Source organism: Schistocerca gregaria, chromosome 1, assembly GCF_023897955.1.
Source record: "Schistocerca gregaria isolate iqSchGreg1 chromosome 1, iqSchGreg1.2, whole genome shotgun sequence".
In the NCBI taxonomy this organism is placed as follows: Eukaryota; Metazoa; Arthropoda; class Insecta; order Orthoptera; family Acrididae; genus Schistocerca; species Schistocerca gregaria.
In genome coordinates, this window is record NC_064920.1 from 341,670,297 (window position 1) to 341,742,385 (window position 72,089).

The 72,089-nt window shown below is 42.8% G+C and overlaps 1 protein-coding gene and 1 pseudogene across 1 annotated transcript; one reads left to right on the forward strand and one right to left on the reverse strand.

Annotated features, from left to right (window-relative positions):
* Positions 1-5,240: 5,240 nt before the first annotated feature.
* On the reverse strand, positions 5,241-5,357 carry LOC126291687 (5S ribosomal RNA; annotated as a pseudogene).
* A 467-nt stretch (positions 5,358-5,824) lies between these two features.
* LOC126344463 (apolipoprotein D-like) lies at positions 5,825-51,923 on the forward strand. Its single transcript, XM_050002021.1, has 7 exons — positions 5,825-5,925; positions 18,642-18,770; positions 22,586-22,716; positions 31,610-31,701; positions 38,500-38,595; positions 42,956-43,241; positions 51,675-51,923. Exons 2-7 carry the CDS (start codon positions 18,654-18,656, stop codon positions 51,826-51,828), a joined length of 876 nt encoding a protein of 291 aa, XP_049857978.1. The 5' UTR covers positions 5,825-5,925; positions 18,642-18,653; the 3' UTR covers positions 51,829-51,923.
* Positions 51,924-72,089: the final 20,166 nt, after the last annotated feature.

Genomic DNA, 72,089 nt, shown 5'->3' on the forward strand with positions numbered 1-72,089 from the left:
AATCATGAATAAGGACTTCCGAAGAAAAATATACGAGTACAAAGGACTGATTGCTAAAGTGATTGTTCACAGCAGTGATATAAGTCAGAAATGGAAGAGCATGACTCTCAATAAACCACATGTGAACAAACATATCAGCTGGGAGGTAGTGCATATCAGCCAAAACAGGCCACATCTAGAAGAAGTGCAGTATGCAACACACGTGCTGTCCTGTTAGAACATTGCTGATGCGTTCAACATGTAATGTGCCTCTTGAGGCGTACCGCCTAACATCACAAAAGCAGTGAACAGATGTGCAGCATAGTTAGGCGCATAGGGGTGGCTTCAGATCCCGGTGTGTTTCTATTCAATCTGGTAGAGGTCACAAGCTGATGGACACTGAGCTGCAGTGAAAATACTGTCATTTTCATGTGCAGTTCTGTGTGTTTAATTTTCTAATTATTTATTAATTACTATCATAATTGTGCTTAGTTTCGAGAGAGGATGAAGCTGTGTGTGTGAAATAATGTTTCATGTAAAGCTTTTATAATATGCAGTGAAATAACTGGTACCGTGAGCAATGTTCGATAATGACTTGTGTGTTAGTCATTCGTACTGAGGGTATTTGTTATAAACTGGGGAAATCAGTTTATGAGTCCGATAAAATCTTGTTGTTAACAGGGAGTTAATTTTATATTTGTGGGGTTTCAAAGTTTATCTGTGTTAATTTACTGTTCTGTCGCGGAATTCGCGGAATTGAGCTGCTTTGATGCTGTTTTCCAATTGACTATGAAGTTTCTCTGCCAAATAGCTTACTGGCGCGTATTTTGGTAACTAGAAATTTATTTTGTGTAGAGAGAATGGCAGAACTGGGGCTTGGATCTCGTAGTGATCAGACCTGCGATATGCGCTCCGATGGAAATTGTTAATATTGTGATATTTTGCTACCGAAATGTTTGAGAAGTGGCGCAAAGTGTGGAAGAGAGTTCAGTTTAAGGCATAGTGTGATATTGGGAACTTTTGGTGACATTTTAAATAACTATAATAAATTCCGTGTGGCATGTTGCTTACTCGCGAACTTGAACCTATGGTTATGTGAGACTGATTATCCACATCTACATCTACATGGATACTCTGCAAATCACATTTAAGTGCCTGGCAGAGGGTTCATCGAACCACCTTCACAATTCTCTATTATTCCAATCTCGTATAGCGAGCAGAAAGAATGAATACCTATATCTTTCCGTACGATCTCTTATTTCCCTTATTTTTTCGTGATGATCGTTCCTCCCTATTTAGGTCGGTGTCAACAAAATAATTTCGCATTCAGGGGAGAAAGCTGTTGATTGGAACTTCGTGAGAAGACTTCGTCGCAACGAAAGATGTCTCTTTTTAACGATTTCCAGCCCAAATCCTGTATCATTTCATGTGACACTGCCTCCGATATTTCGTGATAATACAGAACGAGCTGCCTTTCTTTGAACTTTTTCGATATACTCCGTCAGTCCTATCTGATAAGGACCCCACACCGCGCAGCAGTATTCTAAAAGAGGACGGACAAGCGTAGTGTAGGCAACATTATTTTCATTTAACTATTCCTTCCACCGACAAAACAATTTGTATTGCGACTTGTGGTTTCGAGGTGTACAGCGGTTTTTTTCATAGCATTTTCCGGCTGAGAAGTGCATTTCAGTAACTTCAAGGAGGCGTGCGTGTGAGGAAAGATTCACTGCAAGAGAAGTGGAACTTTGCAACGCACCGCACCGCCGCAGTCTTCGGCTAAGAAAAGACAACGGTTGCTTTCAGATATTTCAAGCACAACAACAGTGCATTTGTAAGCTGGTTGTGTAAATAATTTCCTAAGGAACCTGGTTAATCAGCGTCTCAAAATTCGTCAAGAAATAAATAACTAATGTGCATTATAGGCAGTGGTTAACAGAAGTATCCCCAATTTGACTGTAATTAAAAAAAAGCAAAATATTTTAAAGCTGTATTCAAACATACTGTTTTGTTCGTCGAGAAGTCTTACAATTTTGACGAATCACATGTTTTACTTTAAATAAGGTTTCTACCCCCAAAGAAATATTCCAATATATTCCAGTAATTATTTATATTCTATTATTTACGTTCACAGAATAATTTCGGCGAGTGATCGCTAGTAGCCTTTACTCCTCTCTTAAGCCAGCATCAAAATTAGTTCCCCCCACAGCATTTCACCGAACTAGCACTACCCAACCATAAAATTCTCACATCAGAAATATACGTAAAATACTGAGGTATTATCTTCAGCCAGTTTGACCGACTATGGTTCCCACAACACCATAACAGGTAACACTTGGGAACTCAGACGATGCTACAGAAAATACAGTACATCTTTCAAAATGTAATTACTGTAGGTTTCTTTCAAGGCTAATTCGTAGGTGAAGGAAGTGGTAGACTACGATTCGTTACTAGAAAAATGAAATGAGACTACAAAGAAGATTACTTACAAAACGCTCCTGAACCCAGCTTAGATATTAGTGAAATGTATAGGACCGACACCAAACTGCACTAACAGTTCAAGAAAACAGTACTGAGCTAGGAGTGTAGGAATATACTACTACCACCTACGTCTCGGTCCCGGGGCGACCGCGGCACGGGGAAGAAATCACATTTCCAGTACTCAATACTTCAAACGGAACGGAATAAAACTTTAATTCGTGGAACAATGGGAAGTGTCCTCTGCCACGCACTTCACAGGAGTTCGAAGAATGTAAGTGCAATTGCAGAGACATAGCTTGGACACACATACGGAAACACTGCAAGAAATGCTGGCTTGAACATGAACGAAGATGCTAGCCTAGCCTGAAGATTGCACTGTTATATTTGACTACGAATGTCATCTGTGCTTTGTCCTCGTTATATTGCAGGTGTCAGCCGTGTTCAAAACAATGTTCCCTGTAGTTGTGAGTGTATTATGTCGTAGCTAGGTGAATGTGAATGTGGACGAATCGCTGGAGCCCATGCTTCCATAACGAAGGCATCCACAGTGTTTGGTGTTTCAAGACACATTATATCGAAGGTTGATAGCGCATACAGGGAAAGCAGAAAAACATCGTACTCTGAGCCACAATGTGGACAACAGTGAATGTTGAGTGATCATAGCGGATGATGACTGAAAAGGATTGTGACGAAAAATAGGAGGACGACAGATGAAAAAGTCTCTGCAGAACCGAACGTTGCACTCGCGAACCCTGCGAGCTTCAAAATAAAATAAAACGAGCTTTGTAGGCTGGGAATCGCAGAGTGACCCTGAATTCCAAAGTCATTCATCAGTGATGCAAATTCCCGTAACAGAAAAACGTGGTGCCAAAGCCATGAAACCTGGACTTGGAGAAACGGGAGACAGTCACTTAGCCGGTTGAGCCTGTTTCACACTATTTTCTAATTTATGGTGTGGTTTGTGTCCCAATGGTGAAACATGGTGGGGGCTTGGTGATGATTTGGGCGGGAAGCTATATCGTGGTATTGCATCGGAACATGGTTACTGCCAATGATTATGTGATCATATTTAGACCTCCATGCCCCAGTCTGTAAAAACGGAACCCTTATAGAATCGTTTTGTTGTTCGTCTGTCTGTTTGTCTGTCTGACTGTACATAACCCTTTTTCTCATGAACAAGTTGATATAACAAGTGGAAATTTATGTCACATATTAAGGTCTGTAGCCCCTTGTCAATATAAAATGTTAAGCTTCTAAGGCTATGCAGTCAAAAGATTGGGCCATTTATGTCACACACTTTTATATTCTGAAATTCACTCATCAGAATCTTTAGGGTTTCTTCCTGTTGACCTGTACTCTTGAAATTTGGGAAGAGGCGGCAAAGTTTCACACTAAAAGTAAAGTAAAAAGTCTGAAACTTGTTAAATTATAATTATATGACATAAAAAATATCTTTTGCCATTTTAAAATACATTGCATTCATCGTCCGTCTACATCTACGTCTACGTGATTACTCTGCTATTCACAATAATGTGCCTGGCAAAGGATTCATTGAACCACTTTCAAGCTGTCTCTCTACCGCTCCACTCTCGAACGGCACGCGGGAAAAACGAGTACTTAAATTTTTCTGTACGAGCCCTGATTTCTCTTATGTTATCATGATGATCATTTCTCCCTACGCAGGTGGGTGCCAACAGAATGTTTTCGTAATCGGTGAAGAAAACTGGTGACTGAAATTTCATGAGAAGATCCCGTCTCAACGAAACACGCCTTTGTTTTAATAATTGCCATTCCAATTCACGTATCATGTCTGTGACACTATCTCCCATATTTTGCGATAATACAAAACGAGCTGCGCTTCTTTGTACTTTTTCGATGTCATCCGTCGGTCCCTGCTAACGCGGATCCCACACCGCACAGCAATACTCCAGAATATGGCGGACTAGTATAGTGTAAGCAGTTTCTTTAGTAGATCTGTTGCATCTTCTAAGTGTTCTGCCAATCAGTCGCCGTCTTTGGTTTGGTCTACCCACAATACCCAAAAGCATAGGGAACAAACATTACTGCACACAAACATCAAATGTATGTTGTCGTAATACTTTAGTAAGTAAATAAGAAATGTTTTATTAATCCTCTCTCTCTACATATATAAATTTAAGTCATCGGCTCGTTTCTTTTTGTATGTCCGAAGTAGTATGAGGAACTACCGTACAAATTTTCATACGGTCTTGAAATTCACAGGACCGCTATCTAACCAGTATTGACATCGATAACAGGCAAAAATTGTTGAGATTCCCGAGAAGCATGAACTATCTACTTGCATAATTAAATTTGTACGGAACCATCAGTGCGCAGGTCGTACTGCACTTCGCCAATTTTTGCTGATCAGGTCACCACCATGTTACAAGTTTTGTTCGCCAGTGGTGACGCTGTGTTCTGGGACAACAAGGCTCCCGTTCACACAGCTCCCATTGTCCAGAACTGGTTCTGTGAGCACGAGGATGAATTGTGGCATCTTCCCTGGCGATAACAGTCACCTGAACTACATTGGAGAGAAGGGAGCGTGAATGACTCCTCCCGAACAGGTCATGAAGGCCCAACGGTACCGACCGGCCGCCGTGTCACCCTCAAACCATAGGCGCCACTGGATGCGGATATGTAGGGGCATGTGGTTAGCACACCACTCTCCTGGCGGAATGTCAGTTTCCGAGACCGGAGCCGCTACTTCTCAATCAAGTAGCTGCTCAGTTTGCCTCACAAGGGCTGAGTGCATCCCACTTGCCAAGAGCGCTCGGTAGACCGGATGGTCACCCATCCAAGTACTAGCCCAGCCCGACAGCGCTTAACTTCAGTGATCTGACGGGAACCGGTGTTACCACTGCGGCAAGGCCGCATTGCCTGAACTTGCCATTATTTTGCAGGAACCCACACAGGACCTCTATTTGTCGATTCAGAGACAACTGGAAGCGGTTTCGAATGCCAAAAGCTCTCCTACTCATCATTAGCCGTGGCAGTGTGTTGTGGTCTTGGTATTTCCATGTTTTTTGTCTACCCCCTATATTACATGGTTTTCTGTAAAGTAAAAAGAAGTGTACCACCCTAAGATTGGCTTGGTACTCGGCCGCCTTCATTTCGCGGAAGCGGTAGCCACATAAGGGTCAGGATCATAGAGACAGCCTTACGGCTGCGTACGGCGGCGGCACCGTTCGCTGCTGGAAGATGGTGAGGCGGATCCGCTGCATCGGCGACAATGGCGATTGGAGCCGCCGCCGGGGCATCGCCCGCGCCCCACCCACCCGCTGAGTCCGAGGCGGCGGCAGCGCCGGCAGCGGCAGCGGCGGCGGCGGCGGCGCTCTATAAAAGACACGCCGGCGGACTCGGCGGCACTCCACTCCGCTACGGACGCCATCCAGAAACCACTACCTGTATCTGGCGCTGCTGGCCGCTCTCCAATCACACAAACAGGTGAGTGCGGTGCCATTCACATCTTTGACTGTCGCTCTCTCACTACGATTACATGCGAAAGGCCTTCCGGAAGACGAAAACCGAGTTACGGTAACCGTCTTGTTATGTGTTAAGGCCTGGTGCGGTTTTTCTAGACCAGTGCAATACAGCGTCTAGAAAACAGTTGTCGCCAGCCGGGGGGCCGAGCGGTTCTAGGCGCTACAGCCTGGAACCGCGCGACCGCTACGGTCGCAGGTTCGAATCCTGCCTCGAGCATGGATGTGTGCGATGTCCTTAAGTTAGTTAGGTTTAAGTAGTTCTACGTTCTAGGGGACTGATGACCTCAGAAAGTGCTCAGAGCCATTTGAACCAAAACAGCTGTCCCAGTTTCTGCTTCAGTCAATGACTCGTTGTTTCCCTTCATTTAAGTACACCGAAGTGACAGAAGTCATGGGATACCCCGTTCGTGTCGGACCTCATTTTGCTCGGCATAGTGCAGCAGCTCGACGTGATATAGACTCAACAAGTCGTTGGAAGTCCCCTGCAGAAATATTGAGCCATGCTGCCTCTAGAGCCATGCACAATTACGAAAGCGTTACCGGTGCAGGACTTTTGCAAGAACTGACCTCTCGCTTATGTCCCTTAAGTGTTCAGCGATTCATGTCGGTCGATCTGGTTGGTCAAATCATTCGCTGGAACTGTCGAGAATTTTCTTCAAACCAATCACGAATACTTGTGGCCTGGTGACATGGCGTATCGTTGTTTGGAAACAGCAAGTACGTGAATGGCTTAAAACAGTCTCCAGGTAGCTGAACGTAACCATTTACAGTCAATGATCGGTTCACCTGGAACACAGGACCCAGTCCATTCTATGTAAACACAGCCCACACCATTATGGAGCCACCACCAGCTTTCATAGAGCCTGGTTGACAACTTGGGTCTATGACTTCGTGGGGTCTACGCCACACTCGGACCCTGCCATCAGCTTTTGTTAACTGAAATCGGGACTCATCAGACAGGTGACGGTTTTCCAGTCGTCTATGGTCAAACCAATATGGTCAAAAGACGAGGAGAGGCGCTGCACACGACGTGCTGTTAGCAAAGGTCTCGTGATGACTGGGTGTTGTGTGATGACCATAGATGTTAAGTCCCATAGTGCTCAGAGCCATCTGAACCGTTTTTGTTAGCAAAGGCACTGGTCTACATCTGTATCTCATTAACGTCACATTTTGCGGCACTGTCCTAACGGATACGTTCATCGTACGTCTCACATTGATTTCTGCGGTTATTTCTCGCACTGTTGCTTGTTTTTAGCAGTAACAACTCAACGTAAACGCCGCTGATCGCGGTCGTTAATTGGAGTACTTTGGCGACTGCATTGTCCACGGCGAGAGGAATGCCAGAAATTTGGTATTCTCAGCACACTCTTGACACTGTGGGTCTCTGAATACTGAATTCCCTAACGATTTACTAAGTGGAATGTCTCATGTGTGTAGCTCCAAATACCATTCCGCGTTCAAAGTCTGTGAATTTCCGTTGTGCGGCCATAATCACGTCGGAAACCTTTTCACTTGAATTCACCTGAGTACTTTTTGTACCTTCTCTACGCGATACTGTAGACATCTGTATATGTACAATCGCTATCCCATCACTTTAGTCACCTCAGTGTATTATCTGTAGACAGCTTCATGCTTGGCCTAATGTTTCTACTTCTCCTTCACTGAACGAAGGGCCCTCCGTCCATATTAGCTGAGAAATTTTGAAAACAAGATGTAACATGGCAATTCAAGCAGGTTTCAGAAACTAATGTGCGTTTATATGGGGTAGAAAATACGTCGTGGAAGAGGAAAACAGGCAACCAGAACCGGATATCCATCATCGATTTTGAAGTGTTTAAATCACCAACCAGGAGCGGTATTGGGAAGTCGGTTTATGAAATCCCGTTCTGGGAGCCCGGTTTAACATAGTGTCTGGCGGATAATTAATACCTAACCTTAATCCTAAAGGAGACATAGGATTTCGAGTATCAATCGCAGTAATTCATAGAGCGCAAATCCCTAGACTGTAGCACAGTGAAGAATCTTAAGAGTTCAACGCTCTATTGACGTCGAAGTAACTACAGACGGGATAGAAGAACACTTACGGTGCACCCGACTCATCCGTTAAGTGCTGCAGCTGGTAACTGTTGGCGTAATGAATGATGGGAAGTGAACGTGATGAAAAGTGACTCTGTAGCAAATCAGAATGATCGTTTGCAACTTCCTACCGTCCGTAAATAAAGAGCTGATATTTTGTTTTATTACGTTAGAATTAAACCACAACGGTGGTATTTTCGGAAAAATATGAAATAAGACGTACAAGTGCGTTACTACAATTACGTACGTATATCCCGGGGTCTTGTCTTCGCGTTCCTGCCAGCAACAATACGTAGCGGCCCGTAATGCTAATATAAGAACCTCAGGTAGTATTGGTTCGTGAAGATACGTAAGCAGGCTTTAACATATTCAAAAAACAAACGGGAATGCAAGCGGGTGGTGTTTTGGACAACCGCTGATATTTCGACAGGTGCACACCCCTCTTTTTCAAGACATCAAGGCACAACTGCAGAAACGAATCACGATGTAAGGGAATTTAAAATTTTGGTATGCAGAGCATAACCGGAAAGATAACAAACAAACGAGAAAACAGACACACACACACACACACACACACACACACACACACACACACATACTGTAAGCTCTAGCGCGATTAAAACAGTCTAAAAGATGGCCGGTCTTCGAAGATATCGATAAAGATATCGATAATGAACTTCAATAATATACGGGTGAGGTACCATTGTCTCTGACATTATTGTTTTTTGCCAAGGCAGAGAGCAGGATTTCACTTAGAATTTAGGTGTATACGTTCAGTATCCTCTGTTCGTCCTATTTAATTCGGATCCAACCCTCTTGAGCAGTGCTATAAGGTGAGTCATAGTAGCCTTTTGTAATCAATTTCTTTCTACCAATGAAGAAGTCTGTCACTTGCTTTACTTGCGACTGAGTCTAACTGATCATTCCGTTTCACGTCCTCCACAATTGTTGCATCCAGCTATCTGAATGTGTTGATTGATTCCAATTGTGACTCATGAATATTGCACTCATAGGATATTACATTTCTGCCTTTTGCGAGGGGCACAACTTTATAACCTGAAAACTTATAGGAAGTTATCCATCTTTCCACCACTTTGAAGTCTTACCTACATTTGACTGAATATGAATTAATTATGCGCGTCGAAAATTACTTCTACTTACATCCGTCTATGACTCTCCATCCAAGATAACATGTTGCATTCTCCCTACCAAACAGAACAAAAAAATATATTCTGAAACCCCATACGATGGGACTTTCGCTGATAAGTGTTAGGTGTAGTCGGACAATTCAAACGATTTTTGGAGGTGTAGGGATACTACAACTACCTGGCTACCTTGATCCATGGCTTTCAGCACGTCACATTACATAAGTGCGAGTTGGGTATCGCTCAACCGATATTTTCAGATTCCATACTCCATACTGGTTCTTAAGTAGAAGGCCGCTATATCCGAGACATCGCTTTCAGTTTTACGAATACGAATGACAAAGACAGTCAAGTGAAGCAATGTAGTGATAGTAATAGGCAACTTAAACGTGAGAATGCGGTCACTATCTTGTTAGTAAAAGAGTTGTCTGGTTTATGGCACTGTACATGTATTCTGGGGAAGCAGTGCTCATTACTGTGCATGGCCATCCTCATATACGTTTTCCATCATTTCTCTAATACAAAAAATGCGACTAATTGTGTGCTTCTCTTGTAATGCACACAGTTGATTTTCTGTCATACCTTTTCCTACCAAGTTTGCGCTTTGTCTCTAATGATCTCATCGTCGACGAAACGTGAAACAACAGTCTTCGATGTTTCTTTTCATCCTTTACGAAGTCGATTCCAACGTCCTACCAACTGCGATTCCTCACCTCGTTCTGTTGTCGAGTACCAACTTGCATTGAGCGTTTCCAAATATAAAAGTTACATCGTATGGCACATACCTGTACTTCTTTATTTTTATTGAAAACGATCGATTTAGATCATGAATCTCATCATTCTCGGGTTTAGACTGATGATCGAAATAGATTGTCTTTAATAAAAATATGGAACTACAAATGTGTATTACAAAATTATACGATGTATCTTTAACCTTCGTTAACGCCGTCCAGCACCGCCTACAAAATATTTTTGTAACGTCTTTCACTACCTAGAGCACGTTGTTCGCCTTCCCCCTCCTCCCACCCCCATCTCCTTTCCTTGCCTGAAATCATGATTATGGTGACTATTCTGTAGTGCAGCCCGAGGCCTATGTTAGGTTCAAGGTGGCATCTGATTGTGAGATGGCAAAAGCACCTATCGTGAATGCGAAATAAAGGTGGTGGTAACGGACTGATCTATAGTTTAGCTTGATACCTACGCTTTCCCTTTATTTAACACGCTTTGCCATATTTTCCGAACTTTGACATATTTTACCTACTTCGTCATATTTCACGTACTTCATGATAAATTCATATCTTAAATGAGGGTCAAACCTCTAATGATTATCTTGGTGGGTATTATGTGTACATATTGTACGTAAGTTACGAAAACTGCAAGGGAAAACAACGTAAGTTTTACCATTTGACTGTTCAATTAAATCTTACCGGTAGTGAAACTTACACGTCACAATAGTCTGGCGGACGTGGATTCAAAAAGAGAGTTTGACTTCAAGAGGAACACCCTTACCAATCGATTTCGTCGAACATACAAAGGAGGACCGAAGTAGAGGCAAGCGACTTCTTTCTACATCTACATTTATACTCCGCAAGCCACCCAGCGGTGTGTGGCGAATGGTACTTTACGTGCCACTGTCATTTCCTCCCTTTCCTGTTCCAGTCGCGTATGGTTCGCGGGAAGAATGACTGCCAGAAAGCCTCCGTGTGCGCTCTAATCTCTCTAATTTTACATTCGTGGTCTCCTAGGGAGGTATAAGCAGGGGGAAGCAATATATCCGATACCTTATCCAGAAACGCACCCACTCGAAACCTGGACAGCAAGCTACACCGCGATGCAGAGCGCCTCTCTTGCAGAGTCTGCCACTTGAGTTTACTAAACATCTCCGTAACGCTATCACGCTTACCAAATAACCCTGTGACGAAACGCGCCGCTCTCCTTTGGATCTTATCTATCTCCTCTGTCAACCCGACCTGGTACGGATCTCACACTGATGAGCAACACTCAAGTATAGCTCGAACGAGTGTTTTGTAAGCCACCTCCTTTTTGGTGGACTACATTTTCTAAGGACTCTCACAATGAATCTCAACCTGGCACCCGCCTTACTAACAATTAATTTTATATGATCATTCCACTTCAAATCGTTCCGCACGAATACTCCCAGATATTTTACAGAAGTAACTGCTACCAGTGTTTGTTCCGCGGATCCTTATTTCTATGTATTCGCAATACATTACATTTGTCCATGTTAATGGTCAGTTGCCACTCCCTGCACGAAGTGCCTATCCGCTGCAGATCTTCCAGCATTTCGCTGCAATTTTCTAATGCTGCAACTTCTCTTTGTACTACAGCATCATCCGCGAAAAGCCGCATGGATCTTCCGACACTATCTACTAGGTCATTTATATATATTGTGAAAAGCAATGGTCCCATAACACTCCTCTGTGGCACGCCAGAGGTTACTTAAACGTCTGTAGACGTCTCTCCATTGAGAACAACATGCTAAAAACTCTTCAATCCAGCAACACAGCTGGTCTGATATTCCGCAAGCTCTCAGTTTGTTTATCAGGCGACAGTGCGGAACTGTATCGAACGCCTTCCGGAAGCCAAGGAAAATGGCATCTACCTGGGAGCCTGTATCTAATATTTTCTGGGTCTCATGAACAAATAAAGCGAGTTGGGTCTCACACGATCGCTGTTTCCGGAATCCATGTTGATTTCTACAGAATAGATTCTGGGTTTCTGGAAATGACATGATACATGAGCAAAAAACATGTTCTAAAATTCTACAACAGATCGATGTCAGAGACATAAGCCTATACTTTTGCGCAACTGCTTGACGACCCTTCTTGAAAACTGGAACTACCTGTGCTCTTTACCAATCATTTGGAACCTTCCGTTCTTCTAGAGACTTTCGGTACACGGCTGTTAGAAGGGGACAAGTTCTTTCGCGTACTCTGTGTAGAATCGAATTGGTATGCCATCAGGTGCAGTGGACTTTCCTCTGTTGAGTGATTTCAGTTGCTTATCTATTCCTAGGGTACTTATTTCGATGTCAGCCATTTTTTTCGTTTGTGCGAGGCTTTAGAGAAGGAACTGCAGTGCGGTCTTCGTCTGTGAAACAGCTTTGGAAAAAGGTGTTTAGTATTTCAGCTTTACGCGTCTCATCCTCTGTTTCAATGCCATCATCATCCCAGAGTATCTGGATATGCTGTTTCTATCCACTTACTGATTTAACGTAAGAGCAGAACTTCCTAGGATTTTCAGTCAATTCGGTACATAGAATTTTACTTTCGAATTCACTGAGCGCTTCACGCATAGCCCTCTTACGCTAACTTTGACATAGTTTAGCTTCCGTTTGTCTGAGAGGTTTTGGTTGCGATTAAACTTGCAGTGAATCTTCAAGGAACCATTCCAGATTTTTCGACAAATGATTCAGGTAACCCACAGAAAACTGAATCAAGATGCAGGTTGTGGTATTTAAATAATATTCGGCGTATAATGTGTCTACTATCTCAACCACTTTCACACTTTATTCAGTTATACGGAAAGACCGTCTAAATCAAGCCGTATGAAAAATATTGCCAGGACTGTTATTTCTTAGGCAATGTCATTAAACAATGAAAGTAGTTAGTCTGATTTTATCCAGCGAATATCGTTCATAAATTTAAATTCTGTTTTACAACGAAAATGCTGTTTTTTTCACAAGATCTTACATTACATTTGAGTTGCCTTAGTATTTCATCAAGTTGTCCGTGTTGCAACTAGCGTAATGCATACGTAAAGCGTGTTAAGCTTTTTGAATAAAACAGAAAACAATATGCAATCACACCGGAAATACCAGTATCATACTACCATCACACAATATCATAGCAATCATTTTTCTAAGGCTTTCACTCTCTCGATTAAATAAAGAATGTGAACATTTTAGCGAATCGCTACCATCGTTTTACGGTATGACTATCCTTTCTCTAACAGAGTATTGTCTGTAAATGTTACTTACTCAGTTAATGAAATGTTATACGCTTAGTATCAGTTATGTGAACTAATATTTTCTCAAGATCAACGGTATAAATTCGCATTCAAGCACACTTGAATGTTTTCTGTCCATAGAAGAAACACCAGTCTCAAATGTTCTTTAATAGCAGTTTCAGTGACTCAACAATATGCATCTGTGACTTCTCAGATTGTGTGGAATTTATTTCTGCTCATTTCTCGTTCTAAGGAAATTCCTCATCAGGTGTTACAGCCAGAGATATGTCTGATAAACATTTAAAGTCTATGGTATTTTGCTTTTAATATTTGGAAACAGGAGTAAGATTCTGTAACTGGAAGAAGATAGCTCTACACCACTCCAGGTATCGAGATTTAGCGTTCCTGTCGTTTTACTGATTCACATGAAACGAATTCTGGAACTCAATAATGACACAGCCGAGCTTTTCCCTAATCTTCTCACATAAAGTCAGTACTCTGACACTAACGCCATAGGTATTTCAGTTTATTTATGCTTCAGTCAAGTATTTCATTTTACTTGTTTGTACGCTATTTCGTCATCGTATTCACAGTGATAGGGGGAGCTACGTAGAATATATATCATGTTAAGCTAACACAACGTTATTTAATTGCGTTTCCTACTGCTTTGAAAATTCCGTATGATCCAAATTTAATTTTGATACGTGTCTGAGGAAACAACGAAGAACCAGCACTGCTACAAACTCAATAACCAGACAATTAATGGAAAGAAAATCTGGAACCCCTCCAGTACATATTATATGCTTATAGCTGATTATCACATCGGTGATGAGTGAGATGCTGTTGTCAAAATATGTGATCTCACGACTGAAGAATGGTAATGACACCAGATAAGCATGTTTTATGTGTGTTTGTGTTTGCATGTCTGTGTGAGAATGCATTACTAAAACCGTCGAAACAGATGAACAGGTAGCGTGGAAGCCTGTGTTTGTTTGTATACCATTGACTCCGTCGGTCTACCAGATCGCAGAGGCTTTCATTACACTGTTACAGGCATCAACGATAACTTTCTATTGTGATTAGCTCCAGATGAAATGAAGATTACACATCACTCAATGTGCACAGTGGAACAGATCATGACACGCTGCTTTTTGTACAAGTATTTGTGTTTTTCAGTTTTTTTAAAGGTAGCAAATGTTTAGTAAAACTCTCCCATTCCTTCAGTCTCATAACGATCCATATTACAAATACAGCACAATACATTTTAAGCACTTAAAAATTATCAACAAGTTTCAGTTACACATTTCTGGGTCATCTAGACAGCAGAGGAGGACATCGTCAAACTAGTTACTCAAGAGCATTCCTAAGACGGCATTCACGACTTTCCCCACATTATAACTAGTTCAATCTTCTTCTGTCCCTACAATTTTTACTTTTTACTACTCTTTCCAATGCGAAGTTACCTATTCTTCGATGCTTCAACACATACCTCTTATAAAAGTATTTTAAAATCAACTTTACTACCTTGTTGTTTGTAGTAATTGTAAATTCCACATTTATTGCCCTCTTTAACCTCCTTTTGTGACGTCACGTTCCAGATGCATCCTGTCTCTTCTTTCTGATTTTCACACTGCCCACATTTCACTCGAATACGTTGCTGCGCTCCAGTTATAAAATTTCTGAAAGTTGTTTTTCAATTCTCTGTTAGTACTTAATTTAGTTGTAACCCTGTTACTGTGAGAAATGTTTTCCATCTGCGCCAATATACCCCTAATACCTGCCTTTCTTGGACCATCCGTATAAATTTGCACTCTATACAAATTAATTCCTTCGCGTCATACCTAGTTCTGATGTTAAACAAGTCGCTCTCGTTCTGTCATTCTTTATTACTGTCGGCTTTGACTTCTGTATCATTTCAAGACAATCCGAAGGTCGTTAGTGAGCGTGGAGCGCAATAGAATAATCCAGGGATGTTGTCATCGGAAGGTTTAGCATGTGTAATGAAGTTTCACATGCGTATCTGGTAGAGTGGATGACAGCAATGGCAGCTTTCTGAAATATACTACCATATTTGTTTTGTTAGTAATGATGAGTCCGCTGCTCGTGGTCTCGCGGTAGCGTTCTCGCTTCCCGAGCACGGGGTCCCGGGTTCGATTCCCGGTGGGGTCAGGGATTTGTCCTGCCTCGAGATGACTGGTGTTGTAGTGTCGTCATCACCATCATTCATCCCCATTACGGTTGGGGGAAGGCAACGGCAAACCACCTCCACTAGGAGCTTGCCCAGAACGGCGGTGCGGGTCTCCCGCATCGTTCCCCTACGCTCTGTCACGGAGTATGGGGCTTCATCATGATCATCAGTAATGATGAGAGGTAATGAAACTCAGGATAGACACAGTTAACATCTCTTGAAGAACTCCAAGGTCTCGCCAATCGGATGAATCACCGAATCTCCATCAGAAACGTCACAGCATCTCACAAAATAAACACTACGGGGATTAGCTACGACGTTGGCACATTAGATGAGCATTAACTGAGCTATGTTACCTCGATAGAGGGTAATAACATTTTCTTCCTCTATCAAGATTCAGATCGTCTTCATGGCGCTACATGAGGATGAAGTGCTATCGAATCTGAATGCATTAGGGATTTCACAGACACATCTGTGTATCTTGGTGGGCAACGAGAAGAGGACACCTGTCAGCATGACATAGACACATAGGCACTGATGTATATCGTTAAAACAATCGTCTTGTGAACGAACTAGGATCTACTGAGAGTGAAAATAATGGTATATGACGTGTGGAAAATGTGAACCTTTGTGTTGGCATCGCACTTGCTTAGTAAACACTGTAAACGTGTCAGGACGACGTCCAGATGTGCGACGGTCTCAAGAAGAGCTAACTGTCATAGTGGGCTTGCAGGAGGTGGAATTCACGTTGGACGCGAGGTGGGAACTGTGAGTCAATGTCGATGCCAGTGAGCCAAGGACGGTGTACGCACACGTCATCTTACTTCCTTTTATGGAATAGTGAAGAATATATGTAGCATGCAGAACATCAGCCAGCCCAGTCTTTTGACGTTCCTGTAACTTCAAGGAGACGTGTTTTCTCCCTTAAGAAAGTGATCGCGTGAAGAAATTAGTAAGCAAGCTCTCTAAAGTATTCGCTGTCTCGCTTGACCACCGCTAACGCCATACCTATTTGTCCTCCTTTAAGCAACTTGGACGGTCTGCAGCTTTGAGGACATCGCCTGAAATAGCACGGCCGATTTCCTTCCCCATCCTGCCCTCACCCGAGCTTGCGCTCCGTCTCTAATGACCACGTTGTCGACGGGACGTTAAACACTACTCTCCTCCTCCTCCTCCTAATTTCAATGATTTCGTCTAGGTATTCATTTTTATTTTCTACTGGTCTATTTTCCTATGTAGTAAAGGGACACTGAAGTCTTCCGAAAAGTTGTACTTCGTTTTCATCCAAAACGAGACTGGCTGTGACATCTCTGAAACCAGTTATTGGTATTTTTCTCCTTTCGTTTTTTTTTCTGTTCTGTAATTTGCGTATGAGCGTAGTGAGGAAATCTGTGGGAACGGTCGCCGGGTTCGCTACGAATGAGAGTAGGAGTCCGGTCACCTCTGCTGGCAGCCGGAGCGCCGCGGCCGCTACAGTATCCAGCTAGCGAGGTGTGAGAGGCAGAGTTCCAGCCAGCTAACGGGACGCGGCGCGACGCGCCCTCTGCCACACGCGGGTCACGCATCTTCCCAGAACGCACCGCGCCGAGCCGTGCTCCGTGTCGTTGACCCCTTCCGACAGCTTCTCCTGCCAGGCGCTCGCGCGAGCCCGCAGCTGTAACTGGAGCGCGAGCAGCACACTCAACGAGATTTTCCTCTCATTTCCCGGCTCCTGGAAGAGCATCGTCCGCACTAGCTCCATTATTGTACATAATTCGTTTACATTCTTCGCAACCTTGGAGCCAACAAAAAAGGGGAGAACCAGTCTGAAGACTGACGTAAATTGAACTTCGTTACGCGTGGTTTACTTGAAGTAGTACGGTAGTGTCTTTCTCGACCTATGAATTTCAAGCTGTCGATGATGTAGTCAATGGCCAGAAACGTAAATTTGATACACTCGGCACGACAAAGTATGGTAAACAATATCAGATCTGACACTGCCTACCAAAGGAATGCCGTACACTGAGTTGACAAAAGTCGTGGGATAGTGACTGCACATGTACAGATGGCGATAGTATCTCATACAAGATATAAAACCTCAGTGGCAGAACTGTCATTTCAACTCAGGTGATTCATGGAAAAATGTTTCTGAGGTGAGGAGAATTAATCGACTTTGAACGCAGAAGGGTAGTTGGAGGTAGACGCATGGGACACTCCATTTCAGATACCCCAAGGGAATTTGCTATTCCGAGAGTTCAAAATAGTTCAAATTGCTCTGTGTACTACGGGACTTAACTTCTGCGGTCATCAGTCCCCTACAACTTAGAACTACTTAAACCTGACTAACCTAAGGACATCGATGCCCGAGGCAGGATTCGAACCTGCGACCGTAGCGGTCGCGCGGTTCCAGAGTGTAGCGCCTAGAACCGTTCGGCTATTCCGAGAGTCAAAGTGTCAAGAGTGTGCCGCGAATACCAAATTTCAGGTATCCTCTCTCTCCACGGACAACGCAGTGACCGACGACCTTCACTTAACAACCAACAACAGCGACGTTTGCTTTGAGTTGTCAGTGCCAACAGACTAGCAACACTGCTTGTAATAACCGCGGAAATCAATGTGGAACTTTTTTTGTGACTTCTTGTGTGTGTGTGTGTGTGTGTGTGTGTGTGTGTGTGTGTGTGTGTGTGTGTGTGTGTATGTGTGCGTGTGCGTGTGGACTTTTACTTTCCGTTTTCCCCTTTTCTTTTTTCATTTTTTACTAATTTATTTTTTTCATTCATTTATGTTCTTGGGAAAGAAATTGGATTTTGTGGTCAACCATTGGGATTACTCTCTGTTATATAATCAATCAGTGTAAACAGTGAGCACTTAGACATGTTAACTTGGTCAAGTAGCAGTATATTTCTTTGAGCTTTTGTTTTGTGAATGTGGTAATTTTCTTGTAAGGTTAGGAGGGGTCTTTCATCATTTTTTCCAACCATTATCATGTCAACCTTCACTTGCAGTAGGTTTATGATTATTTTCTCTTATATGTTCTGTAAAAGTTGAGTGGCTTGTCCCACATTTCCCTGTTCTCATATGTTCTTTGTTCTGGGTGTCGCATGTTCCACTGCTTTGTCCTGCGTATCTTCCATCACATGTGCTGCATTGTAATTGCTATCAGAAAGCAGGAACATCAACAACAGGTAGTTTATGTAGGAGACACCAGTAGAACATTCGAGAACCGGTACAAAGAACATACCAGAGCATGGATAAATGTATCACTTGGCTTGTCTGCTGCACGTTAGGAGCGTGAGCATAAGGCCTGCGTTGTTGTTGCAGCGCGACTCCGGCATGAGATACTCGTGGGCCTTGTGTATGGCGGCGGCGCTGTCGCTAGCAGCCGGCCAGGTGCCCGGCTTCGGCGGCTGTCCGGACTACCAGCCCATGACCAACTTCGACCTCTCCAAGGTGGGTGCCTCCTCAAAAACGATCCCCTGGTTTTGACTCCTGTCAGGTAACAGACAGCTGTGCAGATCTGGTAGCATCAGAAACAGTCTAAGCTTACTGATCCGTAATGAGATTTGCCTTTACTTTCCAGAGCTTCTGTAAAGTTTGGAAGGTAGGAGGCGAGGTACTGGCAGAAGTAAAGCTGTGAGGACGGGGCGTGGGTCGTGCTTGGGTAGCTCAGTTGGTAGAGCACTTGCCCGCTAATGGCAAAGGTCCGGAGTTCGACTCTCAGTCCGGCACACAGTTCTAATCTGCCAGGAAGTTTCTTACTGATCCGTGATTTATTTTCAAAGTATATTCTTAAGAATTTATTTTATTTACTAGCTATTCATCAAGAACATTAACACATTTAATCACACTATGTAAGCATGGAAGTAGTTGCCAGGGAGTAACTGATAAAATCACAACCAAATTCGTTTTAACAAATGGGAATTTTATTCACTTTAATAGTGCCTAAAAGCATTTTTTTAAAGAAACAGATTTAAAAGTATAATCATGAAGCACCCTCTAAATATCACAGTTACAATTTATTCAGAGGCAGAAACAAACAAGTTTTGACTGTATGAGCTTTCGGGCAGAGAACCTTGCCGCTCCCTTTTGACACGGCCGTAGTTACGACCGCTCACAACAGCATGTGAAAGACTACACTGGTGCAAATCTGCATCACACCAGATAACTTTAAACTAAGAGGTTTAACAATTTACACAAGCACACAAACTATGCGGCCCCCGTATGAAGGATGGAAATGGTACAAAACACTAACAATTAAAATATTAACCTTGCCAAACTTTATATACTAAAATGATCGTTTAAATAAAAGCCCATGAAATGATATCTTATATAAACTTCTACAAGGTTGGCCAAACAATAGTTAAGATGCTCTGCAGTACACAGATACCGCCTCTCAACATCATAGGCAATAATATCAAAGTTTCCAAAGACCAAAACATATTTCAGGTATTAAGTCGTTACACTGAAAGCAATAAATTTGTTAACATACCAAATCCGTCAAACATGACAGAGGCAGCTACTAACGTATGGTAGATTGATAGGGAGATTACCAGACAACCCGAACCGCAGGTTGCTCTAATCCGCCCCTACTCCACAAGGGAAAAACGGACCAAGCAATTTATAGACAACCACCTTCCCGCGGGTGGGCAAACGGAGAAGAATGGTGGGACGACCCCAAAGCAAAACGGCTGGTGACCTCACCAGGAAAACAAGTAGAATTTAACAAGAGTAAATCAAACAACATATCACCAAACACTTAACCTCTAATAAATTGCGATTTCTCGAGATGACCTGGCGCAGCACCCCCAAATCGCTCTCCCGAACCGTCCGCTGCCAGCCGCTTCAACGGACGCAGGAAGGCGCACCGATCTCCCGTCTCACGGCGTCGCAGCTCGCACCGGCCAGACTGATGTCGTGGGTTGACTCCTGTTGCTCTCGTGTCGACCGCGAAGTCACTACCACTCGCTATACGCCGCGGCCCACTGGACTCACGTGGCGACCTCACATGCGCCGACGCTCAAGACGGACAAGTCATCTTGTGTCTCAGTGCGCGACCGACCAACCGATCGATCCATCCGCCAATGACCATTGCCTGAGCAAACTCGAGCAGACTGGTGGCCTAAAGCGCAGACTCAGATGCAGGAACTAAACCCCGACCGGGCGGCCACTCGCTGAGTTCTCTTACCGGTGAGGTGGAAAGACTCTCATTTTGCCGGCTTTAAAGGTTGATCCGAACGACAGACATACTAGCACTCCGAACGACAGACAGACGCTAAGTGCCTAACAAATGCTGACGAGACACAGATTAGCAAGCAGGGGACGAGAGGCTTGCCAAGGCGAGCTGATAGCGCCCCTTAAATGCACGTGAACAGGCAACTTTTCCCATTTCCCACCAGAGGGAGACACGAAAGCTGCGATTGCTACAGCGGCGCCTCCGCTAGAAACGGAGGGCGACTGCTTCACACTACGCGCTGCGGCGCGCTCTTCAAAAATAGCTCTGAGCACTATAGGACTTAACTTCTGAGGTCATCAGTCCCCTACTACTTCGAACTACTTAAACCTAACTAACCTAAGGACATCACACACATCCATGCCCGACGCAGGATTCGAACCTTTGACCGTAGCGGTCACGCGGTTCCAGACTGAAGGGCGCGCTCTTCAAAACAGCAGTTTTTACCACGGTTCAGTTACACTGGCTACTGTGCGATTTAGCACAGCCGAAAGCTGCCAGTTCTAGTCACTTACATCAGCTACATATACATGATTACTATGTAATCTGCAGTTACGTTCCTAGTAGAGGGTTTATCGAACCACTTTCGGGCTATTTGTCTACCTTTCCACTCTCCAATAGTGCACGAAAAAAACCATTACTTAAATCTTTCCGAGTAAGCTCTGATTTCTCTTATTTTATTATGATGATTAAAAAGTTGGTGATTGAAATGTAGTGAAGAGACCCCGCCGCAATGACTGCGACCCCAATTCGCGTATCATATCCATCTCTCCTATTTTACGATAGTACAAACCACTCTGCCCTTTTCTGAACTTGCTCGACGTCCTCCGTTAATCCTATGTAATGCGGATGTCACACCTAACAGCAGTACTCCAGAGGACGGCGGACAAACGTGTTGTAAACAGTCTCTTTATTAGACATGGTGTATTTTCTAAGAGTTCTGCCAATAAAATGTGGTCTTCGGTTTACTTTCCATACAATATTATCTGTGGTCTCGTTATAATTGAATTATTCGTAATTGTAATCCCAAAGTATTCAGTTGAATTTACAACCTTTAGACTTGTGTGATCTAAAGCCCTGCTGCAAATCGAAATTAGTGATATACGTCTGTAATAGTGGTACAAGAAATGTTCACCCCTAGTATTTGTCGGGTAGGCAAAAGGGAAGTGGTTGTTCTCAGGTTCTGAACCCTAGATTGTGTGTCATTATTTAAATTCCAAACCCCTTCGCAATGTGTCATGGGATGAAAGTATAGCGTCATCGCAATGTAACGCAAGAACCGGCAATAAACCATTACCAAGTTTCACCTTTTTGCCTGCTGTTCGTTTCCACGCACATCCGCGACAACACACAAATTTCACAGCAGTTTTAACCATCGGAGTCCCGCAGACAGTATGTAATTAACTGCCATGTAAATGCGTTAAGAGCTAGGGTCTGGAATAAACAGCAAGAAACATCTTGGCTCCTGTAAACCAATGAACAGGGGACAGTAACAGACACATTGAGGGCTTCAGTGATGTTTAAGTTAGCAAGTGGTGTTTTGTTGCTTAGATGCGAGTAAAGAAATTAAGACATAGAGTTTAAGAACAGCTGTGACTGATTATCAGAATCAGATCTTTAAAAAGACCTAATCATTGTTTATTTGTACAACTGATGGAATTTTGTTGTGGTTGCGTGTCGCGTGTCATTGCTCCCATTTAACACGAACGTTTTGATGAGCAAATTGCATTTATCACTATGTTAATCGGATTTACATTGTGTTGAAATGTTGTTCAGTACTGTAACTATTGCCATTATAGTTATATTTTGCGTGACTCATTTACTCTACACACTGCAAAACGTAAAGAGGATCTCGAAGGACGCTTGATTAGATGTAAGAGATGTTCTGAAGGCATTAATCCTGCCCCACAACATAAATAGATAAATAAGTAAAACTAGTTACGCATACCTATTGCGCAGACTGCCTGTTGGAGTTAGAAAATACTGAAAAAATCATGCAAAGACTTGTATTCTGACGAAGTCGCTTTATGTACAGTACCTGGGCACGTGGTACGAGGCGGAGCGCATGTTCGCCGTGACGGAGGCAGGAGCACGTTGCGTCTCCGCTACATACAGCAGCTTCCCGGACGGCAAAGTACGTGTGGCGAACCAGATCACCAACAGACTGTAAGTACCACCGCGCATAATCATACAACTATGATAATTATAATCGGCACATTAATCTACGTCACAGGTGCTGTTGCGTCGCTCCGAGGGAGTTTGTTTATTTCTATACATTCATTTTTCTTGATATTACCTATTAAGAAACATGCCCTTTACAGCAAATGAGTGCTTGGAAACTTAATCGGAATCACATTGAGGGTAATATACACTTAAGAGTTTCCTAGTATTTTGATTTTAATGAGTCATATAGTGGTTTTATTCCACGGTGAAACAGGAGATTTATTTCTCATCGTGCTTACAGTACTGGAGTTAAGTCACAAAGAGCACTTGCCTTTCTTCGTAGTCACTGCCTCTGAACTCGACGAATGACATAATTAGTGATGGGAAGAAGCACAGATCATTCCCATCGAACAGACTGACGTAACCATAGGTCTATATCTCTGGTGTCAGCCTCTTGTAGAACTTTTGGGCATGTTTTATACTGACTTATTATTTCTGGGAAACCAAAATTTCCTTAGAAGGAGTCAACATGGGCTCATGAAGCAAGTATCGTGTGGAACACAGCTCGCTCTGTCAGTCCACCAGACCAAGAAAAGCAGCAGATACGGGCACCCAGGTAGATGCGTGTTCCTTGACTTAAGGAAGGCGTACGACACAGTCCCGTACTGTCGGCTAGTGAAGTTCGAGGGTACGGAATGACAGACCAGTGTGTGCCTGAACTGATGATTTTCTACCAAACAGAACAAGACATGTCATTGTCGACAATGAGGCCTCCAGATGTAAAAGTAACTTTGGACGTACATCAAGGCAGGACTATAGGACCATTATTTTTCACAATGTATGTAAAAGACATAGTGGATGACGTCGTCAATTCCACGAGGCTTTTCGTTGACTTTGCTGTTGTATACAAAGAAGTCGAAACGCTAGAAAATTGTGGAGAAATGCAGGAAGACGTGCAGATAAGCGACGGTTGGTGCAAGGACTGACAACTAACCATCACTAAAAACAAATGAAATATTTTGCGTACAAATAGGCAGAAACACCAACTATGGTAGGATTACACGATTGAACAATAATCTCTAGAAGCAGTCACATCCATTAAACATCTTTCAGTATGCACGTGGAGTGGAAAATGGAACGACCCAAGTAAAACTAACAGCAGGTGACGCAGATGCCAGACAGATTCATTGGAAGAATCTCACGAAGCAGGTAACTCAGAAAATCCTCTTTCGATTAGTACTTGAATATTTCTCGTCCATCTAGGATTAGTACTGAACAGGGCTAGTTGAGGAAACAGGGAAGATTCAAAGAAGAGCGGCGCGTTTTGTCACAGGTTCACTCAGTGAACGCAAAAGCGTCACGGAGATACTCAGCCAATTTAAGAAGCAGAAATTGCAAGGAAGGCATTCTATCATTCTATGCCACGGTCTGGTTTGTGGTTAAAGTTCTTCGAAAATACGTTCCTAGAGGATCAGCCAATAGATTACTTCCTCCTATATGAATGAGGTCTACCCCTCAAAAAAAAAGAAAAAAAAACAAAAAAAAAAACAAAAAAAAAACGACGGCAGGTTTCTTACACAAAAAAATGAAAAAAAGTCTAGTAGACATGGCTCTAAAATAATGTATTCCGTAAGAGATGTAAGCACTTACTCATCTTCCGTACTATGAACTACGTCTCTTCTATTCAACCTCTTTGTTTTCCATATTTTGGGAGGAGGTTGTATAGACTGAAACAAGAAAACAATGTCTGGTAAACATGGGATCCTCAATAAATACCTTAAGAGCTACGTTCAGTAGAAGAGAGGTGTTTCACACGAGCGAATATGAACAAGTGCTCATAGTTCTTAGGTATGCGTTGTAGACTCCGTGTTCACTGAAGGGTTTTTCCTTCGTTTGGTCCATACTACCTCCTCCCTGAACATGGAAAGCAACGTCCTTGTAGTAGCAGAGATATGTTTCATAGTATCGGAGATGACTAAGTGCTCATAACTTTGAAGGTATGAATTTTAGAACCCACGTTTACTAACATTTTCTTGTTTTTTGGTGTAAGGTACCTGTCCTAAGGATTGTCGATATTTTTTGGAACACCCTGTTTCCATCCCACCAGCAGGGTTAACAACAGTCGTGGTTCCCACGATCCATTCGTGACTGGAACTGGAAAAGGAGCAAGTGCTAGTGATGCGCAAAGTATCCTTGCGAAGTGTAGGTATAGATGGAGACGTAGAAGAGCGAGGTGAAAACCTCTATGTCTGCCACAGAGGCTGTATTGATATCATAAATTTTTGTTCTACAGGAACATACTGCGCAGTAGAATAAGCAAACTCAGCTTGATCGGCGACATATCCTGTGACATATCTTATTTACGTGGCTTTTTAAAAGTACCGAATCATGTTACTTTGCTTCAAATAAACTGAAACTCGACATAGTAATACAATTACTCGTAGTGAATGATGTATGCCGACGAAAATTTATGGTGATGAAACTATAAAGGGTGTCCAATTTATCTGAAGTTACGGAAATACTGCCGTGCATAGTGGCTGAGCGGTTTCAGGCGCTATGCCACAGATTGCGCGGCCTCTCCCGCCGGAGGTTCGAGTCCTTCCTGGGACATGGATGTGTGTGTGTTGTTCTTAGCATAAGTCAGTTTAAGTTATTTTAAGCAGTGTGTAAGTCTAGGGACTGATGACCTCAGCAGTTTGGTCCCTTAGGAAATAACAAACGCATATATTGAAATGTCTCGAAATCTACAAATTGGCTCTAAAAAATTTGTAAATAAAATTTGTTCGTCTCTGAGGGGAACATCCACCGATACAAAACTCGCCCTCCCCCCTTTATCAGCCCACGTGTGTGTGGAGGGCGGGGGGTGAGCAACATTGAAGCTTTCAATGAAAATCCCCATTTTTTTATTGCAGATTCGGAATCTACGGAAAAATACAAAAATTTTGTCTGAGACTTCTTTTTCATTTCTGGGTGGATGACGCTGTAATCGGAAAAATCAAAATGGGTATAAAATTGTATGTTTCAGAATGCCATTCGATGACTATTGAATTAACACCCCATCTCTTCGCTGCAAGGATCGTATGGGTAATTACTCGTATTTCACAACTTTTAATGGGAAGCCCCATTCTCAACGCTGTATTCCTCCGGCAAAACGAAAATGGTACTGCTCGATGCGCCATTGTGGCCGCGTAGCAAACTAACGCTTATCGTAATAGACGACGCGGTGAGATCAGAGCTCACTCCTCTTTCATAAGGAGAACTGAAAGCATCTCTAAAAATTTCATTGCTTGAGTAGTTTTTATTTATCCAGATTTACTCTTCATTTCTAGAACATAATTTCAAGCGTAGAATGACTATTGCAACCGAGGAAGAAAATTCTGAAATGATACCGATTTATGGTGAATGTAGAATAATATTTTTTACTGAGCTGTGAATGCGTAAATACTGAAAAAAGCGAATGAAGAAAAATTGTTACAGAAGAAGATAATGAAATAGCTCTACTAGCGGCTGTTCAGCAAAACCCACAGAAAAGCACTCGGCAATTACAACGAGATTCCACAATTTACCTAGGTAGTACTTTCAGCTTATTGCATCGTTGTAAGTATCATCCATATCCAATTTCACTGGTTAGATGGAGATTCTGATAATCGAGTAGTACTTTGTGAATGGGTTGTTGTTGTTGTTGTCTTCAGTCCTGAGACTGGTTTGATGCAGCTCTCCATGCTACTCTATCCTGTGCAAGCTGCTTCATCTCCCAGTACCTACTGCAACCTACATCCTTCTGAATCTGCTTAGTGTACTCATCTCTCGGTCTCCCTCTACGATTTTTACCCTCCACGCTGCCCTCCAATGCTAAATTTGTGATCCCTTGGTGCCTCAAAACATGTCCTACCAACCGATCCCTTCTTCTAGTCAAGTTGTGCCACAAACTTCTCTTCTCCCCAATCCTATTCAATACCTCCTCATTAGTTACGTGATCTATCCACCTTATCTTCAGTATTCTTCTGTAGCACCACATTTCGAAAGCTTCTATTCTCTTCTTGTCCAAACTAGTTATCGTCCATGTTTCACTTCCATACATGGCTACACTCCAAACAAATACTTTCAGAAACGACTTCCTGATACATAAATCTATATTCGATGTTAACAAATTTCTCTTCTTCAGAAACGCTTTCCTTGCCATTGCCAGTCTACATTTTATATCCTCTCTACTTCGACCATCATCAGTTATTTTACTTCCTAAATAGCAAAACTCCTTTACTACTTTAAGTGTCTCATTTCCTAATCTAATTCCCTCAGCATCACCCGATTTAATTTGACTACATTCCATTATCCTCGTTTTGCTTTTGTTAATGTTCATCTTATATCCTCCTTTCAAGACACTGTCCATTCCGTTCAACTGCTCTTCCAAGTCCTTTTCCGTCTCTGACAGAATTACAATGTCATCGGCGAACCTCAAAGTTTTTACTTCGTCTCCATGAATTTTAATACCTACTCCAAATTTTTCTTTTGTTTCCTTTACTGCTTGCTCAATATACAGATTGAATAACATCGGGGAGAGGCTACAACCCTGTCTCACTCCTTTCCCAACCACTGCTTCCCTTTCATGCCTCTCGACTCTTATTACTGCCATCTGGTTTCTGTACAAATTATAAATAGCCTTTCGCTCCCTGTATTTTACCTCTGCCACCTTTAGAATTTGAAAAAGAGTATTCCAGTCAACATTGTCAAAAGCTTTCTCTAAGTCTACAAATGCTAGAAACGTAGGTTTGCCTTTTCTTAATCTTTCTTCTAAGATAAGTCGTAAGGTCAGTATTGCCTCACGTGTTCCAACATTTCGACGGAATCCAAACTGATCCTCCCCGAGGTCTGCATCTACCAGTTTTTCCATTCGTCTGTAAAGAATTCGCGTTGGTATTTTGCGGCCGTGGCTTATTAAACTGATAGTTCGGTAATTTTCACATCTGTCAGCACCTGCTTTCTTTGGGATTGGAATTATTATATTCTTCTTGAAGTCTGAGGGTATTTCGCCTGTCTCATACATCTTGCTCACCAGCTGGTAGAGTTTTGTCATGACTGGTTGTTCCAAGGCCGTCAGTAGTTCTAATGGAATGTTGTCTACTCCGGGGGCCTTGTTTCGACTCAGGTCTTTCAGTGCTCTGTCAAACTCTTCACGCAGTATCGTATCTCCTATTTCGTCTTCATCTACATCCTCTTCTATTTCCATAATATTGTCCTCAAGTACATCGCCCTTGTATAAACCTTCTATATACTCCTTCCACCTTTCTGCCTTCCCTTCTTTGCTTAGAACTGGGCTGCCATCTGAGCTCTTGATATTCATACACGTGGTTCTCTTCTCTCCAAAGGTCTCTTTAATTTTCCTGTAGGCAGTATCTATCTTACCCCTAGTGAGATAAGCCTCTACATCCTTACATTTGTCCTCTAGCCATCCCTGTTTAGCCATTTTGCACTTCCTGTCGATCTCATTTTTGAGACGTTTGTATTCCTTTTTGCCTGCTTCATTTACTGCATTTTTATATTTTCTCCTTTCATCAATTAAATTCAATATTTCTTCTGTTACCCAAGGATTTCTAGCAGCCCTCGTCTTTGTACCTACTTTATCCTCTGCTGCCTTCACTACTACATCCCTCAGAGCTACCCATTCTTCTTCTACTGTATTTCTTTCCCCTATTCCTGTCAATTGTTCCCTTATGCTCTCTCTGAAACTCTGTACAACCTCTGGTTCTTTCAGTTTATCCAGGTCCCATCTCCTTAATTTCCCACATTTTTGCAGTTTCTTCAGTTTTAATCTACAGGTCATAACCAATAGATTGTGGTCAGAGTCCACATCTGCCCCTGGAAATGTCTTACAACTTAAAACCTGGTTCCTAAATCTCTGTCTTACCATTATATAATCTATGTGATACCTTTTAGTATCTCCAGGGTTCTTCCACGTATACAACCTTCTTTCATGATTCTTAAACCAAGTGTTAGCTATGATTAAGTTGTGCTCTGTGCAAAATTCTACTAGGCGGCTTCCTCTTTCATTTCTTAGTCCCAATCCATATTCACCTACTATGTTTCCTTCTCTCCCTTTTCCTACACTCGAATTCCAGTCACCCATTACTATTAAATTTTCGTCTCCCTTCACTATCTGAATAATTTCTTTTATTTCATCGTACATTTCTTCAATTTCTTCATCATCTGCAGAGCTAGTTGGCATATAAACTTGTACTACTGTAGTAGGTGTGGGCTTCGTATCTATCTTGGCCACAATAATGCGTTCACTATGCTGTTTGTAGTAGCTTATCCGCATTCCTATTTTCCTATTCATTATTAAACCTACTCCTGCATTACCCCTATTTGATTTTGTGTTTATAACCCTGTAGTCACCTGACCAGAAGTCTTGTTCCTCCTGCCACCGAACTTCACTAATTCCCACTATATCTAACTTTAACCTATCCATTTCCCTTTTTAAATTTTCTAACCTACCTGCCCGATTAAGGGATCTGACATTCCACGCTCCGATCCGTAGAACGCCAGTTTTCTTTCTCCTGATAACGACATCCTCCTGAGTAGTCCCCGCCCGGAGATCCGAAAGGGGGACTATTTTACCTCCGGAATATTTTACCCAAGAGGAGGCCATCATCATTTAATCATACAGTAAAGCTGCATGTCCTCGGGAAAAATTACGGCTGTAGTTTCCCCTTGCTTTCAGCCGTTCGCAGTACCAGCACAGCAAGGCCGTTTTGGTTAATGTTGCAAGGCCAGATGAGTCAATCATCCAGACTGTTGCCCCTGCAACTACTGAAAAGGCTGCTGCCCCTCTTCAGGAACCACACATTTGTCTGGCCTCTCAACAGATACCCCTCCGTTGTGGTTGCACCTACGGTACGGCCATCTGTATCGCTGAGGCACGCAAGCCTCCCCACCAACGGCAAGGTCCATGGTTCATGGGGGGGGGGGGGGGGGGGGGGGGGTGAATGGGTACTACAATAAATTCAGAGTAACCTCAATTTCTTTGCTGATGTACTATTTTCCGATGAGTCTCCAGTCACAAACCATGGTAGCATTAATGGACATAATATGCATTACTATCGTGTAGGAAATCCGCACTGGTTACGACAAACTGAACATCAGTGTCCTTGGGCATTTAACGTTTGGTGTGGAACCATACGAAAAAAAATGGATCAAATGGCTCTGAGCGCTATGGGACTTACTTCTGAGGTCATCAGTCCCTTAGAACTCCTTAAACCCAACTAACCTAAGGACATCACACACATCCATGCCCGAGGCAGGATTCGAACCTGCGACCGTAGCGGTCGCGCGGCTCCAGACTGAAGCGCCTAGAACCGCTCGGTCACACTGGCCGGCCCATAGGGACAAATCTCATTGGTTCTAAATGAGGTACCTTGAATGGAATCAAATAACGAAATGTTCTGGACTAGGAATTACCAATACTATTTGAGGATGTTGCGTTGGACTTTCGACAAAGTATGTAGTTTCAGCATTACTCGTTTCAAGTAAGGGGAGTACTAGGCCGTGTATGCAGTGGTAGATGGTTGGATAGGCAGTCGTGCCCCAGTTAATTGGCCTGCTAAGTCTAGCCTGATGTAATCTCGCCGGATTTATTTCTGTGGGTTATCTAAAAGGCAAAGTTTATGAACAAGTGCCAGAGACCGTAAAAACATTGTAGAACGCATAAGAAATGCTTGTGTTGAAATTCCCGCACGTAAGCTTCAAGCTTCTTGAAGAAAGGATCAATAAGTGTATTGAAGCTGAATGTCAAACGTTTAAACATTCACTCTGCAAAAAAAAAAAAAAAAAAAAAAAAAAAAAAAAAAAAAAAAAAAAAAAAACCTGATATGTGAGCGGCAAGGAGACTCATATTAATAAAGCACCCCAAAGTGAACATAAAACTATTAAGTCCACGTAGTTGTCCATGGGTAACGCTAAACATAGTATCTGACTTCGTGTTAAACGAATCAATAAACCTTTTCTGATCGCACTGTGCTACCTTGTATGATAAGTCGTACCTATATACACGGCAATTCAGCCGCGTCGAGCAGTCCATTTCCGTTTTCCGGAGAGATAGGATGTCGAGAATGGGGTTTCCACTTAAAAGTTATGAAACAATAGCCTGTCCTATCCTCGAAGGGGGTTAATTCACGGGTCATTGGATAGCATTTTGAAACATACGATTTTTACCCATTTTGGTTTTTCCGACTAAGCGCCATCTCTTGCGAAAGGAAAACAATTATACACATTTCAGACAAAACTTAAGTATTTTTGCCCATAGAATCCGTATCTGCAATAAAAAGTGGGGTTCCCATCTAGATTGCAAAGTTGCCCCCCTCCTCATCCAGACACGGGTTAGGATGGGGGGGGGGGGTTAGTATCATTCGATGTCCCTCTCCGAGACGAACAAATTTTAATTATAATTTTTTGAATTCAATGGTTTGATTTCGATATATTTCAGTGTCTTCAGATAAACTGAACGCCCTCTATATAGGTTTGCTTTTTCATTTAGAACAGACGTAATCATGTGTTTCAACTTAAAAGTGAAGGTGATTCACGTAGAGAAGTCCTAAACATGTTACCACAGATGAAAATGACAGGAAATTGTACATTGTGGTACTGAACGATCGACAGTAAAATATATGTAAAATTGAGAATAATACAGGAAGAGTTAACCCCGAGAGATCTTTGTACAAGAGTTTGACAATAACAGATGGCCCTCCATTGTTACAGGGTGCCTATTCAGAGGTGCAGCACAGGTACAGAATTTCTAATAAAGCAGTGAAAATGCTAATCAGGTCGTTCTCTTTATTTGTTTTGTAAAATTAATACAAACGGAAACAAGTTTCACAGAAGTTGCCTGTTGTTGTTGTTACAGCACTGGACTGACGCGGCAGCTGGACGGGGAGATCAAGATGATAGGGAAGGCAGGCGAGGCAAAGCTCTCTGTGAAGTACTCCTCCTTACCAGGTAAGTCACGCCAAGCCTTAACATTGAGGCCTACATCCTTATCACTGATAGTCGAGTGGTCAGTAATACAGAGTGTGGAGTTCAAAAGCTCCTCTATGCAATGTGAATTAGTTCTTCTTACCGTCTCTTAATTACTTTTGAATATCGTATGCATCTGTGTTCTGCTGGACTGATGATTTCAGTGACTAAAGTACCCACAGATCGTTACTGTGCCACGGTATGATGATAGTGGCCAATAGTTGCAAATGCAATTACAGCTACAAGAAAGAAAAATGTGATTTAAGTACACTGAAATATCACCTGGTACTCAACTACTGACCTACTGTGCCCTTTTGGATTAGTTCCACTCGCCGACCGGCTACAAATGACGGAAAAAGTCCTTGCTTCCACGTCTCAAACCAGTCATCTTAATACGAAACATAACTGTATCGTAGTGCTTAAAGATGTCTACAGCAGAAACATATTCCTTAGTTACACGCAGTCAATGAAGTTTTTAATTAAGTGAAAAGAAAAAATAAGCAGTACACAACGGAGTTGAAATTTAAAAGACAGCGGTGATATTAAATAGCGGTCACGGTTTAACTGTCGAAGACGTCTAAACATTGCTTCTTTTGTGACATACACTTTGGCCATATGACATGGGCTTTTCCTTAGCCGCGAACTTTCTATTGCACAAACTGTGCTTGTCATTTTCTAACTTCCCCTGAACTTCCCTCGCTCAAAATGTTCCATTATTTCAACGTCTGAAATATGAACGAACACGTGGCTTGTACGTGTGTCTGAGGGAACCAGTCATGGAACCGCACGAAAAGAAACCCCAGGAAGGTAAGGTCCCATCAGGCAGGTTCCACAAACCAGTTTCGGAAACTAAACTAAACGACCGTTCCTCTACTACAAAGCTGCACCAAGAGCATCCACCTGAGTTCAGCGAAGTGTTTGCAATTGCACTCACGATCATACAATCTAGCAATCATCCACATTTAGGAAGTATGGTTACAGGGAAATGGTGCACTATATATCAAATGTAATAAAACTGAAAACAAAAGACACTCATATCGGTTACCGGTATAATCTCTCTTCCTGCAGAAACTTGACAAAATGACAAAATTATATTGAAGGCTGATTGACTGCGCCTTTCAATATATTTGAATATCACAAAATTTATATTTTCACCCCAGCTCAAGCAAGAAAACAATATTGGCGTCCACAATGGCGTCACTCAACCTTCAGAACATATATTGAAAGTGTACTATGTCTATAATAAACCCGCAACTCTGCCCTAGAGGACTACGCGATGCCAATCTTCTGGATGCGTTATGGACGGAAATAGTATTCCTTCCGAAGATGTAAAATCATTGGAAGGAAGTGGCAACCAAGTCATTATTCACGTTACAGTGTAGAATCTATGAAACTAGTGACATGCTTTCGAACTTTCTGAAGAGTATCATCTACAGACTCCCGAAGGTATCAAAGGCAGATAAATCCGAGAACTGTCGCACAATCAGCTAAGCAGCCCATGCATCAAGTTGTCGTTGAGGATATTACAAAGAAGGCTAGAAAGAAAACTGACGATCTGTTTGAGGGCCATTAGTTTAGCTTCAAGGAAGCTAAAGATATCAGAGAGGCAATTATGATGTAGCGCTTCATAACTGAAAAATGAAGACAACTTCATAGGAGCTGTAGATCTCAGGAAAGTGTTCGTATCGTAAAGTATACAAGATGTTTGATGCTCTCAGACGCATAGGTACAAGCACAGATTACACAATTTGTAGAAAAAAAGAAAAGAAGCTAAGGGAGAACATTAAGAGTAAAAAGTACTCTGATTAAAAAGAGAGTAAGACAAAGATGCAGCTTGTCTCCCCACCGGTCAGTATGAACGCCATACAAACAGTGTTTACTGCAAAAAAAAGTTTTAGATGCTGGAATGAAATTCTGGTGGAAGTTTATCAGTGATGAGATGCGCTGATGACATTGCTAACATCTGTGAAAGCAAGAAAGAATCGTATGAACAGTAGAATGAAACTTATAATGGACTGAGAGTAAGCCAAAGAAGGACGAGAGTAATGATCAGTAGTAGACAAGGGATTAGCAATAAAATCAACATCAAATTTGGGGACTACGAAGCACACAAAATCAAAGACATTTGATACCTTGTAACCAAATAACGAATATCATAATAAACAAGGAGAATATAAGAAGCCAAGTGGCACAGATTGGTTCAAGTGGCTCTGAGCACAGAAACAGAGGGCATTCCTCTCTTGTATCATACATAGTTCTCAATTTGAAGAAGAAATTTCTGAGAATGTACGTCTTGAGTACAGTACTGTGTTGATGTGCATCATGGATTGCCTGAAAACATGAAAGAAGTGAATCAATTTATTTGAAATGTCATACGGCAGAAGTGGACTGAAAAGACAGGAAATGTGGTGACTCTCCGCAGTATCGCCGAGGAAAAAAATCTGTGCAAAACACCGACAAGAAGAAGGGACAGGACGATAGGACGTAAGACATAAGGGGACCAATGTGTTCAGTAGAGGGCGAAATATATTGGGAAGACAGAGATTCGAATATATGCAACAAATAATAGAGGACGTTGGAGGTAGATTTTACTCTGAGATGTAGAGGCCGGCTCAAGAGAGGAAATCATGCAGGACCATATCAGACCAGTCAGACGACTGGTGACAAGAACAAAAATGAGAGACATTGCCTTAGTGCACCACTTTCGCAGCCATTGTCAGCCTTCAGAACTTGAAGATGCTGCTTCTTGTAGCTCCTCAGTTGGCTTCACGATGCTGAGTGGAAGCCATGCCAATATTTCAGTCAAAGAAACGTCTCTGACAGCAGTGGGAATCGAAACAGGGCCCTCTGCTATACAATCACACACGCTTATGCTCGGCACTGGAGGTGGACTCGGGACCTATAACACTAACTAGCTGTTTACGCATGTCTTCACCTGTATGTGTGTGTGTGTGTGTGTGTGTGTGTGTGTGTATGTGTGTGTGTGGCACATATATTTTACATGTCTGCTCCTCTCTTCTCTCACTGCCCATCTCTTCCTCCCTCTTTCTCTGTCAATCTCATACTTTCTCTCTGACCAATTCTCCCTCTCCTCCTCTCTCTGTACACTTCCTCCTGCCCTTCTCTCCATCCCTTCCCTCCTGCACCCCTCTCTCTGTCCATTCCTTCCTGCCTGCCTCACTCTTCAATGCATGTATGATTAAAAATCTAGAGGATTATCAACAGTTCTGTGAACACAGAACTGCATGTCTGAGCCAGGTGTCTTTTAATGATTTGCCCTTTGGCCCTTTGGAAGTTAATATACAAGGAGCACTTTCTTAATTCGATGTGAGGAACAAAAGGGGCATTCCCTATTCGAAGAAATCATGCTAACAATCACATATTATTCGAGGAATTCACATGAAAAACTTAAATCAGGGTGCCCTCTCTAAAATGAGTCCAAAATCTTAACTGTTACATCAGCTAGATAGGTGATTTATAGTGAAGAAGTAGTTTTTTTTAGTTCTACATTTATATATAGACGTTTTAACAATGACGCATGACGCAAGTAACGGGTCATGGTGCACTTCTAAAGTGTCTATACAGAAGATAATTTCCGCATGTTGTATCTATAATGCGAACATTGATCGCGTTGTTGGTGTCCAAGTTCCTGGGACAAAATGTGTACAGTTAATAAATTACATTATTATGCTTGATACTTATAAGGTCTGTTGGTGTATTTATGTTATTGTCAGCTTTCCATATATGGCCCTTATTTTTCTTTTTTTAAATTTTAGTCTCCTGACTCTCCAATTAGGGCAGTCAGTTAAAATTATGTGTGAGTAATTTTCAAGACTCTGATAGTATGACCTGCCTCTCATTTTCTTCTGGTAGGTTGTAGCCGTGTATCTGTTTCCCATCGATAGCTGTAAGTAACAGGCACTACTTGTGAAATACTCCTATAGCAGTTTGTTAATATCTTGATACAAAACATTATAGAAAAGAAAGGAAAGCTGAACGTGAAATCAATTGCCTAAACATAACTTACTGACAGCATCAACGATGTCGCACGCTTGCGAGCTATATAAAGGTACGGAGGCGGTTGTGACTTAACCTAGGTAGTCCGTGTCTAACGACGAATAAGAATAACTGTGTAGTAGAACTGTTTTGATAGTTGGTTAAAAGATTCAGGAAGGTGGCAACTATAAAAAATATTATTAGACAAGTATCATAATAATCATTCAAACAGACGTTGAACTTACTATTCTTGCTCCAAATCCAAACGTGTTTAGGTATGAGCTGGATTTTCAGCAAAAAAGACATAACTGATTTACTGATATACTATTACACGAGTTTAACTTAAATACGAGCTCAGCTATTTAGTTCTTATGTAGGGAGGACAAGACTAGAAATGTAGTCGAGAGCGTGGTCATTATGGTCGGAGCACTCGCTCACTTTCAGAATGGTGGAGCACGGAGTCACGAGCTGTCATCAAACTGTTCCCCATTAAGTGATTTCAGAAGATTGCAGAAAACCTATTAACCAACGGCTGTACCGGGATTTGAGAGCCGCTCCTTCTGGGTAAGAGTTCCCCTCCATACCTCTCTCGGAAGCTGTTTCTCACGTTTTACAGATGCAGCTTCTCAGACATGCTTCTCGACTTATTCAATGCAGCAACAGCTTCTCAGAAGGTTTTTGATCATTGATACCTCATTCCATAGAGAGCTGTGAAGTGGTGCAAGCTACCTCCTTTCCGGTTTTGTGTTCCCAGCCGAGCCCCTTCGGAGAGGCTACGGTCTGGAATGCCGTCCCACCACACGCGAGGACGATCAATTACAGGCCCCGTTAGCTGGGCCTCGCCGCCATTCATTACCAGTGTTTACTAGGCGGCCACGGAACGGGGAATCTTGTGTCGCATTACCGTACGGAGTAGCGGCGCCCTGAGTGGGATAAATGACGTAATCTTTAATGCAGGTGTGTCCAACCCTCGGCCCGCGGGTCACAGCAAGTATCAATGCGGTCCAAGAAGTGAGCATCTATCTGCCACACGACCCGGAAAACAATCTTTAAAATACCGTTTATGCAATGTTATGATAATTACAACTAGATATGATTATATGATAATTTCAATTTGAAACTCCCGCCACGCGATGCTTCTGTCTCATTGGTCCATCCCATTCTTACAGCATTGACGTCCGTGCTCTACTGAAGCCATCAGAGCCTCGGCCAGTCCGTTAGATGCCCTAGTCTGTTATCTTACGGCTACTCAAGCAGCAACTGCGAAACTAGAGATTTAGAGACATAAGCTCAAAGACAGGGTGAAATACAAAGCTATTCTTTTCGATTTGACGCAGGGAATTTTAAATACATTCCAGTATTTTCGAAAAAAAAAAAGTCAAAATCTTAGTATCTGTGCGACATCTTTTACAAACGATACAGATACGTTCCAGAAGGTTTCCAGACGGTATGCATAAAGTTGCAATCTGATATCCAGCTACAAGAAAAGTTTGATCATGTATCATTTTTGGACGTTTACAAATAATAACTGCCCAGAGACAAATATCCCTTTCTGCACAGTCGTGCGTTATTTATCTCGCTTCCCACGCACGGGGTCCCGGGTTCGATTCCCGGCGGGGTCAGGGATTTTCTCTGCCTTGAGATGACTGGGTGTTGTGTGTCTTTCACCATCATTTCATCCGCATTCACTCGCAAGTCGCTTTAGTGGCGTTAAAGAACTTGTGGAGCGGCGGCCGAACGGCCCCCCGAAGGGTTTTCCGGCCACCAATGCCATACGCTCATTATTCATTAAGTCATCTTTGTTTGTGAACAATTATTTTCAAGAGTGTAGCTCACGAAGGGAACAAATAAACGTCTCAAAAGTACTGGAGTTCTTCCAATGCGGCCGGGGTAATTTAAAACGTTGGACGCTCTTGTTCTAATGGCCCGTAGGCATTTCTTTTAATAATCTCATCCTTCGATTAGTTACTTAACTTCCCTATTTATTTCGAATATGAGCAGACTTATTTTTCTCGTTTTACCTAAGATACCCCAATTCCTCAGTAATCTACTTTACGCATTCGAACATGTTGTAACGTGCGGCTCATCTACTTACGTTTGCTTGCCCTCCTTCTTTACAGTATGTTATGGACATTGTTGGGTAACTGGTTGAAGTAAGTACTTTCAGATATGAGTACGCTACATAGGAACACGATGCTCCTTTGAGCCATTTCTGCTGTGGTGAGGACAGAAGGAAGAGGACACCTCTTGATCACAATGTTTCGTATCATCCCCCTCCATTGAGTTCACATTTTCCACATGAGAACACAAACACTGCAGTACAAAGAACAATGACTAGCCATAGTAATCTGTACAGTTACACGTTTGACAACTCACACAAAAGTCTGGGAAAAGTTGTTACGGAACAGCTCAGTTAACGTTAATGTGAGAAGTAGCTTCCGTCACAAGATGAGTAGCGATATAAAATTGTTGGTATAGCACGAGAACGCAACATCTACGAAAATTATGCGTTAAGTCACGCATCGTAACTTTTTTTCAACGCAAAAGATTTGCAGCTCTTTAATTACTTATTTTACTTCCTGTTCATCACAATTTAGGAAGTATACCAGTTTTATATAATGTCGTACAAGAAAATATTATTGTGGCTACAGCACTGAATCTCGAAAGGACCAGTCAGTAACTATAAGCTCCCCAAGGAGAGCAAGACATGAGAAATTGTATTTCGTGTATCGTTTACACCAGCGGCAAGCTGAGTGTAACTGTTTGTTTGTTTGTCTGTTTCAGTATCGATTGACTCTGAGTACATGGTGCTGGACACAGACTACGATACCTACTCCGTCGTGTGGTCGTGCAGCTCTCTCGGACCCATCGTGAACACGCGTAAGTATGGCCACTGATCGCCACTGTCTCAGCCACGCCCGCATAACAAGTGGTGCTACGTTGACTACTAAGGAAATCTGTACTAAGTGCAACACTTATTCATTTATAGGTTTCGCTACAAATTTTGAGAGGAGTCTGTTTGCTTTATCTTCCAATTATATTAATTCAAAAGCTTACAATAGCGTTATTTATACAAAGGGTGAGGCAGCTAATGCAGCCCAACATAAGTAAACACAGAACGAGTGAATGCATCCAGGTGACGCTTTCGATAAAGTGATTTTTAACGTCTGTAGCTGCCCAATTACTACATCGAGTTTTTGATGTTAACATAAACTTTTCTCTGGTATTGGAAACAGACTTGGAAGTAACACGTAACTATGGTAGGGTTAGCGTTTTATTACGACTTTTACATTAGGACGTTCCTAGAGGAGCTACGTTTACTGCAGCGAAGAGAACTGGAAAGCATATATACGTGATTACCATACTGAGGTTTGTGAAAATTTAATTTAAACTTTTCTAACTTATTCGCTTCATTTTTCATAATGAAACTCTTCGGTAAGTCATTTATGTACTCGTTGTTTTGCCAGTATTTAGTTACACACAAATTGAGACACTATTATTTATCATCCGCTCCACAAAACAGTCATTTTTACCTAGTACACAAGATTATATTTGGTTGCTGATCTTGGATTTATTGACACGGTCTTTCGTGTGATTACCTTAGGCGTCTTTAGCTGTTCTTTATATCCACATACCTGTTGTGTACGTTCCTTGGCCGTTCTGCTTTTGATTTTGCAATCGAAAGCGCGAGAGTCTCTTTTACATGTGAACTTCTTGTACCCTTAATTATAAAGTTTATTTTAGTCAAATGATCAAGTAAATTATTTCATGGCTCAAATGGGTTCGAACGACTAGTCACTGTCAGTTACTCAAAAATACTTCTTTGTCTTCTAATAAGACCCTATCGAAATATTGTCTGCCAACATGCTCTGACGCAGCAATACGCCAAGAAGTATTTGCGGCCTGTTAACATTAACAACTCAGTCGAAACCGGGGTAGCCACTAAACAATGTACTTGAGCATTTGGCTGAAGCAAACTTTACATTTAAAATTAATGTTCTCTCTGATGCTAGGTACTCATTTGTTACATTTTACGGAGCGGCGTTCAGGCATACGGAAATTTTGAAGGGTTGGGCATGGTGGTCTAATCGTAAGACGAAAATCGGGAATGCAAGAGGTCGCGATGTCGAATCTCGTTCGCGCTATGGAGATTTTCTGTCTCTCTTTAATCTAGCCTTGGCCTCTTACATGTGGAGAGTAGCCAGAATCAGCAGGTGGATCGGAATCCACGTTAAACTGGAGGTTCCTTTTCCTCTGTTGGATAGTAGGAGTGAATAAGAAACACTCAAGTTGCTGAAGTGGCGTCCAATCGAAAGACTTGCACCTTAACTTTGAGCAATACGAAATTTCGTAGCTTTGCAGACCAAGAGTATCACCTTTGACTGGCAGCCAAGCCTGCAGTTTGAATGTTATGCCCCTTATTGAAAGGAAGATTTAGCGCTTACTGACAACCCCAAAAAATATTAAACGGCCTCTTGCATTCATAAACATTTCACGCCATAGCCAACACAGCATAAACAGCAGAACCCAACAAGTTATCCGGACCACGAATCTATACATACCGCAGTGCATTGGTTTGCTGAGGTCTGTTGAACTGGTGCGGTAATGTTGAATTCTATCATCTGAATCTTGTTCACTATGGCACGAATGTTGTGTGTGTGGGAGGAGATTTAAAATTTCCATACGAAATTATGTATAAGCGGGAGGGCTTTAACATTTTTAGATATGTTCAATAGCATGAAATCTTTTATTACTAAAAATGACTCTGAGGTGGACGCTATAATCACGGCGATGACAGCCAAGCTGGGAGCCGAGAGCAAAACACTTCATCTTTTTAAAAAAAAAAAACTGCTGTTTTTGTGAGGTTTCTAACCAGAGATTTCCCGCACTGGTGCCTCCTAGTTAGCTAGTCAATTAATCTTCTACGGATAATTTGTACGATTAATCGTAATAAGGTGTAACGAGCCATTTTACCATTTGCATTACACATTCGTCACGAGTAAATATGGTTAAACGCTTTTTAAATACAGATTTAAGTTAGTAATTTCTATACACCACCTTTTCAGGTCTTAAACAGAAAGTCTTGTGCAGAGTTGACATAGTTTTCAATAAGAAATTTTTTCACTTTTGTTTTAAATTTAACTTTTCTATCTGTCACACATGTTATATTATTGGGCATGATAGCAAATATTTTGGTGGCAGTCTTGTGCACCCCTTGCTGAGCTGGAGAGGACCTTAATGTGAATTAATGAATGTAATTTTTCTTCTGGTATCATAATTATTTGTCTTAGAGCTGAAGTGGGTTATTTACTGAAAGTTTCATGGGGGGGGGGGGGGGGGGGTAAATATACTGTGAAGCAGTAGCCAAGTTGACCAACTAGTTGAACAATTTCTGCAAGACGGTTGTGCATAAACACCGCATACTATTCTTACAGCACATTTTCTTTCTTAAATTATTCCATGTCATATTATTGAATGAAAATACGCATAATATGTGATTTCAGCCTCCCCAAGACATACAAAGGTTCGAAGTGCAAATGTGACTGAGGTGTGTTGTTTTAGGAGTTCCAAAATGTGTTTTCTCCAGTTTAGTTTCTTGTCAATATTGACACCGAAACGTTCTGAAGTCTCTCCCTAGTTATAACATCCCATAATGTATTACAAATATTATTTGTGTAGTATCTAGACATGAACAAATCTGAATATGTTGTGTATTTCTGAAATTCAGAGTGAGACGATTAACAGATACCCACTAAAACTGACCTCTAGTATTATATTAATTTATTCAAAACGAGAAGATTATCAAAGCTTTCTTTCCCGGGTTGCATCAGTGTTTCATTAGAGCTAGATATAAACTCGTCGCAACGGAGAGAAATTTGCGCCAGCGTTAGACAATGTCTCCGCACTTGCTTGAATTATGGGCAAAGGCAGAACGTAATAATTTGATTTTCATTTACATTTGGATTAATTAATTTCTCTCCCAAGGAAGACACTAAATTCTGCTAAAGTCAACATTACTGAGTAGCTTTGGCTTGTTTGGTTGCGTTTAAAACAAATTTATTGTATTTTGTTGAGAAAATAACTTATTTATTCTCAATAAAGATCAGGTGCTGACAAAAAGCGGTGAGTTCGGTTTTCAAATACTTTGATTTATTTCTGAATCTGGAGGCACTGTTTACGCAAGAAGTCACTTGACCAAGGAGCTTCTAAAAACAGCTATGAGTAAAAGCGCGAGTGTTGTGACTCAAAATAAAAAACGGAGATAAACAAAACATTTTGCTCATATATGATGTTGATTAAAAATTTAACACAAAACTTCTTTTTAAATGCGTTAATAAAAAGAATTTACTTTAACATTATTTAAATAAATGATGTACACCACGTAACCTGGTAAGATATCGGACTTCGTAAAAGATGTGGTCTCTGCGGGTTCAGTTAAACGGAAGATATAAATAATGTCTATTAAGACTGGAAATACTTTAGTACCAGCCTGCACAACAGAAGTAGCTTCCTATAGTCCAATTACAGACGCCACATTTAATTTTAGGTACTGCAGGGTTTACAAAGGATAAGAAAAGGTTTACTGAATCTTTACAATAATTATTATTTCAATCAGAAGCTACAGTCACATTCATAAGAACAAGGGCACCAGTCGTACCGATCGACATAAGATCAGAGCAGACTAGATAATGAAAGAATAATGAACGACTCACATATATAACAAAAAAAGGAAACAAACAAGGAGAGCTAGCTCCATACTGTATGCTTATTCTTAGACAAACATGACACTCTACATAAATAATTAGCACTGTAAGCTACAGTTATTTTCTTAATACGTGCTTACCATTATTTTAAGAATGAGAGTCTTTCTTAAATTATTCAGCGATTCAAAAGGAGGCGCCACACCATTCAGTAACACTTTTAACAACATTATTTACCATTTACCTAAACGCCCACCGCTCTTCTTCAAAGGCTTCTCGTACAGTCAGAAATGTTCAGATGTGTGAAATCTTATGGGACATAACTGCTAATGTCATCAGTCCCGGAGCTTACACAATACTTAACCTAAATCATCCTAAGGACAGACACACACACGCCCATGCCCGAGGGAGGACTCGAACCTCCGCCGGGACCAGCTGCACAGTGCATGACATGTACAGTAAGGGCTGCAAATACAGCAGAAGTTTTCGCCCTGCAACGTGGCTGCGGCCCTTTGACGCTGACGGGGCCCGTGTTGCAGAGAACGCGTGGATCATGACCCGCGAGCGGCTGCCGGCGGGCCCCGTGCTGCAGCGGGCCTACGGCATCCTGGACGCCTTCAAGATCCGGCGCACGTTCTTCGTGAAGACGGACCAGGAGAACTGCGACTACGTGGCCGCGCCCGGCGCCTCCGGCGACGCAGCCCCGGCCGCCACGACCGCCGCAGCAGCGCCCGCCGCCACCGCCGCCCCCGCAGCCGCTGCCAACCCTGCCCCTGCCGCCGCCCCCGCTGCTGCTCCTGCAGCGTCTTCCAGAAGGTTTGTCAGGTAAACAACACCTCCCCTTCTCTTTAAACACGCTGCCTTTCATTTTCTACGTAGACACCCAATAGGCAAATATACACTACTGGCCATTAAAATTGCTACACCAAGAAGAAATGCAGATGATAAACGTGTATTCATTGGACAAATACATTATACTACAACATAATGTGATTACATTTTCACGCAATTTGGATCCATAGATCCTGAGAAATCAGTACCCGGAACAACCACCTCTGGCCGTAATAACGGCCTTGATACGCCTGGGCATTGAGTCAAACAGACCTTGGCTGGCATGTACATGTACAGCTGCCCATGGAGTTTCAACACGATACCACAGTTCATCAAAAGTAGTGACTGGTGTGTTGCGACGAGCCAGTTGCTCGGCCACCATTGACCAGAGGTTTTCAGTTGGTGAGAGATCTGGAGAATGTGCTGACCATGGTACCAGTCGAACATTTTATGTATCCAGAAAGGCCCGTGCATTATCCTGCTGAAATGTAGGGTTTCGCAGGGATCGAATGACAGGTAGAACCACGGGTCGTAACGCATCTGAAAAGTAACGTCCACTGTTCAAAGTGCCGTCAATGCGATCAAGAGGTGACCGAGATGAGTAATGAAAGCCACCCCATGCCGTTACGCCCTGTGATACGCCAGTACGGCGATGACGAATACACGCTTCCAACGTGCGTTCACCGCGATGTCGCCAAACATGGATGCGACCATCATGATGTTGGACATAGAACCTAGATTCATCCGAAAAAATGACGTTTTGCCATTCGTTCAAATGGCTCTGAGCACTATGGGACTTAACATCTATGGTCATCAGTCCCCTAGAACTTAGAACTACTTTAACCTAACTAACCTAAGGACATCACACAACACCCAGCCATCACGAGGCAGAGAAAATCCCTGACCCCGCCGGGAATCGAACCCGGGAACCCGGGCGTGGGAAGCGAGAACGCTACCGCACGACCACGAGATGCGGGCTGCCATTCGTGCACCCAGGTTCGTCGTTGAGTACACCATCGCAGGCGCTTCTGTCTGTGATGCAGCGTCAAGGGTAACCGCAGCCATGGTCTCCGAGCTGATAGTTCATGCTGCTGCAAACGTCGTCGAACTGCAGATGGTTGTTGTCTTGCAACGTCCCCATCTGTTGACTCAGGGACCGAGGCGTGGTTGCACGATCCGTTACAGCAATGCGGATAAGATGCCTGTCATATCGACTGCTAGTGATACGAGACTGTTGGGATCCAGCACGGCGTTCCGTATTACCCTCCTGAACCCATATTCTGCTAGCAGTCATTTGATCTCGACCAACGCGAGCAGCAATGTCTCGATACGATAAACCGCAATCGTGATAGGCTAATATCTGACCTTTGTCAAAGTCGGAATAGACGGTCAACTATTGTTTGCGCCGGCCGCGGTGGTCTAGCGGTTCTAGGCGCTCAGTCCGGAACCGCGCGACTGCTACGGTCGCAGGTTCGAATCCTGCCTCGGGCATGGATGTGTGTGATGTTCTTAGGTCAGTTAGGTTTAACTAGTTCTAAGTTCTAGGGGACTAATGACCTCAGAAGTTGAGTCCCATAGTGCTCAGAGCCTATTGTTTGCGTATGAAAAATCGGTTGGAAACTTTCCTCATGTCAGCACGTTGTAGGTGTCGCCACCGGTGCCAACCTTGTGTGAATGTTCTGAAAAGCTAATCATTTGCATATCACAGCATCTTATTCCTGTCGGTTAAATTTCGCGTCTGTAGCACGCCATCTTCGTGGTGCAGCAATTTTAGTGGCCAGTAGTGTATGTCTTTCTTGGATCGACAGTGACGTATCGTCAGTTTGGGCAAAGAACAGCGCAAATAAGGTGATTGTGTGTTCTTTAGTCAACTATCTTTAGTGTCAGCTTATAAAATGTTATTATTTATAGCCAAGGTAATATTTTTTTTAAACTGCTATATTTAGGGCGATTGGAACCCTTATGTCACGTGAGCATCTCAGTCATACTGGAAAGAAACAAACTTTCTTGTCCGCGTTGAACGGACTTCAAAAAAGTTAAATGCAAAGTCATTATTAAATATGAAAAAAGTAACAAGATGTATTTCTACAAATACTACATGACAACCAGTCAACTTCCGCGCATATTATTCAGTTGGCATCAACTGCCGTGCCTCCTCATGCACTGCATTTACCAAACAGAACATTTACGTTTGTAGAGGCCACACGAGTACGCTTGCTTTATCGGAACGGAAAACACAAAGAACGTTTTATGTTTATAGAATTAAAACGTAATCATTATTACTCATTTTTTGGAAACACAATCAGCTACATTCTTTAAAAAGAGGAACGATTACCGCTACCATACCCATTACTCACTCGATAAAACGAAACGAACATATTTCTCCCAGAGTAGCATTTTCAACCTACCTCCCCAGTTATTTGCTCTAGGTATTCCAATCTCTGTCTTCCTCTACAGGGAGCAATTGAAAGCATTAAAATCAAAGTGGCCAGACATAGCTAAAAACGTAGTTGTTTAAGATACGCAATTACTTTATGGTTCTAATAACGAACCATAAACGACGAAACAGGTAAGCTTTTGTTAGTCAGTTCAGTGCAGTGAAAACAGTTGTGAGCAATGAAGCATTTTCCAAAATAAATCCGGGCTCCAGTCCGACTGTATCTCATTCAGAGGATATAAGCATCTTGAGACACATCTTGTGAAGGACAAAAGCTCGCGAAAGTTGCTGAAGAAAAAAGATTTAGCTGTGTAACGGATAGTGCAGCACCTGCCACTAGAACATGTCGAATAGTCCTCTACTGATATTTAACGTGTGTTCCCATAATGCTTTCCTGGGAGTTGGTTTGCATGGTCCTTCCGAACCGTAGCAAGGTTCAATATGGTGCTGCAGCATTGATTGTGGATACAGGGTAGTGAATAAATAAATAAGATTAAAAATTCTGCCTCGGAACACAAAGATGATGCTTCAAATTCATCAACATTCTGGAGATACACATGGTCCATTGCTCTCAGTATTTCTTGTACTTTGAGTTTCGTTGGTAAAAATGCAATTTTCGATTTCTGTCACGCTTCCACATCGACGACGAGACGAAAGGAAATCTGGACTGTGGATCCAATGGTAGAGAGGAGAGATGCGTGACACATGTGAACAACCATACTGTGACAGTTTCGTCAATTGTTCAGCTGACACTAGGCGCGATTTGTGCCAAGCGTAGCTCATTACGCAGAAAAACATACCTTCATATGGAAGTACTTTCGTAATGGGAGATACAGGCTTTCTGCAGATAGTTACCTCGCAGCCATTATAGACAAACAAAGCAGTCCGTAAGATAAGCAGATTGTGGAGATGAGGGATGATGGTTGGGGTGGGAGACGGGAATTTGAAGTCAACGTAGTTGACACGAAAACCGCGGATCTCCAACTGCGACTGATGCATCACTGAACGTCTCGTTATATTAATTTGTGAAACAGATGGTTGTAAAACAAGTCACGGTGAACCCAGAACCGTATCTGCCACAACATTAAAACAAATCTTCCGCAGCGCAGTTATTCAAAACAGAGTGCTGTCAGAGATCATTCTAACAGTATAAAAAGTGGCATCGTGGCTAAAAATTAAGCGATCAACGATGCCATCCCCATCCTCATTCAATTGTTGCAAATGCGAACAAATCTCAAAATGCTTGTCTTTTTCGTCGTCATTGAGCTTTTGTACTAGCTACAATTTGAATCGTTTCATAGCTTCTGTTGCAGAACTTTCCACACTGTCATTGGAGCCATTTCGAGTTCACGGGATGCACGACGCACCGATTTCTTTGGACTCCTTATAAATGTCTCTCTTACGTGCTCCACATTCACTTCACTCACATTGGGACGTCCGCTTCTCTTTGCTGAGCACAAGCAACCCGTCGTATCGAATTTGTTATGCTAGCGGTAAATGGCCTTCCTTGTTTGTGGCTTCATACCATACTTGGTTTTAAACATCTGTTGAACAGCTGTAGCACACTTGTTTTTGTCGAACTCCAACATACAGAAAGCGCGCTCCGCACCTAAACTCTCCATGTCTGCGACTAGCGCTGACTATCGGCAAATTGCCAAACGACGCTGTGGCGGTATTCACGAAAAAAAAAAGAAACTTACAGGGTTTCTCTTCAAAATGACATATGTATGATATCGGTACAATGTTTGGTTCTTGAGCAATAAATAATTGAAAGTGTTCCCGGACTTTACGTAAACCTTTCTATTAGGAACTGTGAATGGCTTGTAATTTCTGTTTAAGTCTATTGATGAGGATGTGTCCATATCTATTTTGCACTCTCTGAATTGTCTAATAACGTTTCGTAAAGTACTGTCTGAAAATGTGCTGGTGGAAAATGTGTCGTTCTTTAAAAAAAATCTTCTTTCTTCTGCGCCCCCTACGTGTTCGAAGACACTGCCTGACAGAAAAAGCTTCTATAATGGGAGGAGGAGACGAGATGAAACTTCACGGGTTGAGAGGATATGTGATGTTATTGTAGTGATTTCAAAATCAACCCAAATCTTGGCAATATGAGCCAATTTAGAAGTACGGTGTTGCAACGTCCCTGGCCTGGAGACATGCACTGATTAGGTTGGGAATTGTGTCATGAAGTAGTTGTATCCTCTCCGGAGGCTAGCTGGCATGCAGCTGTTGTAAATTGTCCTTGATGACTTGGATACTAGCACTGGGACGAAAATGACATTTGAACTGGTCCCAAACAACTTCTATTGGGGACAAATCTGTGGACCTTACTGACAGCACAAGTACGTCAGCATCACGCAGACTGAGACTGTTCTTAGAGACAGAGATCATGTGGGGACAAGCACTGCCCTGCTGAAAAATGGCACCGCGTTACCATCGCACCTGAGGTAAGACATGACGTTGCAGGATGTTCGTAACTTACCGTTATGCAGTCAGAGTTCCCTCACTCAATACCTGAAGACAAACCTGATGACTCAAATGGCTCTGAGCGCTATGCTACTTGACTTCTGAGGTCATCAGTCGCCTAAAACTTAGAACTTATTAAACCTAACTAGCCACCCATGCTCGAGGCAGGATTCGAACCTGCGACCGTAGCGGTCACTCGGTTCCAGACTATAGGCCTAGAAGCGCACGGCCACCTCCGCCGCCCAACCCGATGTGTCCCAGAACTATGACGCCAAGAGTAACACCACTGTGCCTCTTCAAAATACTGGCAGCAGGAGACCTATTCGCAAGGCGCCTCTATACCGATGACGATGGACATCCAGTAAAGTGCAGCGCTGTGATTCATCTTTGAAGACAATACTATTCATAAACAGTCTATAGTTCCTGGCCACGGCACCACTCTAAATGCAGTCATTTGTGTAGCGGTGTTACCAGCAGCCTACGCTTAGGACAATAATTCTCTAGTCCGGCAGCTGCCAGCCTCCGACCACTAGTGCAGGATGACACTGAATGTTACCATGAAGCCTATCACTGTCACAGTTTATTTGGAGGAGGAGTGAAGGTTTTACTACGTGCTTAGTGAACAGTATGGAGATCCTCCTTTGTGGTAGTCAGTCACGGTCGACTGGACCCTTGGTGATGTGTAAGCCTGTCCTTAAGATCCCACGCTGTCCGATACTGGGTCACTGCCATACGCAAATGCCCCATAAATCTGGATATTGCATGCTTCCAGTGACTACCCACACTGAGATCCACAAAGAGGCCCTTTCAAACTCTGACAGATACTGCTGACATTGTTTCACACGAGCTCACGTCATCTCTGATGGCTGTCAATCTTCCACCATAAGCGAGTCCATCAACATGAGGTGGCAAATATGAGGTAGCCAAGGAGGTGTAAACGTGGGTTCTACTATGCCAAGGCTGGATGGTAGCTACAACAGGAAAACACAATTAGCAGGAGTACAGAATAAGAAGGTATTTATTACTTAACTTTGCTATAGTCCATGATCAGTTGGTTGATAATTGTAGAAGACGCGCCTAGACTAAGCGTCTGTCGAATGACATAATTTACAAGTCACAAATCTTGAAGTGACGAATTAATCCCTCGTAATCTTGAATGTCGAATCCGGTGAATCTGAAGACTAACTTGGAACGGAGCTACAAAGACTTGATGGCAGCAATGACTGAGCTGCAGACTATGACTAACATCGGCGCTGGCTGACCACTGAGCGTGCCTACGAACTGTAGACTGGCACAACTGCACTGCTCCCCTGCTGCACATGAATTGGCCCAGCGGCGTCTCGCTGCGAGCGTAAGTACTGCGAGTGGCTGTGTACTCTTTGGCTAACACAACCGTTCTTCCATTCTCTTTATCGAGAGAATCTCATTCGGCGGTTCGATCTCTCAGGCGGCTGTGTGATGGTATGATTGACGACATCACAATCTCCATGTCCTTCACACTGATTACTCAACATCTGTCGGTGTTCAAGCCCCCTTATGTACGCTGCCATACCTGGTAACGAATCCACACACGAACAACACTTACGCATTCTGGTGGCCATTCTACCACTAACGCATAATTTTTCCGAATCCGGTGGCATGGTAGCTAGCGTTGCTGCCTCTGGATCACGGGATCCCGGATCGATTCCCGGCCTTGTTGGGGATTTTCTCTGCCCGGGGACTGGTTGTTTGTGTTGTCCTCATCATTTCATCATCATCAACATTCGCGACAGTGGCTACGTTAGATTGTATAAAAATTTGGGACTTCGTACGGGAGCTGATGACCGCGCAGTTGAGCACCCCATAAAGCAAAGATCATCATCACTAACGGAGAAATGCAACCCCGTTGAGTTACACACCCGCTGATAGTGTGTACTTGTATGAATTTACACTGATCTCCATCCATGTGTTTTGCTTGCCTCAGTCTTTTTGTCAGGCAGTATACACTGTCCACTGCAAGACTGGAAGCCTACTGGTGGCGCTGGGGGCACGTGACGCAGTCGGAAATGATTGTAAGCCAAGCAGGGTGTGGTGGGAGATTACCCTACAGAAGATATGAGCTGCAAATGGAGGAAACCACTGAGATAAGCGACGTTGTCAAAGGGCAGTTTGTTATTACTCAGGGCCTGTGAACGAGTATCCCGGAAACGGTGAAGCTAGTCGAATTTTCACGTGCTGCTTTCGTGAGCATCTACGGAATGTGGTAAAAGTGCAGTGAAATTACTACTAGTCTCTAAGTGCTTGGACGTCAACGACTCTTTAGAGAACACTGAGTTTGGAGACTTGTCTGGCGAAAGAGCGTAATGCCGGTAGACACACATGTGTTTTGGAGTACACCATTCAGCGCACACTGTTGAACAAGTGGATCCGCAGCAAAGGACCCCTGCATGTTCACAAGTTGGACCAACGTAATCGCCAATTACGATTGTAGTGGTCTCTGGAGCATCGAGATGGAGCCGTGCATCACTGAAAAACATGGCGGGTCGTCGGATGAATCACGTGTTTGCTACACCAGGTCGACGCGTGTCTCGTCAAATGCCGTCATCCAGGCGAACGGCTGCTGGAAACGTGCTCCGCGCCCTGGAATGAGGCTGGCGGGAGCAGTATTATGCTCTGACAGACATTATCCTGCGCTTGCATGGGATGTGTACTAATAATCGAAGACATCATGTCAACTACGAACCATTTGCATCCCTTCATCCTCGATGACGATGACAATGATGATATTCGGTTTGTAGGGAGCTCAACTGCCTGTACAAAGTTCCAATCCTTACAGTGTAAACTGAAATGATGAGGACAACGCAAACACCGAATCCCCGAGCGCAGAAAGTCCCCTACCCGCCTGGGAATCGAACCCGGCACCCCGTTATTTAGGGGCACTAACCACTAGACCACAGCCTTCGGACTTCATGATTTATGTCTTTTCTGACGACAGTGGCTCCTCTCAGCAGCATAATTCTCCCTGTTTTTAAGCCAAGATCGAGCTACAGTGATCTGAGTAGCGTGATAGTGAAATAACAGTAACGTCTTGCCCACCAAATTCGCCTGATGTGGATCAGATTGTTCCCATCTGCGTCGTTCTGGAGCGCCATCACCGCGTATACAAATTTGCGGCCAGTTATTTACGGGAACGGTGTTAATATTGCGTTACAAAGACGGCTGGCCGCCGTGGCCTAGCGGTTCTACGCGCTTCAGCCCGGGACAGCGCTGCGGCTACGGTCGCAGGTTCGAATCCTGCCTCGGGCATGGATGTGTGTGATGTCCTTAGGTTAGTTAGGTTTAAGTAGTTCTAAGTCTAGGGGACTGATGACATCTTAAGTCCCATAGAGCTTAGAGCCATTTGAACCAATTCGTTACAAAGACGGCCCACAAACCATTAAGGAGATGGTCGTAATGTTTTGGATCGTCAGTGTATTAAGATTGAGTGCCCTAGTCTGATACAGGACGTGAGCCGTATTGTCTTACTGCTGCTGTCCGCTTTGCAGGGAGACGGGAGCCCTGGACAAGGAGGAGGCGAGCGCCGGCCACAAGAAGCCCCTGGTCGACGTCGCTCGCGAGAAGAGGCCGGCCACCAAGCCGGACAAGGAGCAGGACAAGGAGAAGGTCCCCAACAAGAAGGCGTCCAGCGGCGCCGCCTAGCGGGACACAACCTCTATTTATTTCCTAGTTTGTAGTCATGTACTATTTATTTGATCCCCTTTTTTACGAAATAAAAAACACTTTTTTCAATAAAATGTACGTTCGTTTTTCTGTCGATCGAAAGCGGTGATTTTTGTTAGCCAACTGCTTCAGCAGTCAGCTGCAGCGCGGTTGTCACATATTCTTTCTTACAAGGTGATTGAGATCTTTACTTTGTTGAACAACTAACACTTCGTCATCTGCCGGCATTTGCTCTTCTATCAGTCCGTTAGTCAGTAGATCCTAATGTCAGCAGTGTTTGCCATTTCAAGGACACGCTTTCACACACACTCTTTCCTCGTACCATAATCCACCAGTTTTCGATGAGGCTAACATTGTCAACATATTCTCCGCGCTCGGAGTAGTCCGAATGATTTCCCTTCAAGGCGACACATTAATTGCCTTTCATAATGCATGATTTGCCATCCTCGAAGCTGTGCTACACCTCTTTCCACGGTGGTTCGTTGGTCGTAAGCTTCGAACTTAGCAAAAGAAATTTTCTTTGGAGGACACAAATTTCGAAGTATTCGTTCCAATAATGCATTTTAGGTTGCTGGTAAACTTCGGAAGTAAATAAGTAAATTATTGAAGATTAAAAATAGTTCATTAATTTTTCTTGAAAAAAAAAAAAGACGTGTGTCATAAATTTATTTAATCTTCTTGAACAAAATGCAACTGTTATAGCACGTTCCTTACAGTACTTTCTCTGGTTATTCTTATATTAAATCCATTTCCGGATGCATAGACCCTGACGAAACAACTTTACCATTTCAGCATTTCAGATAGTTTGTGAATCAGGTGGATCAGTCATTCTCCTGCGAACAGCATTACATTTCTACTTTGGTTATTAAATTTTAAGGAGTATGGGATGGGATCAGGGCTGTAGTTCACAGGCAGCAAGTGGCTATTCCAACATTCATTCTTGATTCTATGAGGGTGGAAAGGGGGACGGTCCTCCTCGTGGGAACACGGTCGTAACAAATAATGAGACGGCGGAATCCGCTTGCGGTTAGGAATACACAATAAATAAAATAGACAACGACCGCAGATACGGACCACAAGATTTTATTTTCGATTACCTGTAAACAAAAGTCTTGATACCATCAACGGCGTGTGGTCGATCTGTATAGAACCTAAGTTGGTACGAAAAATGTCTAAATTCTTGTACTAAAATTCAATGCGATAGGAAGGCACTCTTGGTTCTGGCCTGGTCTCGGACGTATTACGTATCTTTAGTGATACATTTAGTCCTGCTCTTTGAAAGCTTACAACGCCTTCAAAGCATCAGTGCAAGTTCAAATAAATTTTACACAACTTTCACATTGGATATTATATCAGTTTTAAAGTATGAAACTGAGGATAACGCAATTTAATTTGTAAAACTTATATAAGGACGTGATAGAATGTTGCCACCGCAACAGGTTTTTTTTTTATGCGAACATTTCTAAGCATCACGGCATGAATATTACGCACAATTGCTGTCCAAACTAAGACTAAACCTGTACTGAATCTTGCCTTTATAAGGCAAATGTGCTTGGAGTTTGTTATAGATATCATTTCAAAATTACTAAACTATGAGTTGTGGTGGACTTGAAAACCATAAGACTGCTGCTCACGATCTGTGTCGCCTTGTTCTGGCATAATTGCTGGAAAATCTTACGAAATACAGCAGGTGCGAGCATTGCAAAGAGAATAGATGCTTTGGTTGCAAAACAAATTCACAGGAGAATGGGAGTAGGTGCGATGAGGTCACATATTCATATGAATGAGCGAAGACCCGTTGCTACAGGGGAGGGCAGAGGAAAATTCTGTACGTCAATAAACATGCGATGAAACAATCTGAGGAAATGAACGCTACAACGTTTGAAAATAAATTATACAGAAAATGTTCCGCATAGACAGTATGAATAACCAATACAACTGACGTGTAAGTTCAAAAATCACTTGATCACCTGATAATATCCATAACGAAAGCTATCGAACGTTTCCATTCAATTTTACGAGAGAGACGAAGAGATATAGTAAACCAGTTCTACTCATGGATGGAAAAGTTATTACTGGACACCCCAACCACTGGCGCTCGTGGATTCTACTAGCTCACTAAGAAATAACAAATACCTATGGAAATTCGTCAAACACATGAATCTAGAAATTAGTTTGAAAGAATATTATTTGTAATTTACGTTTGAAACACGAGAACTGTGACGTATCGCGAATGAATGGCTCACCTAGCGCTTGCAACAAGCAGCAGCCTTACCCAATTGCACCAGACACCATGGTGAAGCAACGAAACACCTCTATCTTCCTCCATAATGTGTAAGCTACAGAGAATCGGGACGTAGGAGCAAGTGTATAATTTTCTCCGTTCGAAGGATAGTCGACATAGCTAAATTTAGCAATGTACCCTCCCTTTGGCCAGCACTTGTCAAAGTACATGCGCTGACAAGATAGAATACGCAAAACAGCACAGTGATCTTTGCTACTGGTCTAATTGACTCGACAAGCACAGGAAACTGCACAAAATAAGTGACCCATACAGGGCGTGCTTGTGTGGAGTACCGTATACGAATTATGAAGGATGTCAGAGTGGAAGGCATCAACACATATCAACTATGGCTTTGCATCTCGTTAACTCGATCGGTACTTGAGAGACGAATAGGAATTTTGGACACATCATGTATTGAAGTATATAGGCAGCTTGGGTCATGGTAGATGTAGATTAGGTAATGGTAGTTTCGAAGAGTTCTTCAGTTCAAGAGGGCAGTGCATTTGGCCATGTCGAACAAATATCTATTAATGGCTACATTTTTTATAAATCAAGGCAGCTGCACCCCGTCGACCACAAGTATACAGAGTTATTTTCAGCCAAATGACGCTATATTTGTAAGAGACAAGAATCAACAATAGGGTGGATCGTAAGTCACTGGGAGCAGATCGATGCAGGCTCACGGTTAGTACGGGTAAGTAAATATATCACTGTGTGACGCATACGTCAGTGTGTGAATAGCAGAACTAACATGTCAAAGTTACGTAGCATCAATGAATCTCAGCTGTGTCTTGTGCTGTTTCGTGTGCACTGACACCATACACTTAAATGTGGAACCTTATTGTTTGTAAATTTTATAAGCATAGTTGTGGAATACAGAGCCATAGATTTGGCAGCTGTGTCAGTATCAAATTGTACAAAATTATACTTCAATCAATGAACAGAATCTCAATTACAATATATCGCTGTGAATATCAAGTTGTTGAACTAGTTCATATTGAAATGCGGTCTGCTTTACGCGTTACAGGAATATTATCAACTCTACTGAAGACAGTATATCGCTAAGAAAAGTTACAGAAGCTTTCTGAATTCACCTCACTCTGTCAAGTGAGTGCAAAGCGTATGACAAAGCCTCGTTAATCCTCTTGATCACTGGCCGTTCATGCAGCATGATGAGTAAAGATAAGCTCATAAGCGGCATATAAGATGGTAGAAATGGCTTTGAGCACTATGCCACTTAACTTATGAGGTCATCAGTCGCCTAGAATTTAGAACTAACCTAAGGACATCACACACACCCATGCCCAAGGCAGGGTTTGAACCTGCGACCGTAGCGGTCGCTCGGTTCCAGACTGTAGCGCCCAGAACCGCACGGCCACTCCGGCCGGCCATATAAAATGGAGATATGCTGGCAAGGGCATCAAAAACGTGCAAAGGACAGGAAGATCACAGGAAAGCAGCTCCTCAGTGCACACTGCTAAGAAAGTTAATACGTCTATAGTGCTGAAGAAAATGTAGGCCTGGTATCAGGATTTATTGTTACGAATGGCGAGAGAAATTATTCATACGCGTATTCCGGGTGTGAAAGACAAGCCTAGACTTCAGCTTTAAACGTTTCGAAATATGTATAGTTTGCAAAATGTTAAAAATGCAGCAGCAGGAAGCGACAACTGTTCAATATCCCAAAGAAGGAGACTTCGGCAGAACGCTCTTTTTAAATTTACCCCCGTATGAACATAATCAGTTAGCATCACACCGTAGTAGTTCCAGAAAAATTCTCAGCCTTATCTTGCCCGATGATGGGTTGGGACTTCGCCTTTCCAGATGTGTTGAATCCATGCCTGTCTCCATCTTGCGTTACTCCTTTGTAAGTGGCTCACAGTGATACCCCCATTAGTTGTCCACAGTGATCAGGAGACTAAAACGTTCATCTGAAGCGGCCTGACACGGCTACAAGAAATCCGCACCTGCCTTGGTTCGACATGCTTGGAGACTGTGACAATATATACTTTGTCATTGATCCTACAAGGAAAAACTTTTAATTCAGACTTTATAATGCCTGTCAAAAATTCAGAATGTGTGTGTCATACTTTGCTGAGCTGAGTCAAATATATTGGCAAGAAGCAAGACCCATGTTTCAAACTGAATTCCGAAAATGGTTTCCTCTGCTGGGTTTGTTGCAATCACTATGGTGGGCCACTTACGTATTTTATGTTATGATTTTTAACTACCTCATGATGTAGTGTTATTCAAGGCAAACATGGAATCATAATGTAGAGTCATGTCAATTATTGGCTCTTCTTCCTTCCATTTCTGTGATACTCAACGCGGTGCAGCCACAGTGGCCTTCTAAATGTAAGAGACGTAGTGCTAAGATATTACCTTCATCTTGGAGTACAAAACATTCGTTATCTTCTGCTCATGATGTTAATTTATGCTGTCGGAGAGTGAAGACCTCAAGACACGTCACCTCCATACATTTTCATGAACAACAGAACTGTAAGAAATTGTTCCATGCATCACCATTTTATAGCTAAATTGCAACAAATTGCAGCATACGTCACTAAGCAAGCAAACTGAGACTATTTCTGAGAAGTCTTAAATACTTTAGGAGGTGGTAGTATAGGCAATCTAGAATTTAAAATATTAAAACTTGTACTAGAAGCTACTACAGTTACTTTTAGTCGGCACAGTTAGTTCCTTCAGTAATATTTTTATTGCTTAAGTCACAAAGGAAATTTTTGGTTTCAAGAACATTTGATTTATCAGTTTTTATACCAGCTATGTAATGTATTTTTGCGGTCGCCAGCTACTAGTTAGCCTCTTGAGGATTGTAGCCGCAGGGGTGTGTTGTGCTCCTACAATTTCAAATGGAGCTGGCAGATATATAATGCATGCACAGCACATATGGCATGCGGTGACCCAATGTCGGGCAAAGTTTTATTTGTAGCGGACTGCCGACTCTGTAGCGTCTACCACAGACAAGTCAGCAGTTTACTGTATCGAAATTGTGTGATCTGCCATTTTCGTAACTCACTGCAAAGACAAGTGCAGTGTATCCTCCAAATGCAAGGACGACATGGAACCCTCCTTTAGCAAGAATGATCGAGCAGTAAATTGTAGCATGGAATCTGCTGAGGTAGGCCCTGGGGTAACATTCGATCCCATTTCGATGAGAACTTGATCAAAATCATGTACTTCACAAACATTTCCGCTAAATTGGGCAATACTTTTTGGTTTGGTAAATAAATTAATAACAAACGCCTTTTGGTCAAGGCTGACGCACAATTACTATATTGTTTTTTGTATGCAAACACGGACCAATGGAAGAGTTCCAAGATTATATTAATGTCACTTTTCGCTATTAATTGTCATATTCCATGCGTATAAGTAAGACGTAAGCACCAAATGGGTGCTGAGAGAGGGGTACAAGGGGAACATTTTCACCTCCTGTATTGGAAGAAATTACAGACAGAAAAAGATGAGGAAATAAAAATCTTATTATTAAAGAACTTAGATAAATTATTATTTCATTGAAAGCTTTGTGGACAATTATCATGCAAATAGAAACTTAAAGCATCTAGGCTGCTACTCATAACTGTTTAACACCTTGTCAAGAAATTCCTTCACCCTTTTCGTGTGAACACTGAACATTTACAGGACTCTGAGGCTTGTGTCTATCATCAATTTCATGTCTTGATACGTCGTAACACACTAAATGAGCGTTCAGTACTGTGTGTTGTCGTTGGAATAGTCAGGCCAACCTTCAATGCCTCACATACAGCTGGGTAAAATAAGATGGTTTGATCAAACACATCTGTATGAATCATGGATTTGTTCAAGGTCACACAACTCGCACCATTTGTTTGTTCCACGTTGTAGTCTGAGGAATAAAATTCTGTAAAAAAACTCCGCAAAAGTTCTGTACGCTTCTGCAAGACATAAAAATAAAGATAACTCCATCAAGGCTTTTTCGTGTGAGTGAAGCACATTTGTAAATTTATTTATATGGTCGTGAACTGTTGTTATGTTTATTTTTACTTGGTGTGTTTGGCTGTACACGAGTTGGAGTTCAGAAGACTAGGAAGCAATCACTAAGAGGATCACAGCATATGTTGGACTTGAAGCAGTGTATAGCTGATATGTTTTGATTTTCGTTTTCGTGTTTGATGCATCGTGCGAAAGTTTTTGTAGAGCTCAAGTAATGCAGATAAAGTTGTAAGAAAGTTTTCTGATGCTTATGTACTTTATTGGCCAACGTGTTTTAAAGACGGGAAAGATAGTTGGGATTTCATGTTGCAGCAATGTTCTCTCTCTAATACAAGGTGTGATATCCTGTGTTGCCCACGTAGCATTTCTCAGTTGATGCACATTGTTCAGGTCGCTTATGACAACTTATAATACCGAGTAGTTTTAATTAAAATGAAGTTACTCACAGGGGTCCAACGTGGCTGTAATTATCGTATGGTAGCGAAACTCGATAGGTATGCTAATGCGTTAATGCACAACCGATTTACGCTGGAACACAAACTAGTTCCAATTGTGGCAACCAGGTGCAAATCTGGCGTTATACACGGTTCTTATGACAGTACGACATAACTGTGAGACCGTGCACTGTTAGTGAAATTCTTTCATATGAACGTCAGCAGTTACGGAGCTGTATGGAGAGAGTATCGCTGACTGAAAGATCTAATGGTACGCCGATGTTATTAAATGGTTTAAAGAAGATGATAATGAAATTCGAAAACACGGGTGAGCTTGGTGTGACACCTGGAAGCGGAAGGCGTCCTATCCCAGTGGAAGTTATTGGCGAGACTGCTGTTGCTGTTGCTGTGACTGACCTTACAGCACGTGACGCGGGTAGTGCTAGTATTCGCGCAGTGTCACGAGAACCGTCCATCCCATGGGCAACAGCACGGAACGTTTTAGCACCTATTTTGCATTGGTACCATTACAAGATCCAGACGGTGCAGTGACTGAAACTATTTAGCCATCATCACGGCTATCTGACTGAGATCATCTGCCTACTTTTTAATTTGCCTAGTCCGATTTGCTAGTGCGAACGATCTTGTCGCGCTTGAGAAATCCGAAGCTGACACGGTCTGGAAGAAAAGAAACCAAGCCAGTTATTTCCAGAGCTTAACAATATCTCGTGCAAACATAAGATTTCTATTCATCGTCAGTTTAACTCTCTACTTATAGAGATAAACTGACGACGGCTCGTTGATCTAGTAAAATAGATCATTAATATGCTGTATATTTATTTGAAAATGTGTATGCTTCATGATTGTTTCTTCTTCATGTAATCCAACAATACTGACGTGCGCTATCGAACAATTAATCTATGTTTTTTGAAAGACTGGAAACTGTATGTATAAATGAAAAGTATTTATTTTTAAAAACCAGTGAAATCAAATGAACGTATATAAAACAACAAGAAATCAAAATTTGTCAATTCCTACATAAACATTACAGCACGCAGAGCGGCCTTCCTTGTATTAATAAAATACGACTAACGGAAACCCCAGTGGTTACTGTCATCCCACGTATGACACGATACACTGAACCTGACATATACACGTTCTACGATGCCTTGCCCAAAAAACGAATCAACGGAATTGGTGGGGGCTGTTTAAATCTAAATCAGTAACTTGTTAACGTAGCGCGTAGCCCAATGCCAAAAAGTTTAAAGGACTTTATCCGATATATTTTCACTCAGCACAGTACCTTAAAGGAAACAATGACCTCAATGACCTCAGGGATTACATTACTTTATATAAGGTCAAATGTTTTAGTCATTCAGTTAATCAGCACTGAATGTTTTATAATTATGCCTGAACTAACGCAGAATAAAAGTGAACAGGTATTGTCCTACTCCTATGTAGTGAATACGTCTTAGGTTGTCTCTGAAATGCTTTAGCTATGTTCTACTAAACGACTCTTAATAATGTTTTATAAGGGACTAGAATACATTGGTGGCTAGCTGCTGTTATTCAGTAGGTACATACTTGGTATGGTGAGTAAGGATAAGTATATGACTACTGTAATTTTTAGGATAAATTTGCAAAAGGGAATCGGCGTCAAATGACACGGCCCCAATAAGTATGTTGATCGAAAGTATTGAATGATAGGAAGGGACGAATGGATCGATCTTCCTTAAGAAAAGGAATTTAACGAATGAACATGAAAATAAATGTGTAACGATTTTTTATAAAATGAGTATGTAATAAAAGAGATACTGTCCCATGTAGAACAAGTAAAGTTACCTACCTATGTTAACCAAACTATAAGTACCATCAGTCTCAGGGGTATGAATGAATAAGTACTGCCGTAACAAATGCCTACAGGAATCTAAGTTAAACTGCGTCAACTGATAAAATAAATGCGTTTACTCTTTCTACACTGTAGATCAAAGCAAGTGTTCAGCACATAATAATAAAAAAAACTGAACCAAATATAGTGGGTGTTATGTAACGATACGGGGAACTCTTTCTTTAATATATGAATAATTGCCTCCCGCTAACAAGTGAAACCAGAAAAAATATTTGTAGTGAACCCTGGCAAAAACTGTTTATGTTAGTAATGCAATTCCGAGGCTAAAGATATTTTTGTACTACATGTCCTACAAAGATAAACAAGAAAAATTCACACTGTGATCTTAAAATAACCAATTCCTAGTTAAAATCTTTGCCACAAAATGGTCTGATGGAATAACACAGAGGTACAGGGGCTGGGTAATCTAACCTTCAGCCTTCAATATAGCAGGTGATAAGAAACTTCGTAGCTAGGCAGTAAACAAAAATTTGATGTTTGGTATCCGACATAGATGTTTCTGACATTTGGAAGAAACTGTCGTTTTCTGACTAGCACAAGATAATTGCACTAAGCCTATTTTTCTTAGTTACATGAAATTTGGTAAATATGTGTATACTTATCTACGTTATTAAGTGAGCAGTCTCTTATAAAAATAGTTATTAGGACATCATCTGATATTTGAACAAGAAAAGGAACGAAGTTACGGCTTTAAAATACCAGTCGTAGATAATCAGATAAATAATAAAGGTCCGCTTCTAGTAACACGTCAGACTTATTTTCATGAAGAAATAAGTAAATAGGTGGTGCTATACTATTCTATGTACAAGGCTCAAGTAAATGAATTTTAATTCACCTTACTTTCCCACAAGCTCCGCGTTTAGAATTTTTCGTTCGTTGCCTTCCTTGTTGGAACCGACATATTTTTCCTCCCACACATTGATGCTTGTAATGATTTCGTTCGGGTACTGGCAGTTTATGGTCTTCACTTTCCAGAGAATGAGTGAGTGATGTATTTTCTTGCTAAGTACAAGTGACGACGATTCTGCACTGAAGAGCCAGAGAAACTAGTACAACTGCCTAATATCGTGCAGGCCTCCCTGCGAGCACTCAGAAGTGCCGCAACACGACGTGGCATGGACTCGACTAATGTCTGAAGTAGAGCTGGAGCAAATTGACACAATGAATGCTTTTTTTTCCTTTATTGTTATTTTAATACCTATACAAACAGGTAGGCTGTCAGCGGCATGCTACGTCGCTCTTCAGCCATAGTGTTGACAATGACAGACCACAGGTTGGAGAAACAGAATGAACATAGTGACGGGCTAAAAAATAGTGGTCACAGATACACAAAAAAACACGGAGCCGTTCACACTCGACGATAACGACACTGAAAACACGTTGACACGGCACACAGAACACTGATGAATCCGATGGCACAAGTGAACGTAGAAGCGTGACGGCGGACACTAAAAACACAAAACGACGTCACACACACACGAGGCACAGATGGCGATGATCTCCGGCGCGCGAAAGTCCACGTAGCGTGTGCGAGTCCGGGAACCTGCCAAGAGGGGAAGAATGGTGAGAGGGGGAGAGGGTGGGGAGGGGAGAACAAAGATGCCAATGGCTGAGGAGATGGGAGGAGGGGGAGAGGGACAGGGGAGGGGAAGCTGGGGGGAGGGGTGGGGCGAAAGGGATGAGGGAGGGAGGGTGCCCAAAGGAACAGACAGAGGAAGAGGGATGGAGGATCAAAGTTTATAGGAGGGGTAGATGGAGGGGAGGAGGACATCATCAGGGAGGGGGAGCTGCCGGAAGCCACCTTGGGAGAGGTTAAGGAGGGTGGAGAGATGGAGACCGGGTGGGACGTGGGAATACAGGTGCGGCAGCGGGCAGGGTTGGGAGAGGCTGGGAGAGACAAGCGGGTGAGGAGGGTCGAGTTTGCGGGAGGTGTACAGGATCCGTATTCTTTCAAGGAAAAGGAGGAGGTGGGGGAAAGGAATGAGATCGTACAGGATCCGCGTGGGGGAGGGGAGATGGATGCGATAGGCGAGGTGGAGGGCATGGCGTTCAAGGATTTGAAGGGATTTATAAAAGGAAGGGGGGCGGAGATCCAGGCAGGATGGGCGTAGCAGAGGATAGGGCGGATGAGGGATTTATAGGTGTGGAGGAGGGTGGAGGGGTCCAGACCCCACGTACGGCCTGAAAGGAGCTTGAGGAGGCGGAGTTGGGAGTGTGCCTTGGCTTGGATTGTCCGGAGATGGGGGTCCAGGAGAGGCGACGGTCGAGGGTGACGCCAAGGTACTTGAGGGTGGGAGTGAGGGCGATAGGACGGCCATAGATGGTGAGATAGAAATCAAGGAGGAGGAAGGAAGGGGTGGTTTTGCCTACAATGATCGCCTGGGTTTTGGAGGGATTGACCTTGAGCAACCACTGGTTGCACCAAGCGGTGAACCAGTCAAGATGGGATTGGAGAACATGTTGGGAGCGCTGCAGGGTGGGGGCAAGGGCAAGGAAGGCGGTATCATCGGCAAACTGGAGAAGGTGGACGGGGGGTGACGGCGGTGGCATGTCCGCCGTATATAAAAGGTACAGAAGGGGGGAGAGGACGGAGCCTTGGGGCACACCGGCGGGGGGAAAAAAGGTGTAGGAATCTGTGTTATGGATGGTGACGTAGGAAGGACGGCGGGAGAGAAAGGAGCCGATCAGACGGACGTAATTAATGGGAGCTTGAAGAGGAGACCGGAATGCCATACGCGGTCATAAGCACGTTCGAGGTCCAGGGAGAGGAAGATTGCAGAGCGACGGGAATTAAGCTGTTCAGAAAGGAGATGAGTGAGGTGAAGGAGAAGGTCGTCGGAAGGGAATGATGGCCGAAAGCCACACTGGGTGATGGGAAGGAGGCGGTGCTGGCGGAGATGCTGGTGGATGCGGCGGGTGAGGATAGATTCCAGGACCTTGCTGAAGACCGAGGTAAGGCTGATGGGATGGTAGGAGGAGACGGCGGATGGCGGTTTACCAGGTTTAAGGAACATCAGGATACGTGAGGTTTTCCACAGGTCGGCGTAGTAACCGGCACAATGAATGCTGCAGGGCCGTCCATAAATAAGTGTGCGAGGGGGTGTGTCACCGGTTGTCTAGGGGTATAGTTCCGCTTCGAGCTCCGAGCGGGAAGATTCTTGTTTATTTCATTTGCGCAGCATCGCTAGTGTGAAGTTTTCCTTGTTAGTGTTGTTCTGCCTGCCAAGTGAGTTGTACCGCCCCTGCTCCGCCATACTGTCTGTTTGTGTTCTTGCAGCGGTGTCGGCCGCTCCGCTATGGCTACCATGGTTTCCACGTGTATTCCACGAAAGGAATTACTTTCGATAAAACAATGCGACTTGTGCAGCCCGCGTCTCTAGAAATCCACGATTGGCTTGTCGATACCATTCATGTGAACTTTGATCAGGTGCACACCGCTTATTTTGAAGCAGACGAGTATGTATTATACGTTAAGTTTATGGATCCCTTTGACGTTGAAAGATTATTGTCGCGACATAGTTTTCAAGTTCCGGTCAAGCATCGCGATAATTCTGTTAGTATGGTGTCATTCGCAGATGCTGAAATTGACTATACTAATGTTCGAGTGTTCAACCTCCCGCGGAGGTTGATGACAACTTTTTAAAAGAATATTGCCTCCTTATGGTAACGTGAGAAACGTCACTCGTGAACGTTGGTCTACTCAACACAGATTACAGCGTTGTAGTGTTCTTTCCGTGGAAATGCATGTTAAACACAGTATTATATCACATTTACTAGTGTGTGGTTATCGCGTTCGTGTCATGTATAGTGCTCAAGAGGAAACCTGCTTCCTATGTGCTCCAAGTGGACACGTTTGATCTAATTGCCCGCGGAGGGTTTTTCTATTAAAGCCGTTATTAATGCAGCGTCGCAAATTGACGGTTGCTGATCTTGTTCCTTTCACTCCCGACGTTGGACCTGCTTCTGCTTCAGGTCATAATGAACAAAATGTCAGTTCTGACAATCGTGTAACTGAATTTCAGCCTTTACCCTTGCGACAGATTCAGAATCCTATTCCTCCAGGACAGAACGCGTAACAGTGACAAACAAGCGACGTCACACTCAGGATGCTAAATGGATTTGGCTGCGCTTCTGCCCCAAACTCCTCCGTATTGATTGTGTCCCCTGCCACTAAACCTCCCATCCGTGGTACGGTGAGTGGCGCAGAAGTTATCTGCAGCATCCGTCCTGCTCGTGAAGTGGCTCCTCTTGAGCTGCCTGTGTGTGGAGAGGAAGCGGTGTCTCGCCCTTCGTCTTTGTGTCCTCCGCTACAGTCTCAGACAACGCAATGTCCTCCTGATATTTCGTCTTCAGACGGCGACGGTTTCCCGAATTTGCCGCCTACAACTCCCGAGAATAATTAAATTAGCGGCCAAGTATCACTTGTTGTGTTGGTAGTTCCACCGTAGTGAGTGGACCTGCAGTACCTGACCCTTGTTCTGAGGGGCAGGAGGCTGTGCCTATAACCCCTCCCACAGCTCCGTCTACAGAGGCCGCCAAGCCACGTAGCCGACAGAAACAGCGTATATAACCTGACCGTGCGGTGGCACGTAAGAAACCTAAGAAAAAAGATTATTATGACGCAGGTTCTGGTCCCCAAATGTCTGATTTGTCCGTGGACTCCGCAATGGACCTTGAAGCTCAGCTGTCTACCTAGTTCTGCTCAATACCTTCCGTACATCCCTGTATAGCTGTGATCAGTGACTCACCCCTACACGTTCCTTCCCTTAAATGTTACTCGTGTGGAATCAGAATTGCGATTGGCTTCGCAGAGTCAGTTCATTTATGATTCATTTGCGGACAGTCTTCTTACAGGAGGTGTTATTCAGTAATTTCTCCTTACCTGGTTTTCGTATGATCTTTAATGTAGTACCAGAATATTCTACGGGAACCACCGTATTCTTTCGTGAAGGCATTCCTATTGCTGCGGAGGAAATATTGGATTCTGGCAGGGGCATAGATTGTCAACTTTTTTAATTTACCTTGCTTCTTTTATATGCCCCTTCTGGCACTGTCCACGCAGTGGATCGTTTGCGTTTTTATCTGTTACATAAGAGTCCTCCGGGTATTGTGTTAGGTGGTGATTTTAACGATGTATTGAGTCCTGCTGATCAAATTTTAATTTCTCTCGTGAATTACGTGAATTGGTCGGCTCCTTGGGGCTAAAAGACGTCTGTATAAGTAAATACCCGACTTTACTGCGACCTCTAATAGCAGATTAGATAGGTTTTACCCAACAGACTGCCTGAGCGATGGTATTCTTAATGTTGAAGTCATCCCGGCTTCCTTTACGGTTTACTGAGCTATTTAGGGGCTTGCGTCTTATGGAGACCTGTCCTCACCATGAAATTGCTTAAGATTCGTTGGGAAGCAGTCCCTTGCCCGAACCTCGTTGAAAGAGAATCGCCGCAAACAACATGGACAACAGTTCGGTTCAATATTTCGAGTTGGCAGATGCGCGTAACGTCCTCGTGATACAACGCAATAAATAATTTGATTCCAACGAACGAGCGACTTTTCCTTATTGGGCTTAGTGACACGGGTTTATGTAGTCGTTGTACGTCTCCAGATACGATACGACATAGCCTCACTTGTGGAGGTCATATGGCACACTGGTCTTGCATTAGGATACAATTGGCCTTCCTTACTCGATCTTCTCAGACTGCATACACTATAGACATCGTATTGCGCCCAGATTTTTCTTTTTTTCCATGGCCGGAAATCCATACCGCTATGTGGTTGCCGGGATTCATTACGTTGTAGAAGGCAAGGGGGAAGATCACATGAACTTCATGCAGTACATGATCACTGTCTATTGGACATGCTTGTGAATAACTCGATATTGAGACCTCTTCACCAACATGTTGAATCTTGTTTTCCATCGGCAAGGTGTTGGTTAATCTAATTTTTCTGATGATAAGTTTTTTTCTTTGATATATATGTTCCCATATGATATCTTCGGCTATTCCTCTCCTGGTTTCTCTCTTCGTTTTGTTTTGTGTTTTGACTCGGCATCGCTCCAGTTGTATTTTAAAATGTGTACAGATGAAGTATAGATACTCATGAGCGTATCCAATCCTTGCCATCAAATGGGGATTTTACGTAGTTTGATAATTCTAATGTAATCTGGTTTCGTTTTTCCTTCTACATTTAAATTCTATTACAAGCTATAAAATATATAAAACAACACAGAATAGTAAAAAATTACAAAAACATATAAAAATATTTGTTGACGTATATCATGTGATCTTGGTGGTGGTTTGTCGGCTTCGTGATTGGTTTTTTATTCCTCTCTCCTTTTATTTATTACTCTGTTAGCATAATTACTTTTTTTCCCATTTGCGGCTCATAATACATGATGATTTGACTACGGTCTACTGAAGTGACATGATAGTAGCAAGTCATTCCGATAAAAAAAATTGGGTAGCGTCTTTGGTTAGTAGTCAAAACGTCGTTGATCCCGTTTTCGAATCACGCCAGTGCTTAAATTTGGACTAATAATCAGCATTGGCGGCCGAAGTCTTCCGGCAAAAGAAGTCACCCTCGTTCTGCCAACGGCCTTTTCAAAGAGGGCAGATGAACTGACAAGAGGTTCAGGGCACTATCTTGCCCTAGAGGCCTCCATTGGCAAAAGATTCTGGAATAGTCCCCCATCTGGATCTCTGGGAGGCGACTGCCAAGGGGGAGGTTACCGGGAGAAAACAGGGCGGAGAAGGAGACCGAGGTGTCCTTGGCGTGGGAAGCTTCCCCTAAAGGCGGAGGAATCAGCAATGATCAACGGCATGAGGTTGTACAAGGCAATGGAAACCACTGCATGAGAGACACATAGTATGTATCCACAGCAGATGTGGCTTATAACTGAAAAAGTGTCATGATGATATCTCCATTGGCAAAAATTCCCCGAATAGTCCCTCATTCGGATCTCTGGAAGGGGACTTCGAAGGAGGATACGATCATGAGAAAAAATCGAATAAATAACGAAAAGATAACGTTCTGTGAGTCGAGGCGTGGAATGGCAGAAGCTCGAAGTGGTAGAGAAACCAGAAAATATGAAAAGAGGAATGAAAAGGCTTAGTCTACATACAGTAGGGGACAGTGAAGTGAAATGGAAAGAAGTCAAGGATTTCTGGTCAGATGAGTATAGGGTAATATGAAAAGCAGCAGAAAATGGTATAACGGGAATACAATTCGTTACGAATAGGAAGATAGAGCAGAGAGTGTGTTACTGTGAACAGTTCAGTGATAGGGTCGTTTTTATCAAAGCAACAGCAAACCACCACCGACAACGAGAAAAGGGATATAGATGCCGACGTCGCGAGCGGAAGATGAAAAGATAGAGGGAGGTATATGAGGAAACTGAAAGTGTAATACATTACGTAAAGGGAGATGGAAATCTGATAGTCATGGAGGACTCGAATGTACTTGTAGGGGAAAGAGTAGAAGTTGACAGGACAATATGGATTTGTGGCAAGGAATGTGAGAGGAGAAAGGATAATTGAGTTCTGTAACAAATTTCAGCTCGTAATAGGGAATACACTGTTCAGGAATTACAAGAGGAGGATATGTACTTGGAAAGGCCGGGCGGTACCTAATTATTCCAGTTAGATTACGTCATGTCCAGACAGAGATTCCGTAGTCACATACGGGATTGTAAGGCACACCCAGGATCAGATATAGACTCAGATCACATTATACACTACTGGCCATTAAAATTGCTACACCAAGAAGAAATGCTGATGATAAACGGGTATTCGTTGGACAAATATATTATACTAGAACTGACATGTGATTACATTTTCACGCAATTTGGGTGCATAGATCCTGAGAAATCAGTACCTCGAACAACCAGCTCTGGCGGTAATAACGGCCTTGATACGCCTGGGCATTGAGTCAAACAGAGCTTGGATGGCGTGTGCAAGAACAGCTGCCCATGCAGCTTCAACACGATACCATAGTTCGTTAAGAGTAGCGACTGGCTTATTGTGACGAGCCAGTTGCTCGGCCATCATTGACCAGGCGTTTTCAATTGGTGAGAGATCTGGAGAATGTGCTGACCAAGGCAGCAGTCGAACATTTTCTGTATCCAGAAAGGCCCGTACAGGACCTGCAACATGCGGTCGTGCATTATCCTGATGAAATGTAGGGTTTCGCAGGGATCGAATGAAGGGTAGAGGCACGGGTCGTATGACATCTGAAATGTAACGTCCACTGTCCAAAGAGCCGTCAATGCGAACAAGAGGAGACCGAGACGTGCAACCAATGGCACCCCATACTATCACACCGGGTGATACGCCAGTGTGGCAATGACAAATACACGCTTGCAATGTGCGTTCACCGCGATGTCTCCAAACACGGATGCAACCATCATGATGCTGCAAATAGAACCTGGATTCATCTGAAAAAATTACGTTTTGCCATTCGTGCACCCAGGTTCGTCGTTGAGTACACCATCACAGGCGGTCCTGTCTGTGATGCAACGTCAAGGGTAACCGCAGCCATGGTCTCCGAGCTGATAGTCCATGCTGGTGCAAACGTCGTCGAGGTGTTCGTGTAGATTATTGTTGTCTTGCAAACGTTCCCATCTGTTGACTCGGGGATCGAGACGTGACTGCACGATCCGTTACAGCCATGCGGATAAGATGCCTGTCATCTCGACTGCTAGTGATACGAGGCCGTTGGGATCCGGCACGGCGTTCCATATTACCCTCCTGAACCCACCGATTCCGTATTCCGCTAACAGTCATTGGATCTCGACCAACGCGAGCAGCAATGTCACGAAACGATAAACCGCAATCGCGATAGGCTACAATCCGACCTTTATCAAAGCCGGAAACGTGATGGTACGCATTCCTCCTCCTTACACGAGGCATCACAACAACATTTCACCAGGAAACGCTGGTCAACTGCAGTTTGTGTATGTGAAATCGGTTGGAAACTTTCCTCATGTGAGCACGTTGTTGGTACACCGGCGCCAACCTTGTGTGAATGCTCTGGAAAGCTAATCACAGCATATCACAGCATGTTCTTCCTGTCGGTTAAATTTCGCGTCTATAGCACGACATCTTCATGGTGTAGCAATTTTAATGGCCAGTAGTGTAGTAGTGATGAAGAGTAGGCTGAAGTTTAAGACTTTAGTGAGGAAGAATTAATACGCAAAGAAGTGGGACACGGAAAGGCAAAGGAATGCCTAGATACGCTTGAAGTTGTCTAAGGCTATAGGTAAGACAATAAAGAATAGCTCAGCAGGCAGTACAGGTGAAAAGGAATGGACATCTATAAAAAGGGCAATGACAGAAGTTTGAAAAAACAACATAGGTACAAAGAAGGTAACTGCGAAGAAACCATTGGTAACCTAAGAAATACTTCAATTGAAACTTCCTGGCCGATTAAAACTGTGTGCCCGACCGAGACTCGAACTCGGGACCTTTGCCTTTCACGGGCAAGTGCTCTACCATGTGAGCTACCGAAGCACGACTCACGCCCAGTACCCACAATTTTACTTCTGCCAGTATCTCGTCTCCTACCTCAGTTGATCGATGAAAGGAGGAAACAAAATGCTCCGGGAAAGTCAGGAATACAGAAATACAAGATGCTGAGGAATGAAATAAACGGGAGATGTAGGGAAGCTAAGACGAAATGGCTGCATGAAAAATGTAAAGGAATCGAAAAATAAATCGTATTCGGAAGGACACTCAGTATACAGGAAAGTAAACAAAACTTTGTTTGACATTAAAAAGCAAAGGTGGTGACATTAAGAGTGCAAAGGCAATTGCAGTGCTAAATGCAGAGGAGAGAGCAGAAAGGTGCAAAGAGTACGTTGAAAGCCTGTATGAGGGGGGAAGATATGTCTGATGTCTGGTGTGTTGATTCAGAAGACATAGGGGGTGCAGTCTTAGCAAAAGAACGACTATTGACGTTGGTGTGTAGGATGTATGAGTCTGGCGACATACCATCTGTCTTTCTGAGAAATATCATCCGCACAATTCCGAAGACTGCAAAAGCTCACAAAAGCGATAATTGTCATACAATCAGCTTGACAGCTCATGCGTCCAAATTATTGACAAGAATAATATACAGGAGAACAGAAAAGAAAATTTAGGATGTGCTAGTTAACGATCAGTTTGGCTTTAGGGTAATTCTGACGTTGCGGTTGATAATGGAAGCAAGGCTAAAGAAAAATCAAGATACTTTCATAGGATTTGTCTAGCTGGAAAAAGCGTTCAGCAATGTAAAATGGTGTAAGATGTTGGAACTGCTGAGAACAAAGTGGGTAAGCTACAAGGAGAAACGCGTAATAGGCAATATGTACAAGAGCCAAGAGGGAATGATAAGAGTGGACGACCAAGAACGAAGTGCTTGGATTACAAAGGATGTAAGACGGGGCTGTAGTCTTCTATCCCTACTGTGCAATCTGCACATCGAAGAAGCAATGATGAAATTAAAGAAAAATTTAGGAGAGAAATTAAAGTTGAGGGTGAAAATTTAAAATGATACAATTCGCTGATGACATTTCTATCCTGAATGAAAGTGAAGAAGACTTACATAATCTGCTGAACGGAATGAACAATCTTACGAGTAAAGAATATGGATTGAGAGTAAATCGAAGAAAGACAAAAGTTATGAGAAGTAGTAGAAACGAGAATAGCGATGAACTTAACATCAGGATGATGATCACAAAGTAGATTAAATTAAGCACTTCTGCTATGTAGGCAGTAAAACAACCAATGACGGACGGAGCAAGGAAGACATCAAAAGCAGGCTAACAAAGGCAAAAATATCGTTCCTGCCTGCCGAAGTGGCCGAGTGGTTCTAGGCGCTACAGTCTGGAACCGCGTGACCGCTACGGTCGCAGGTTCGAATCCTGCCATGGGCATGGATGTGTGTGATGTCCTTAGGTTTGTTAGGTTTAAGTAATTCTAAGTTCTAGGGGACTGATGACCTCAGTAGTGCTCAGTGCTCAGAGCCATTTGAACCAATAGCTTTGCTGGCCGAAAGAAGTCTACTAGTATCGAACAAAGGCCTTAATTTGAGGAAGAAATTTCTAAGAATGTACGCCTGGAGTGCAGCATTGTATGGTAGTGAAACATGGACTGTGGGAAAACGGGAACAAAGGAGAATCGAAGCATTTGAGATGTGGTGCTACAGACAAATGTTGAAAATTAGGTGACTGGTAAGGTAAGGAATGAAGTGGTTCTGCACAGAATCGGAGAGCAAAGGTATATGTGGAAAACAATAATAAGGTGAAGGGACAGGATGATAGGAAATTTGTTAAGACATGAGGGAATGACTTTGAACGTCCCCTTTGGAAAAGTTTTGAATTACTGTGCTAATAAACCTCTTACGTTTCAAACAGCTGAGCAGAACAGAACGTATTCAGACATTTCTCTCTTTACTTATTCTGATCATCACTAAACTGACACACAATATTTTTAGCGCAACACAATCTGACTTTCAATAATCCCTACAAAAGAATGGCCCTGACTAACAGTAACCTATACCTTTCTTGAATCACTTACAAAAATCTTCGTTACTCGAACTACTGCAATACAGCGAGCGCCAATACTGCCACCTACGTAAAAGATTC

Bases quoted from the DNA above. Each gene is read 5' to 3' on its own strand.
- LOC126344463 (XM_050002021.1), top strand. From the start codon at position 18,654: ATGAGATACTCGTGGGCCTTGTGTATGGCGGCGGCGCTGTCGCTAGCA. The intron at 38,596-42,955 runs GTAAGTATGGCC...CCCGTGTTGCAG, and splicing joins CGGACCCATCGTGAACACGC to AGAACGCGTGGATCATGACC. The intron at 43,242-51,674 runs GTAAACAACACC...TCCGCTTTGCAG, and splicing joins TCTTCCAGAAGGTTTGTCAG to GGAGACGGGAGCCCTGGACA.